Source organism: Oncorhynchus keta, chromosome 26, assembly GCF_023373465.1.
Source record: "Oncorhynchus keta strain PuntledgeMale-10-30-2019 chromosome 26, Oket_V2, whole genome shotgun sequence".
NCBI lineage: Eukaryota > Metazoa > Chordata > Actinopteri > Salmoniformes > Salmonidae > Oncorhynchus > Oncorhynchus keta.
The window spans coordinates 19,087,977-19,155,215 of NC_068446.1; the positions used below are offsets into that span (position 1 = coordinate 19,087,977).

The following is a 67,239-nucleotide window of genomic DNA, read 5'->3' on the forward strand; positions in this document are numbered from 1 at the left end:
GTGTGTGTGTGTGTGTGTGTGTGTGTGTGTGTGTGTGTGTGTGTGTGTGTGTGTGTGTGTGTGTGTGTGTGTGTGTGTGTGTGTGTGTGTGTGTGTGTGTGTGTGGTCTATGGTCTATGGTCTATGGTCTTTACAGGGGACAATAGCTACCTTTTATCAGGAACAGGAACAGGGATGCTCCAGCACCCTCATTTGGTCAATACTGTGTGTGTGTATTCTGTGTGTATTGTGTGCGTGTTGTATGTGTGTTGTGTGTTGTAATGGGAAGTCCAGGTGCAGAGACTCTGTCCCGAGGGAAGAAGCTCTTGTTTACTCATATTTAACCTTGTGTTTGACCCGCCTGCTCCTATAACCCCTTTAAACAGACACAGTCATACTGTATACTATATTTCTGCCCTGCTATAGCTGCCCCGGTCAACTGTAAGTGTTGATATTGTGAAACGTCTAGGAGCAACAACGGCTCAGCCGCGAAGTGGTAGGCCACACAAGCTCACAGAACGGGGCCGCTGAGTGCTGAAGCGCGTAACGTGTAAATATCATCTGTCCTCGGTTTCAACACTCACTACTGAGTCCAGACTGCCTCTGGAAGCAACGTCAGCACAAGAACTGAACCATAAGCAATACCAAGCGTCAGGTGGAGTGGTCTGAAGCTCGACATGCCATTGGACTCTGGAGCAGTGGAAACGCGTTCTCTGGAGTGATGAATCATGCTTCACCATCTGGCAGTCTGACGGACAAATATTGGTTTTGCGGATGCCAGGAGAACGCTACCTGCCCCAATGCATAGTGCCAACTGTACAGTTTGGTGGATGAGGAATCATTTTCTGGGGCTATTTTTAATGGTTCGGACTTGGCCCCTTTTAGTTCCAGTGTAGAGAAATCTTAACACTACAGCATAAAATTACATTCTAGACGATTCTGTGCTTCCAACTTTGTGGCAACAGTTTGGGGAAGGCCCTTTCCTGTTTCAGCATGACAAAGACCCTGTGCACAAAGAGAGGTCCATACAGAAATGGTTTGTCGAGATCATTGTGTAAGAACTTGACTGGTCTGCACAGAGCCCTGACCTCAACCCCGTCAAACTAATTTGGAATGAATTGTATCGCTGACTGCGTGCCTGACCTAATCGCCCAACATCAGTGCCCGACCTCACAAATGCTCTTGTGGCTGAATGGAAGCAAGTCCCCAAAGCAATGTTCCATCATATAGTGGAAAGCCTTCCCAGAAGAGTGGAGAATGTTATAGCAGCAAAGGGGGACCAACTCCATATTCATGCCCATGATATTTGAATGAGATGTTAGATGAGCAGGTGTCTACATACTTTTGGCCATGTAGTGTATCAGCTTGTGAATAGCCTCATAGACTTTGCTTTTTGTTGTCTCAGTAAAACTTGCAGTGTCTCCCTTCATAATTATTGTACATTTGATTTTAATAACATGGATAGTGACATTCTCACCCTGTAGTCTAGTCCTGGCGGCATTTTGGATTGTGAGTGTAATATGGCAGTGTCCAATGCAGCCAGAAGGGGGCATTGTTTCCCTGTGTGACGGGCACTAAATGACATGTCTATAAAGACTACCTCGAAGAGGTTCTGGAAGAGTTTTGGTCCATCCATGAGACATACAGTAAAATAGTATTTATTCATGAGGTATCCAATGTTGGAGACTGTGATATGATCAAATACATCAATACATTCACTCTGAAACAATTATTATTGCAGCAGTGGTTGGACTGCCACCTCAATGTATGACTGAATCGTTTATGAATGGAATTCCAGAGTAGGTTTTCCAGGGTAGTCCAGTAGGGGGCACAACAGACCTAGATTCTCTTCATGGAAGTGAACCACCTGTAAAGGATGACGCTGTGGCTTTGTGTGACGAGATAGCAGATCCTGACCCAGCATTAAACAGCATTACATTTAGGGCCAGTTTCCCGGACACAGATTAAGTCTTGACTAAAAAAAAAACATTTTCAAAGGAGATTTTAAAATTATTTTTAGTTCAGGATTAGCCGTAATGGACGACAGTACCAGTCAAAAGTTTGGACACACCCACGCTCATTCCAGGGTTTTTCTTTATTTGTACTTTTTTCTACATTGTAGAATAATAGTTAAGACATCAACACTATGAAATAACACACATGGAATCATGTAGTAACCAAAAAAGTGTAAAACAAATCAAAATATATTTGAGATTCTTCAAAGTAGCCACCCTTTGTCTTGATGACAGCTTTGCACACTCTTGGCATTCTCTCAACCAGCTTCATAAGGTAGTCATCTGGAATGCATTTCAATTAACAGGTGTGACTTGTTCAAAATTCATTTGTGGAATTTCTTTCCTTAATGTGTTTGAGCCAATCAGTTGTGTTGTGAAAAGTTAGGGGTGGTATACAGAAGATAGCCCAATTTGGTAAAAGACCAAGTCCATCATTACCAAACGACAGTCCATCATTACCAAACGACAGTCCATCATTACCAAACGACAGTCCATCATTACCAAACGACAGTCCATCATTACTTTAAGACATTAAGGTCAGTCAATCCGGAAAATGTCAAGAACTTTAAGTGTTTCTTCAAGTGCAGTCGCAAAAACCATCAAGCGCTATGCTGAAACTGACTCTCATGAGGACCACCACAGGAAAGGAAGACCCAGAGTTACCTCTGCTGCAGAGGATAACAGAGGATAAATACAATTGATTTTTAGTTTTTTTAATAACTTTTATTTAGCCACCCAACCACCCATAGTTCAGCTATTTTACAGTAATCTCCATCTTTTTATTTTTTTAATTTCACCTTTATTTAACGAGGTAGGCAAGTTCAGAACAAGTTCTCCTTTACAACTTGACCTGGCCAAGATAAAACAAAGCAGTATGACAAAAAACAACAACACAGAGTTCCACATGGGATAAACAAAAGTACAATCAATAACACAATAGAAAAATCTATATACAGTGTGTACAAATGGAGTAAGGGTATAAATACTGGTGTGCAAAAGAGCAGAAAATAAATCAATTAAATATGGGGATGAGGGAGGTAGTTGGATGGGCTATTTACAGATGGGCTGTGTACAGCTGCAGCGATCGGAAAGCTGCTCAGATAGCTGATGCTTAAAGTTAGTGAGGGAGATATAAGTCTCCAACTTCAGTCATTTTTGCAATTCGTTCCAGTCATTGGCAGCAGAGAACTGGAAGGAAAGGCGGCCAAAGGTGGTGTTGGCTTTGGGGATGACCAATGAGATATACCTGCTGGACCGTGTGCTATGGGTGGGTGTTGTTATGATGACCAGTGAGCTGAGATAAGGCAGAGCTTTACCTAGCAAAGACTTATAGATGACCTAGAGCCAGTGGGTCTAGTGTCGAATATGAAGCGAGGGCCAGCTGACGAGAGCATACAGGTCGCAGTGGTGGGTAGTATATGGGGCTTTGGTGACAAAACGGATGGCACTGTGATAGACTGCATCCAATTAGCTTAGTAGAGTGTTGGAGACTATTGTGTAAATGACATCGCCAAAGTAGAGGGTCGGTTGGATAGTCAGATTTACGAGGGTATGTTTGGCAGCGTGAGTGAAGGAGGCTTTGCAAAATGGGAAGCCAATTCTAGATTTAATTTTAGATTAGAGTCTGGAAGGAGAGTTTACTGTCTAGCCAGACACTTGTAGTTGTCCACATATTCTAAGTCAGAATATCTAGAGTAGTGATGCTAGTCGGGCGGGCGGGTATTGGGCATCAATCGGTTGAAGAGCATACATTTAGTTTTACTAGCGTTTTAAGAGCAGTTGGAGGCCACGGAAGGAGTGTTATATGGCATTGAAGCTCGTTTGGAGGTTTGTTAACACAGTGTCCAAAGAAGGGCCAGATGTCTCCAGAATGGTGTCGTCAAGAGGTGGGTCAAGGAATCACCCGCAGCAAGAGCGACATCATTGATAAAAAGAGTCGGCCCGAGAATTGAACCCTGTGGTATCCCCATAGAGACTGCCAGAGGTCCGTTCAACAGGCCCTCCAATTTGACATACTGAACTCTATCTGAGAAGTAATTGGTGAACCAGACGAGGCAGTCATTTGAGAAAGCAAGGCTGTTGAGTCTGCCGATAAGAATCCAGTGATTGACAGAGTTGAAAGCTTTGGCCAGGTCGATGAAGACACCTGCACAGTACTGTCTTTTATCGATGGTGGTTATGATATCGTTTAGTACCTTGAGCGTGGCTGAGGTGCACCCGTGACCAGCTCGGAACCCAGATTGCACAGCGGAGAAGGTACGGTGGGATTCGAAATGGTCAGTGATCTGTTTGTTAACTTGGCTTTCGAAGACTTTAGAAAGGCAGGGAAGGATAGATATAGGTCTGTAACAGTGTGGGTCTAAAGTGTCACCCACTTTGAAGAGGGGGATGACTGCGGCAGCCTTCCAATCTTTAGGAATTTTCGGACGATACGAAAGAGAGGTTGAACAGACTAGTAATAGGGGTTGCAACAATGGCTGAGGATAATTATAGAAAGAGAGGGTCTAGATTGTCTAGCCCAGCTGATTTGTACAGGTTCAGGTTTTGCAGCTCTTTCAGAACATCAGCTATCTGGATTTGGGTGAATGAGAAATGGGCTGTTGGTGTAGCCAGGAGGAAAGCATGGTCAGCCGTAGAGAAATTCTCGATTATCGTGGATTTGTCGGTGCCTCAGTGCAGTGGGCAGCTGGGAGGAGGTGCTCTTATTCTCCATGGACTTTACAGTGTCCCAGAACCTTTTGGAGTTAGAGCTACAGGATGCAAATTTCTGTTTGAAAAAGCAGGCCTTTGCTTTCCTAACTGACTGTGTGTATTGGTTCTTGACTTCCCTGAAAGTTGCATATCAGGGGGACTATTTGATGCTAATGCAGAACGCCACAGGATGTTTTTGTGCTGGTCAAGGGCAGTCAGGTCTGGAGTGAACCAAGGGCTATATCTGTTCTTAGTTCTACATTTTTTGAATGGGACATGCTTATTTAAGATTGGGAGGAAATTACTTATAAGGAACAACCAGGCCTCCTCTACTGACGGGATGAGGTCAATATCATTCCAGGATACCCGGACCAGGTCAATTAGAAAGGCCTGCTCGCAGAAGTGTTTTAGGGAGTGTTTGACAGTGATGGGAGGTGGTCGTTTGACCACGGATCCATTACGGATGCAGGCAATGAAGCAGTGATCGCTGAGATCCTGATTGAAAACAGCAGAGGTGTATTTGGAGGGAAAGTTGGTCAGGATAATATATATGAGGCTGCCCATGTTTATAGATTCAGGGTTGTGATTGTGTCCCACTTGTTGTTGATTCTTCACAAAAAAAATACAGTTTTATATCTTTATGTTTGAAGCCTGAAATGTGGCAAAAGGTCGCAAAGTTCAAGGGGGCCGAATACTTTCGCAAGGCACTGTAGTTAAAAAAGATTCATTATATCTTTTATGTGGTATATTTTATGATGATAATAATGGATAAGGAAAATAAAGTCTAGACCCGATTTCCATGTTATTCCACTACATTTACATTTGAGTCATTTAACAGACGCTCTTATCCAGCGCGACTTAGAGTTTGTGCTTTTATCTTAAGATAGCTGGGTGAGACAACCACATAACACAGTCATAGCAAGTACATTTTCCCTCAAAGTAGTTCTGCAAAGTCCGTGCTGGTAGGAAAATACAACCTATATGGATCCTGCTAGGAGAAGGGTGCCAATTACAATCAGGAAGAGGAATGTAGCCAGGCCAATAGCCTTGTAGGGAACTTTGGGAGGGAAAGGGGTAGAGTAAAGGGTAAGAAGATTGGATACATATATAAACCAAGATGACCACAAGTTACAATGAGTGTCATATGATTTGATATGGCAGAGATCTCCAACCCAAAATTAAATCTAGAATCGGGTTCCTATTTCGCAACAAAGCCTCCTTCACTCATGCTGCCAAACATACCCTCGTAAAACTGACTATCCTGCAGCTATATTTCACTGGTCATCCCCAAAGCCAACACAACTTTGGCCGCCTTTCCTTTCAGTTCTCTGCTGCCAATGACTGGAACAAATTGTAAAAATCACTGAAGTTGGAGACTTATCAAATCAAATGTATTTATATAGCCCTTCGTACATCAGCTGATATCTCAAAGTGCTGTACAGAAACCCAGCCTAAAACCCCAAACAGCAAGCAATGCAGGTGTAGAAGCACGGTGGCTAGAAAAAACTCCTGAGAGTAAACTCCCTATATCTCCATCACTAACTTTAAGCATCAGCTGTCAAAGCAGCTTACCCATCGCTACAGCTGTACACAGCCCATCTGTAAATAGCCCATCCAACTACCTACCTCATCCCCATATTTAATTGATTTATTTTCTGCTCTTTTGCACACCAGTATTTATACCAGTATTTATACTTCACATCCTCATCTGCACATCTATCCCTCCAGTGCTAATTGATCAATTGTAATCACGCTACTATTGGCCTATATATTTCCTCACCTCCTTACTTAATTTACACACACTGTATACAGATTTCCTATTGTGTTATTGGCTGTACATTTGTTTACTCCATGTGTAACTCTCTGTCGTTGTTTTTGTCACACTGCTTTGCCTTATCTTGGCCAGGTTGCAGTTGTAAATGAGAACTTGTTCTCAACTAGCCTACCTCGTTAAATAAAGGTGAAATTAAATAACTAAAAAGATGGAGATTACTGTAAAATAGCTGAACTATGGGTGGTTGGGTGGCTACCAAACATGTTTTATTATTATAATTTATATCTACCCTCAATTAAATTATACTGTTATAATTTATAATTATAAATGATACCCTACTGTATTTATCTATTTACTTTGCTCCTTTGCACCCCATTATTTATATCTCTACTTTGCACATTCTTCCACTGCAAATCTACCATTCCAGTGCTTTACTTGCTATATTGTATTTACTTCGCCACCATGGCCTTTTCTTTGCCTTTACCTCCCTTCCATGGCCTTTTCTTTGCCTTTACCTCCCTTATCTCACGTCATTTGCTCACATCGTATATAGACTCATTTTTCTACTGTATTATTGACTGTATGTTTGTTTTACTCCACGTGTCGTTGTGTGTGTCGAACTGCTTTGCTTTATCTTGGCCAGGTCGCAATTGTAAATGAGAACTTGTTCTCAACTTGTCTACCTGGTTAAATAAAGGTGAAATAAAAAAATAAAACATTTCAATACATTTTCTTTCAGATGTGGTTTCAAATACATGTCTATTTGGGGGTTAGGTTTAGGGGTTAGGAAAAGTAGTTTTTTCAATGGGAATCAGTTGTTGGTCCCCAAAAAGTCCTGACAAGTATAGTAAGGCGTGTGTGTGTGTGTGTGGGGGGCTGTGGTTGTGTAATTTATGGTAAATGTACGAGACAGGGAGAGGGTTACCAGACCCAGTTATCCATGCAGCTAAAATAATAGCGCTTCACTATCTCCTGAAGGTTTCTGATGGGGATTACATTATTAAACAAGGATCCATTTAGTGTCAAAAAGTACACAACCGCCGCTCTTACTTTATTTTATATTTCAAGCAAAATACTGTTGCAGAATTGTAGTACTTTGTGTCTAAATCAGAAATATATAACCACTGCTTTTATGATACACACTCATTCAGACACACACATATAGGCATAACCACACATGTGAACACACACCACTATAATTGTAGAGATGAAGGACAGCATGGGAAGTTGTTGGGCTTCCCCTGCTTAGGAGAGATGACGGGAAGGTGACAGGGAAACCAGATCAAAGAGCACACCTCTGACTGTAGTGTATGAGTTGCGTTCACTGGGTAAAGGCATCCCTCACTCTAAAGCTGCGGGCGTTGCAGTGTAGGTGATGCTGAAGATAACATTAAATGTTTGTGTGTGTGTGAGACAGGGGAGGAGATGTTTGATGCAGGCTAGTGAGTGAGTGAGTGAGAGTGAGAGAGACTGTGAGAGTGAGAGCGACTGTGAGAGTAAGAGAGATTATTCTCATTCTGTGCAGCAGATATTCTGTATTTGTCTATGAAGTGGTCTCAAGTTTGTTCTTTAGTACCTTGTTGAATGACAGAATCTTGGTATTTTCTTGTTTTGCCTGCGTATGATCAGGTGTTAGAATCAAAAACAGTCCTTAAGTGTCAACATTGACAGCCAGTGCGTGCGTGTGAGGAGGCGCCACAGATTAACTAAGGTAGTGGCCTGATTACTTCCAGACCCTTGCAGTCAGACTGTTCAATTACAGCTGCCTGTGGCAAATTGAGCGAATCATTACCCTGTGATTAACAGCCACTGTCTCCACAGTCATCACACACAGTGGCCTACTTGCAGGCCCATTCTGATTGAATGACCTGTATTTCTGCTTAGATCTACACTCATTCTCCCCTTCATAACTCTCACTCCCTAAATCACACACACACATAAACCTTGGAGTGGGCTTGTCCCCTGCTCCTGCCTGCTGCTTGATCTCCTCATGGCTTTTTAGAGAGTGCAGGACATCTGAGGATGATGATCACTGATCTACATGCTTATCTATAAACACAAAGCTCTGTGCTGTACAGTCTGTCCTCACGGTGGAAAGCGACATCTCATGTCCTTACCTATTTTGCGTTTGTTTTCTCATCTCTGGGGATGTACAGACAGGAGCTCTGACAAACCATGGAAACGTGGGCACCTCAACAAAACACACACACCTGTGGATATGCTTTGATCTCATCCACAGTGGCATATTTTGATACGTCCATGCTTTGATCTCATCCACAGGGGCATACTTTGATACGTCCATGCTTTGATCTCATCCACAGTGGCATACTTTGATACGTCCATGCTTTGATCTCATCCACAGTGGCATACTTTGATACGTCCATGCTTTGATCTCATCCACAGTGGCATACTTTGATACGTCCATGCTTTGATCTCATCCACAGTGGCATACTTTGATACGTCCATGCTTTGATCTCATCCACAGTGGCATACTTTGATACGTCCATGCTTTGATCTCATCCACAGTGGCATACTTTGATACGTCCATTCTTTGATCTCATCCACAGGGGCATACTTTGATACGTCCATGCTTTGATCTCATCCACAGTGGCATACTTTGATGCGCACATTGGACACTCAGAAAGAGGTGAGAAGCGTAGGGTGCTGTGAGAGTATAGAGAGTGTGTAGACCAGTCTCTCGGGCCCCATCTGTAGTCTGACTCGGTCAGTCTGAGAGATTCAGCAGTACAGACAGAGGCCTGTGGAAACACTGTAGACTACAGGGATGAGCTCATTCACAGCTCTCAGCCTCAGATTTGACTATGTCCAAAATACCTAAGAAAGGAGGACTAGCCAGCCAGTATCTATCTCTATCTCAAACACAGTGAATACACTCATAGATCCACAATTTTGGCCCATTTTTTTATGAATAAGATCCATCTCTGCATAGCTGACTTGCATAACACTGAGTGCAGGAATTATTGGAAGGATGAGAGAGAGAGAGATCTGATCTTGGCCTCTTTAGCTGGTCTTGTGTTCTCTGTCAAGTGCCTCAGATCACAGTGAAGAGGATTAGGGTGTAAAACCGGAATCTGGCCATTCCAACATCAGGAATTCTTTGTCTTCGGGAAATCATTACGACCAGTCAGGCCATTATAACTGGACTGATGGGCCGTTTTGTTCGTTCAGAGCTTACGTCCGAACTCTGACCCCTGAAGAAGTGTGTGAGACAGGGTCATTGGGCTAGCTATGTGTCATGGGTTTCCTGTGCCAATACATTTTCATCAAATGAGCAGTTGCGCAAGTACAATAATCCAATAAGAAAATGTGTAAAATAATAACTTAATGTTTGCACAAACCATATAAAGGCTTATTAAGGTTAGTACATATAGAGGTAATACTGGGATTCATGATATTCTAAAACTCTGTCACGATATTCCTGTCAAAACATGCAAGTGTAACAATATCATAACTGCTATTCTCCTATGTAAAAATAAATAAATCACACTCTAAATCAAAAGAATATAATGTATGAACATTATTTCAGTTCATAACAATTTTCCAATGGTTTAGAAAAATAGCTCTGTGATGACGTTTGTCTATAAACTGCTACACATTCTTTGGAACTATCAGTGTATTAGTGTTGAACTGTTAGGCGTTTACTGCACAGCTGGAGCTACGACCGTAAGCATTTCTCTGCACCTGCTTAAACATCTGCTAATCTGTGTACACGACAAATAAACATTGATCGATTTTTGGGGGATTTGACATTGTATCTGACCATGTATCATTTGAACTGCTCTCTCCATACTTAATGTACTCCTTCACCGGGCTTCTTCTCTCATTGGCCATTGCTCATTCCGCCCAACAGCCCCACGTACAGCCCCGACCAACCCTGACTTCAAGTGACCACAGTGTACTGGCTAAGTTTACTCTATATTCTGACCTCAGACCCCACCACTACTATCCCTCTGTGTCTCAGCAGGTCTGACTGTAGAGCAGCAACACATAGCGTCTGGCTGATGAAGAGATGCTGTCCACTGGACCATACATGACCTTGTTACCATGGGGATGACAGGGTAGACCGGATGCAAGGTTGTTTCCTGGGACATGACTAACACCTAGCGTTACAGAGAGAACTAATATTCATGACGTGTTAGAAGAAGCCCACTTCCTTACCCCTCACCTACTCATATTGTATTGCCCTACTCCTATGCTGTATACTCTTCCTCCTGCACACTCTGTCAGTGGGATTCCTGAAGACAGGAATGGGATGCAGGAGCCAGGCCGGAGCTCCCAGTACCCAGCCAGCATTCCACAGGGGATTAAGTGGAAAGACTTATATAAGCTCTGACGGTTCCTCATCTCCAGGGTTCCATATCCCCAGGAATCTGTGTTTCGGTTTCTCTTCCTTTGAAGAAGCAAAAGCACCTCCTCTCCTCTTTTCTCACACCAAAATAGAATTTTGTTCAGGTTACAAAACCAGCCCAAGTTATTTATAGTTGGTTCCACTGTCTGTTCTCCACATTCCAGGGAGACATCTGGAACGATTAGTCTTCTATTCTGTGGTTGGATCTCTGGGGCAGTGTTTGGGAGGTTATTAAAGAGACAATCGGTGTACTCCTTTTTTTTCTTTTTTCTTTACCACCTTTTTGATCTTGTCTCAACGCTGCAACTCCCCAATGGGCTCAGGAGGCGAAGGTCGAGTCATGTGTTCTTCGAAACATGACCCGCCAAACCACACTTCTTAACCCCGAAGCCAGCCGCACCAATGTGTCGGAGGAAACACCGTTCAACTAACGACTAAGGTCAGCCTGCAGGCGCCCGGCCCGCCACAAGGAGTCGCTAGAGAGTGATGAGTCAAGTAAAGCACCCCAGGCCAAACCCTCCGCTAAACCCAAACGACACTGGGCCAATTGTGCGCCGATCACGGCCAGTCGTGATACAGCCCGGGTCTGTAGTTATTGATCCCGGGTCTGTAGTGATGCCTCTAGCACTGCGATGGGAGGCTCACAAACGGTGTACTAAGGCACTGCATCTCAATATTCTCTAGTGGAGTGGATCCTGAAAGAAGAGCTGGGTGCTGGTGATGAGTAATAAGTTATAGACCGGAATGTCTTTTGTTCTTCCTCACATTCTTTCCAGAAGGACAGTTTATGCCCATAATTCACTAGTTAGAGCTGAGAGACTGTGTGTGCGTATGTATCTATGCCTTTAAAGCTTCCAGTCAGCGTGTGGCAACAGGGCAGATTATTTTATTGGTTATTTCTCCTTCTTTGTCTCTCCTGCTCCTCTATTTCTGGCACACTAATTGGTGGTTAGCTGGTAGGTTAGATGCACCTCTGCACGTCACCTATTATGCACATCTCGCTGAGTTCCCCCTGCCCAGCCAGGTACTCAGCATCGCCTCCCAGGTTCCTACTGCTCTATTAGACCTCATTAAGAATGTTCCAGAAAGTCTACATCGGTCACTTCCTGTCACACTGCCTGTGTACGTTATACCTGCACTCGCGAGGCCATTACAGGCACAGGGCTATTGCAGGGACAAACAGCCATAAGCCATATACACACACTATGCATTTGTAGTAATAGGAGCAGACACACATTCATGCACAAATCCCAATTGTTTCCCATTTTATGTATTTAGGAATATTTAAAATGGCCATCAAAGTATTCACACCCCTTGATTTTTTTTCTCCACATTTTGCTGTGTTACAGCCTGATTTTAAAATGGATTCATTTGAGATTGTGTGTCACTGGCCTACACACAATACCCCATAATGTCAAAGTGGAATTATGTTTTTAAATTTTTTTACAAATGAATTAAAAATGAAAAGCTGTAATGTCTTCAGTCAATAAGTATTCAAACCTTTTGTTAAGGCGAGCCTAAATAAGTTCAGGAGTAAAAATGTGCTTAACAAGTCACACAATGAGTTGCATGGACTCTCTGGTCTGTGTGCAATAACAGTGTTTAACATTATTTTTGAATGACCACCTCATCTCTGTACCCCACACATACAATTATCTGTAAGGTCCCTCAGTCAAGCAGTGAATTTCAAACAAAGATTCAACCACTAATGCCACACAAATAAGGGAACCTATTGGTAGATGAGTAACATTCTTAAAAAGCAGACATTGAATATATCTTTGAGCATGGTGAAGTTATTAATTCAACTTTTCATGGTGTATCAATACACCCAGTCACTACAAAGATACAGGTGTCCTTCCTAACTCACAGCATTGTAGTTACTCCATAATACAGAGTGAATGACAGAGTGAAAAGAAGTGTGAAAAGAAGAAGAGTGAAAAGAAGAAACCCAGTACGGAATAAAAAATATTGAAAAAAATGTATCATGTTTGCTTAAAGGCACTAAAGTAAAACTGCAAAAACTGGAAAAACCTTTGTCCTGAATACAAAGTGTTATGTTTGTGGCAAATCCAACACAGCACATCATGCTCTGTGCTGTACAGTCTGTCCTCACGGTGGAAAGCGACATCTCATGTCCTTACCTATTTTGCGTTTGTTTTCTCATCTCTGGGGATGTACAGACAGGAGCTCTGACAAACCATGGAAACGTGGGCACCTCAACAAAACACACACACACCTGTGGATATGCTTTGATCTCATCCACAGTGGCATACTTTGATACGTCCATGCTTTGATCTCATCCACAGAGGCATACTTTGAGTACCACTCTTCATATTTTCAAGCATGGTGGTGACTGCATCATGTTATGGGTATGCTTATCATCAGCAAGGATTAGAGAGTTGTTGTTTTTTTATGATAAAAATATATGCAATAGAGCTAATCACAGGAAAAATCCTAGAGGAAAACCTGGTTCAGTCTGCTTTCCAACAGACACTGGGAGACAAATTCACCTTTCAGCAGGACAATAACCTAAAACACAAGGCCAAATTTACACTGAAGTTGCTTACCAAGATGATATTAAATGTTTCTGAGTGGTCTAGTTACAGTTTTGGCTTAAATCGGCTTGAAAATCTATGACAAGAAAATGGCTGTCTAGCAGTGATCAACAACCAATTTGACAGAGCTTATAGAATTCTAAAAATAATAATGGGCAAATATTGTAAAATCCATTTGTGCAAAGCTCTTAGAGGCCTACCAAGAAAGACTCACAGCTGTAATCACTGCCAAAGGTGATTCTAACATCTATTGACTTCGGGGTGGGAATACTTACAGTGGGGCAAAAAAGTATTTAGTCAGCCACCAATTGTGCAAGTTCTCCCACTTAAAAAGATGAGAGAGGCCTGTAATTTTCATCATAGGTACACTTCAACTATGACAGACAAAATTAAGGAGAGAAAAATCCAGAAAATCACATTGTAGGATTTTTAATGAATTTATTTGCAAATTATGGTGGAAAATAAGTATTTGGTCACCTACAAACAAGCAAGATTTCTGGCTCTCACAGACCTTTGATTCACAGATTTGAAAGATACGTACACATTACCAGGCACCTCCTTTTTTTCTAGATTTACAACTTAAGCCAGCTATTCTGGCCTATGGAGTCCCTTGGGAAACCAAACTACCAAACCATCCAATGATGGGATTTATAAATAAATAATCTGGGTTCCTGAAGGACTGATCTCTATAATACACTGCTCACTTAAACAATACAATGTAACTCCAAGTCAATCACACTTCTGTGAAATCAAACTGTCCACTTAGGAAGCAACACTGATTGACAATACATTTCACAAATAAATTGTGCAAATGGAATAGACAACAGGTGGAAATGATAGGCAATTAGCAAGACACCCCCAATAAAGGAGTGGTTCTGCAGGTGGTGACCAGACCACTCCTCAGTTCCTATGCTTCCTGGCTGAGGTTTTGGTCACTTTTGAATGCTGGCAGTGCTTTCACTCTAGTGGTAGCATGAGACGGAGTCTACAACCCACACAAGTGGCTCAGGTAGTGCAGCTCATCCAGGATGGACCATCAATGCGTGCTGTGGCAAGAAGGTTTGCTGTGTCTGTCAGCGTAGTGTCCCGATCATGGAGGCGCTACCCGGAGACAGGCCAGTACATCAGGAGATGTGGAGGAGGCCGTAGGAGGGCAACAACCCAGCAGCAGGACCGCTACCTCCGCCTTTGTGCAAGGAGGAGCAGGAGGAGCACTGCCAGAGCCCTGCAAAATTACCTCCAGCAGGCCACAAATGTGCATGTGTCTGCTCAAACGGTCAGAAACAGACTCCATGAGGGTGGTATGAGGGCCCGACGTCCACAGGTGGGGGTTGTGCTTACAGCCCAACACCGTGCAGGACGTATGGCATTTGCCAGAGAACACCAAGATTGGCAAATTCGCCACTGGCTCCCTGTGCTCTTCACAGATGAAAGCAGGTTCACACTGAGCACATGTGACAGACGTGACAGTCTGGAGACGCCGTGGAGAACTATCTGCTGCCTGCAACATCCTCCAGCATGACCGGTTTGGCAGTGGGTCAGTCATGGTGTGGGGTGGCATTTCTTTGTGGGGCCGCACAGCCCTCCATGTGCTCGCCAGAGGTAGCCTGACTGCATTAGGTACCGAGATGAGATCCTCAGACCCCTTGTGAGACCATATGCTGGTGCGGTTGGCCCTGGGTTCCTCCTAATGCAAGACAATGCTAGACCTCATGTGGCTGGAGTGTGTCAGCAGTTCCTGCAAGAGGAAGGCATCGATGCTATGGACTGGCCCGCCCGTTCCCCAGACCTGCCTCCAATTGAGCACATCTGGGACATCATGTCTCGCTCCATCCACCAACGCCACGTTGCACCACAGACTGTCCAGGAGTTGGCGGATGCTTTAGTCCAGGTCTGGGAGGAGATCCCTCAGGAGACCATCCGCCACCTCATCAGGAGCATGCCCAGGCGTTGTAGGGAGGTCATACAGGCACGTGGAGGCGTGTTTTAAGGACATTACATCAAAGTTGGATCAGCCTGTAGTGTGGTTTTCCACTTTAATTTTGAGTGTGACTCCAAATCCAGACCTCCATGGGTTGATAAATTTGATATCCATTGATAATTTTTGTGTGATTTTGTTGTCAGCATATTCAACTATGTAAAGAAAAAAGTATTTAATAAGAATATTTCATTCATTCAGATTTAGGATGTGTTATTTTAGTGTTCCCTTTATTTTTTTGAGCAGTGTATATATATTTTTACACTTTTGGAAAGCTCATATTCTGAGCTAGCCATTATAAAAGTATGGCCCACAGATCTAAGAGAATCTGAACAACCTTTTAAGTGGAAAAGACTGTATTTACACCAAGGAAACGCCCCAACTACCAACTGTTCACTGTGTTCCCTAAATCAGGTAGGAACTTTTTTCTTCATGTGACGTGGGCGTGCCCTGCAGTTAAACGCTTCTGGGAAAGAGTTACAAAATTAATCAGAGACCATTACTGCTGGCAGGCAGCACTGCCACGAAAAATATGTTGGCTCTTAGATGGCAATCACCTCACTCTCTCCCAATTCGCCAGTGGATACAGTTACTATTAAAAGGTATAACTTTATAATTATCAACCGTCAGAATGAATGGTACCAGTCAGGAAACAATTGAGGCCTGGACAAATATACTTGACTGTTTATTTGTATGTGTTTTTTTTTATTTTTTACAATCTATAAAGCCCAAATTTACAAACAAAATATATACTGTATACAGTATATACATTTTTTACTAGGAATCAAAATGGCATGCCGATGTTCTAATATATCAAAATGCCTTGCGATCTGGAGGGTGGACTTTTGCACCCCCCCCCCCAGTAATGGTTTGAGAACATCATGTTTTGTACACTGAGTGGTTCTAAATTAACAGTTGTTTAGTCGTTTGAAAATGCTCTTTCCATGACATAGATTAACCAGGTGAATCTAGGTGAAATCTATGATCCCTTATTGCTGTCTCTTGTTAAATCCACTTCAATCGGTGTAGATGAAAGGGAGGAGACATGTTGTGGGGATGGGGTGGGAGGTTGGATGGAGACATGTTGGGGGAATGGGGTGGGAGGTTGGATGGAGACATGTTGGGGGAATGGGGTGGGAGGTTGGATGGAGACATGTTGGGGGAATGGGGTGGGAGGTTGGATGGAGACATGTTGGGGGAATGGAGTGGGAGGTTGGATGGAGACATGTTGTGGGGATGGGGTGGGAGGTTGGATGGAGACATGTTGTGGGGATGGGGTGGGAGGTTGGATGGAGACATGTTGTGGGTTGTTGGATGGAGACATATTGTGGGGATGGGGTGGGAGGTTGGATGGAGATATGTTGGGGGATGGGGTGGGTTGTTGGATGGAGACATGTTGGGGGATGGGGTGGGTTGTTGGTTGTTGGGGGATGGGGTGGGATGGAGGAGACATGTTGTGGGTGGTTGGATGGGGTGGGGGATGGTTGGATGGAGACATGTTGTGGGTGGTTGGATGGAGACATGTTGGGGGATGGGGTGGGAGGTTGGATGGAGACATGTTGTGGGTTGTTGGATGGAGACATATTGTGGGGATGGGGTGGGTGGTTGGATGGAGACATGTTGGGGGATGGGGTGGGTTGTTGGATGATGGAGACATGTTGGGGGATGGGGTGTGTGGTTGGATGGATGGATGGATAGATGGATGGATAAATATATGTTAGGGGAATGGGGTGGGAGGTTGGATGGAGACATGTTGGGGAATGGGGTGGGAGGTTGGATGGAGACATGTTGGGGGAATGGGGTGGGAGGTTGGATGGAGACATGTTGGGAGAATGGGGTGGGAGGTTGGATGGAGACATGTTGGGGGAATGGGGTGGGAGGTTGGATGGAGACATGTTGGGGGAATGGGGTGGGAGGTTGGATGGAGACATGTTGGGAGAATGGGGTGGGAGGTTGGATGGAGACTTGTTGGGGGAATGGGGTGGGAGGTTGGATGGAGACATGTTGGGGGAATGAGGTGGGAGGTTGGATGGAGACATGTTGGGGGAATGGGGTGGAAGGTTGGATGGAGACATGTTGGGAGAATGGGGTGGGAGGTTGGATGGAGACATGTTGGGGGAATGGGGTGGGAGGTTGGATGGAGACATGTTGGGGGAATGGGGTGGGAGGTTGGATGGAGACATGTTGGGGGAATGGGGTGGGAGGGCGGGGGTGGAGGCTCACTTATTTTCTTATTTTCTTTACCTGCTACATTTATTGTTTCTTTCTGGCTCTGTGGCATGATCATGGTGATCAATGCTTTGAGTTTGTGTAGTGCCAACTAAATTAATAAAGATTTGGTAACACAAAAAAACATTAATAAAAAATACACTTTCATATGAATGATTATGCATGCATAAGTAACACAGAATTGTAACAAAACACACACACACACTAATGTTAGTGCTTAGTTCTGGGGTAGATCTGTCCCAGAGTTACCTGAGAGGAAGACAGCATAGCGTTCTGCCACGGACATTTCATTCCATCTAGCTGTTGTCAGAGAAGCAGCACCTGGGCCGGGTTGGGCTGCTTGGTGCCGTGGCGTGGGCTCCGTGGCAGTGGCATGATCAACATCTCAACCACAGACTGTGTCCTGTCCTGGCAGAGCCAGCAGTCAGCTCCAAACCTGCAGCAATGTGTGCTTTGGCAACCAGTCAACCAGCCCTCTCACGCTCCACACACGCTCCCTCCTCCCTCTCCCTCTCAAGCTCTACATCCTCCCTCAACCCCCATCACAGAACCCTCACGATATACATGCTGACACCCTCACTATAGCAGAATGACATGGCTATGATGCATCCCCTAGGGTTGTCAGTGTGAGTTTATCTGAACTGTGAGTCAGGTGTTCTAACCGTCAATGTAGCTGGTTAGCATACGTTGGGGGGAGTTTATACTCGCTTGCTCGCACGCACGCACGCACGCACGCACGCACGCACGCACGCACACACACACACACACACACACTCTCACAAGTAGTTTTGCAAGAATCCTCCCCTGTGCAAGCCGTCTTACATGCATGTTCTTGTTTTGGAAAGATAAAGCCCACATCTGACCCTCTTTCTCTTCACACTGCTGTCCATCTGATAGGAGAGCAGGGCTGTTTTCCTATGAGCTAACCCAGCCGCCTGACAGGGAAGTGAGAGCCACAGAGCGAGACGCTTTACATTCCAATAGCGAGCAACTGCTATCAACACACCCGCTAGGGCTAAATATGATTTCAGCTCTATTTGGAGGAGAAGGACCTAACAATAACCATTATATAATACAGATGAAATCCTGACAGTCCTGGCAGTGAGTCAGGTCACTTTGTGTATATTATCTCTCTGTGTTGATGTTGGAGTGCATGTGGACACATCCCACTCTCCGAAATAGATCGGACCAAAATACAACTGGCCTGCGCTGTTGACTTAAATTACAGATCCTACAGACTTCAGAGGGCATTATGGGCAAAATCATCCCAATGTTCAAGTCGGTTTATTCATACATGGGCATAAACTCCCGTTCAGTTTTGTTTGGCAAGCTTGAACCAAAGAGATTTCTTCTGGAAGAAGTTTTATGAATATTTAATGGCGAATGGAGATTTTTGCCTGTAGACACACTTGCACATAAAGGGACACACACACACACACACACACACAATGTACTTATGTGCTTTCCCCCAAAGAGGGAGGGGGTTCTTACATTTAGTTATGTAAGGTTAAATGAAGTGCTTTGCTTTTGTTTCATGGTTTGATGGAAAACCCTGTCAGAGTCTAGCTGTCTGGACAATCTTATCTAGCAAGAAAACAGGCAGCTCACTTAACCCTCAAAAGTTGTTCAATCTGCATTAAGAAAAACAACAGAATGGCTTGGATTGGTCTTCTCCAGATCACTGCAATGTACTGTTTTTAGCCAATTATCTTGTTCTGTACATTGGGTTTACTGGGTTTATATTGGTTTGCTCTCTCCTCTGAGCTCACAGGAAGTCAATTCACAGTGTTAATCTGTTGGTCAGTAGTTGTCTTCCTATTAGGGAGGAAACCCTGAACTGTGGGACAGTAGTAGAAAAGTATTCAATTGATATGGAGGCTTTGTTGGGCTGAACTCTGACCTCTAGGCTCTGACCTCTAGGCTAGTATTCAGACCCCTTGACTTTTTCAAAATGTTGTTACGTTACACCTTTATTCTCAAATGTATATCACTTAAAACAAATCTCAACAATCTAAACACAATACCCCGTAATGACGAAGAAAAAAACGTTTTGTTGTTGTTTTTGAACTGGCGATGAGGGAGACAAAATACTTGAATCTGCTTGAGACCAAAGGTTGTTATGTAACAAAATGTGGAAAAAGTCAAGGGGTCTGAATACTTTCCAAATGCACTGTATATAACTGTTCCATTAGGAGAAGAAAAACCCAGATGATCTTGTGTAATTGTACTGTTTGGCAGTAGGCCTGATGCTGTCGTCTGCAGTATGTAGCAGTATTCATCCCAGGTGTTTGTCTCTCGGCGTAGAGCGTGGCTGTCTTCCTCATTTGGTTTCATGGTTGCTTTTATATGTATTGTCTGTCTTCTCATTAACCAATGGCAACCACATTCCATAGGGCGGCAGGTAGCCTCGCGCTTAAGAGCGTTGGGCCAGTAACTGAAAGATTACTGGTTCGCATCCCCAAGCTAACTAGGTGAAAAATCTGTTGAGCAAGGCACTTAACCCTAATTGCTCCTGTAAGTCGCTCTGGATACGAGCATCTGCTAAATGACTAAAATGTTCATGTAAAATTCCTTAGCAGGGGGAGAGACACAGGTGTCTACGTTACCTACCCCTGCCCACCACAGGGGGCTCCTGAGTCACAGGGGGAGCCACAGGGGGCTCCTGAGTCCCGCAGCAGTCTAAGGCACTGCATCTCAGTGCTAGAGTCATCACTACAGACCCTGGTTCGATTCCAGGCTGTATCACAACCGGCCATGATTGGGAGTCCCATAGGGCGACGCACAATTGGCCCAGCGTCGTCCGGATTAAGGGCCTGGCTGCCGTCATTGTAAATAAGAATTTGTTCTTAACTGACTCTTGTACTCCTTCTCCTGGCTTTACTGCGGTAATCTAGTTCATTCATTAGAAACTAGAAAATGTGTTCTCTTTCTGTCCGTCTCTGAGAGAGATGCTTGATGACTAGAATTCTGCATGAGAGTGTAAACTCTCTCTCCCTCTCCCTCCCTCCCTAGGGTGTGGTAATCGAGAGGAGCTGACTATGGAGAGGGCCCATACAGCAGTGGAGGGGGTGTTTGAGACTATGCCCGAGACCACCTCAAACAGTTCACCTCCGTCTACACAGCCAGCGATGGAGTACATCAGGTCAGTCAGTTGCACAACGACCCACAACTCAACAACGCCATCGGTGTCGGCGGTCGCCCTCACAGTCTAGGATTACATCAGACAGGCATTCTTTGTTCGGAGGTGACTGTGGAACCCAATCCCTCACTAACACACCTCATACGCCTCCACAGCATCCTCCAGAACACATTACTGTTGTATTTTCTAGTAGTGAGTTTCTGTCCACAATGTACAGAATGTGGGGCTACCTCCATTTGTCTATTCAGCTGTTCAACTATTCATTCATTTTCTGCCCACACATACATCACAGGAGCCTTGTGACACCTTAGTTGGGGAGGATGGGCTCGTGGTAATGGCTGGAGCTGAATTCGTGGAACGGTACCAAATACATCAAACACAGGGTTTCTAGGTGTTTGATGTCATTCCATTTGCATCGTTCGGGCCATTATTATGAGCCGTCCTCCCCTCAGCAGCCTCCTGTGACACCGATATAGTACGTATCTCCACAGACTTAAGGCAATTATTCTCCCTTTTCTCCTGCCCCCTTTTACACACACCCTTGTGGGAAATGACATTGCCTGAAGCCACCTCCGGTAAATTGCGTCAGAGCCACAGCCTCCTGAATGAGTCTCTCGCATCAGTGTCAGAGTGGCACATTGTCCCTGTATCTCTGTATCTTGTCCTCCTCCTCTTCAGAGGGAGTTATTGTTTGGAGGGGGGCTCTGCAGGCCGGCAGCCACACACACACTGTACCTGTGAATGACATATTCCATGATGTATATTGCACTCCCATCTGCTTGTAATACCTTTGACAGTACCTTCACACTTTATTTGGAATTGTCTTGATTTTACACTCACAAAGAGTTATGTATTATAATGTTTACTTCAGGTTGTTGAAAAATCGAACCCCCCCACGTGTGGTTATCTGCATTCTAGGTCTCTGTGTTCTGCTGGCACCAAACAGTGCCAAAGCAAGGAGGGAGAGAGGCATTTTATCATTAGTTTTTTTTTCTTATTTCAGACACTTTAGAGTCGTGTTCTTTTTCTCAGCGTGGAAGAACACAATGTCAAATCTATCCACTGCCAGTGCTCAGGTTTCTAAGTACATAGGCTTGAGTACCTGCCTGCATACACTCAGATTATCTCACACTGTGCCACACTGAAGAACACACACACTCACACTCACACTAGAGACAAAGGGCACATTGACCTAGACAGAGACAGATTTATGTGCTGAAGTAGGACCTACATGCTGTACAAAATGACACGTAGTAATGATACTTCAGTAGCTGGGTCAGAATTACTCGTCTTCCTAAGTCATGGCACATTTTATAATAGGTCTCTGTTTGTTCCTGTCTGTCAATCTCTCTGACTCTGTCAGACGCACTAAAGGAGTGTGACGTGTTTTAAACGGTATTTTGGGGGTCGGGGCCTTCGGAGGCAGGCTGGGAACATTGCGTGACTTTCTGCTGGCAGAAATGTCTTATTACACAGAACACATTGTCACCATTGTCAAGTTTTAAAAGTTTTTTTTTTACTAAAGTGTTCATCATATAGGCCGACATAATTATTTCATAAATATGTTGCGGAAGTCATCATCTCAACAGTTTTTGTTCAGTCAAATGAATCAGTACGGTATGTGATTCCCATTGTAACATGCACACACTGGCGTTTCGTTTTTTTGCACACATTCTGTCACGTGTGTCTATACATATTAGCATTATTGAATAGAGCAGGAAGTATATTACTCTCATAACTGAACATCAAAGTGTGCACATACACACACACACACCCCTATATAACTACTGCTGTACATACCTTTTCTATTCATATACTGTCCATACTGTCTATACACACCATTTATATATATATATATATATATATATATACATATATATATATATATATATATTTATATATATATATATATATGTATGTGTGTGTGTGTGTGTGTGTGTGTATATATATATTTTTTATTTTATTTTTAATTTTTATTTATATGTTTATTTATATGTTTATTTATTTATATTTATATTTACAGATGTTTCACTAGATTAGCCCAGAGGGAGGTAGAAGGGTAGCATATGACTGGGATGGATGACTTGAAGAGGACACATCAGTGATTTCATTACCGCTATCTTGTCCATCTCAAGGTCAAGGAGTGGGGAAGTAAAAAGGGAAACTAAATTGACCGCAACAGGGAGATAATTCCAAGAAGACCTATCAATTTAGTCTATCTTTGCACACACACACACACACACACACACACACATACACGCACGCACAACTCCCTTCTGAGAAGCGTAGAGAGGATATTGGTTTTGGTTTGAAGGTTGCAGTGGCATTGCTCGTCTCATATGAAGTCATATTTGTCTTCCATTGCTATAGTAACCACTCTCCCTGAGGAGTTTGATAAGACTCTTATTAATCCGGGGGCTAAACGAAGGTCCGTCTATTCGTCAGGAAGCACTCAGCAAAATAACAAAGTGGGACTCCGGATCCTAGATCAACGTTTAGTGGGCTGATTCAGCCTGAATATTAAAAAATATATTAAAAAATACATGGCATATCGTAACTCATATCAACTAATAAAACCAAATCATTCTAAACTTCATTATACGGTTGTTGATGGTCTGGGTGTTTTGCGTGGATGATCTGTTTATCCTCCTCTTTAGTAGGTGAGATCCAGGGGGAATGAATATATATTAGTAACAGGGAAATTCAATTCAAATGTCATGGGAGGCCGGAGTTGTTCACTTAGGGAACTTCTCTCACATAAAAAACCATCTTGAATCCTTGGTTTGGTTATCTTGTAATCTAAAATGGACAGCTTTATAGGCCTGGGTAGCTGGGCAGATTTAACCATTCAATTAATTCTGCTCTTTCTTCCTTGCACTCTCTCTCCCTTTCTCTCTTTCTCACTCATTCTCTCTTTCTTGTTTTTCCTCTCTCTTGTCTATGTTTCTCTGAAAGCGATATTCTTGAGTATTGTGTTTATCAGGTGCAATATAGGGCTCAACACACACCACGCCAAGAGAGACACCACAGCACTGCATAAAGAGAGACCTAAGACGACAACACAGCATGACGATAACTGTGTCCATGTAGGTCTTTTCAAAGTGCCCTCTCCTTCACTCCCAGCACTTTGGGGTTGAACTTTTGAACTGAATGCAGTAGCGTGTTTAAGGGATAGAGTGCTCTTAGTGTGCAAGGATAGAATAAATTTAGAATAAAAATATCTCTCGAAGGGCTATTAAACGAAGAATGTCGAACTCTTCCTCTCCGAGTCGGGTTGATGAGCGTGTGTACATGTCTGTCACCTGTGCCTATGTGTGTGTGTTAGAAGGGCAGTGATGATGTGTGCAGCTTGAGAAATGTACACCTCCTGGGTGTGTATCTGTAGGGGCGTGTTGTTCTACCAGGATTAACCGGAATGCCCTGCCTGCAGCGGTTGGGTATTTTGGTGGAGCAGGTTAGGTCACGTCGCACTGACTATTCAGCCATATTTACCGAGCGAACAGCCTAACAGCCTGCCTGGCTGACGTGCCCGGCTGTGCAATCAGTGTATGAGCCTCAACAACACTCAACACAGTGCACTAATCAACAAGGCTATTCCAGACCAAAGTCATCAGCGCACACACACACAAACACTTAACACACAAACACTTGTCTTTAGCCATACCTTACCTTTACAATATCTTATTGAAACAGCAAATGTTCATTTTTATGCAGATGATACTGTTCTTTATTCAAGTTATCTTTAGCTTTTGAAAATGCCCAAAGAGCATTTAACATCATACAACAGAATCTGTATGATTTAAAGCTGGTTCTAAATTCGGTAAAACAAAATGCATGGTATTTTCAAATGCCAGGCATGTTACAAATCATGTCATTGCTACATTGGCTGGACATACTATAGAGCAAGTTAAAGCGTACAAATATTTGGTTGTGTGGGTTGATGATAAGCTGAGCTTCACTGTGCATGTAGAGAACTTGATAAGGAAGCTCAAGCTGAGAATAGGTTTTTGTTACCAGCATAAGGCTTGTTTTTGTTTTGAGGCCAGGAAGGAGCTGGTACGATGTACATTACTGTTGGTTTTAGATTTCAGTGATGTTATATGCAGGCCTCAGCCACTACCCTGAGAGCACTTGATTCAGTGTATCATGCAGTCCTCAGGTTCATTACAAATCAGAAACAATCACACATCATTGTGATCTCTACAGCGCTGTTGGCTGGTCGTCATTGACCTTGCGTAGGCTTAAACACTGGTATACACTGATTTATAAGGCCATTTTGGGCAAAATGATCTCTGTTATTTTTCAGTCAGGTCAGGAAATAAATATAAATTACGGTCCCATTCTGATTAGCTTCTAACAGTACCAACAATTAGAACAGGTCATGGTAGAAATAGTTTTAGTTACTTAGCACCGTGGTCCTGGAATTCTCTCCTGAACATTTTAAAATGTGATGATCTAGTTTTGTTAGTGGAGTTTAAACACTTGATCGATATACAGTGCCTTGCGAAAGTATTCGGCCCCCTTAAACTTTGCGACCTTTTGCCACATTTCAGGCTTCACATAAAGATATAAAACTGTATTTTTTTGTGAAGAATCAACAACAAGTGGGACACAATCATGAAGTGGAACGACATTTATTGGATATTTCAAACTTTTTTAACAAATCAAAAACTGAAAAATTGGGCGTGCAAAATTATTCAGCCCCCCTTAAGTTAATACTTTGTAGCGCCACCTTTTGCTGCGATTACAGCTGTAAGTCGCTTGGGGTATGTCTCTATCAGTTTTGCACATCGAGAGACTGAATTTTTTTCCCATTCCTCCTTGCAAAACAGCTCGAGCTCAGTGAGGTTGGATGGAGAGCATTTGTGAACAGCAGTTTTCAGTTCTTTCCACAGATTCTCGATTGGATTCAGGTCTGGACTTTGACTTGGCCATTCTAACACCTGGATATGTTTATTTTTGAACCATTCCATTGTAGATTTTGCTTTATGTTTTGGATCATTGTCTTGTTGGAAGACAAATCTCCGTCCCAGTCTCAGGTCTTTTGCAGACTCCATCAGGTTCTTCCAGAATGGTCCTGTATTTGGCTCCATCCATCTTCCCATCAATTTGAACCATCTTCCCTGTCCCTGCTGAAGAAAAGCAGGCCCAAACCATGATGCTGCCACCACCATGTTTGACAGTGGGGATTGTGTGTTCAGGGTGATGGAGCTGTGTTGCTTTTACGCCAAACATAACGTTTTGCATTTTTGCCAAAAAGTTCAATTTTGGTTTCATCTGACCAGAGTACCTTCTTCCACATGTTTGGTGTGTCTCCCAGGTGGCTTGTGGCAAACTTTAAACAACACTTTTTATGGATATCTTTAAGAAATGGCTTTCTTCTTGCCACTCTTCCATAAAGGCCAGATTTGTGCAATATACGACTGATGCTGTACATCTCTGCAGTTCATCCTGAGTGATCATGGGCCTCTTGGCTGCATCTCTGATCAGTCTTCTCCTTGTATGAGCTGAAAGTTTAGAGGGACGGCCAGGTCTTGGTAGATTTGCAGTGGTCTGATACTCCTTCCATTTCAATATTATCGCTTGCACAGTGCTCCTTGGGATGTTTAAAGCTTGGGAAATCTTTTTGTATCCAAATCCGGCTTTAAACTTCTTCACAACAGTATCTCGGACCTGCCTGGCATGTTCCTTGTTCTTCATGATGCTCTCTGCGCTTTTAACTGAACTCTGAGACTATCACAGTGCAGGTGCATTTATACGGAGACTTGATTACACACAGGTGGATTGTATTTATCATCATTCGTCATTTAGGTCAACATTGGATCATTCAGAGATCCTCACTGAACTTCTGGAGAGAGTTTGCTGCACTGAAAGTAAAGGGGCTGAATAATTTTGCACGCCCAATTTTTCAGTTTTTGATTTGTTAAAAAAGTTTGAAATATCCAATAAATGTCGTTACACTTCATGATTGTGTCCCACTTGTTGTTGATTCTTCACAAAAAAATACAGTGTTATATCTTTATGTTTGAAGCCTGAAATGTGGCAAAAGGTCGCAAAGTTCAAGGGGGACGAATACTTTCGCAAGGCGCTGTATATATCATAGAAGAGTGTAATTCTCTTCAGGACAGCTGATTTTAGTCAAGATGTTTGTGTTTTCAATGTAATATGTAATTGTTGTACTGTATGTGTTTTTATAGTTTTGTTTAATGTTGTGTTAGTGCAGTACTTCTCAAATAGTGGGGCGCGCCCCCCTGGGGGGGCTCGGAGCGATGCGACCCCGGGGAACATGCTTTTTTTGCCGCAGGGAGTAGGTTTTTTTTGCACCGAACAAGAGCACACAGCACAGAGTAGGAGATATGACGTGCAGATAACAAACCCTTAAGAGACACCATGGAAAAATATTTAACAGGGATGAAAAGAAAGGCGGAGAGAGACGGAGATAATGAGACAAACGTAAGTTTCCCGAAAGCTAAGATGAGGAAATATGACGAAGCGTTTGTAGCGCTTGGCTTCACTGTGACTACGGTGGGAGAGGAGGAGATATGAGGAAGCGTATGTAGAGCTTGGCTTCAGTGTGACTACGGTGGGAGACGAGGAGATATGAGGAAGCGTATGTAGAGCTTGGCTTCACTGTGACTACGGTGGGAGACGAGGAGATATGAGGAAGCGTATGTAGCGCTTGGCTTCACTGTGACTACGGTGGGAGACGAGGAGATATGAGGAAGCGTATGTAGAGCTTGGCTTCACTGTGACTACGGTGGGAGACGAGGAGATATGAGGAAGCGTATGTAGCGCTTGGCTTCACTGTGACTACGGTGGGAGAGGAGGAGATATGACAAAGCGTATGTAGAGCTTGGCTTCACTGTGACTACGGTGGGAGACGAGGAGATATGACGAAGCGTGTGTAGAGCTTGGCTTCACTGTGACTACGTGGGAGACGAGGAGATATGAGGAAGCGTATGTGAGCTTGGCTTCACTGTGACTACGGTGGGAGGGAGGAGATATGAGGAAGCGTATGTAGAGCTTGGCTTCACTGTGACTACGGTGGGAGACGAGGAGATATGAGGAAGCGTATGTAGAGCTTGGCTTCACTGTGACTACGGTGGGAGAGGAGGAGATATGAGGAAGCGTATGTAGAGCTTGGCTTCAGCTTGGCTTCACTGTGACTACGGTGGGAGACGAGGAGATATGAGGAAGCGTATGTAGAGCTTGGCTTCACTGTGACTACGGTGGGAGACGAGGAGATATGAGGAAGCGTATGTAGAGCTTGGCTTCACTGTGACTACGGTGGGAGACGAGGAGATATGAGGAAGCGTATGTAGCGCTTGGCTTCACTGTGACTACGGTGGGAGACGAGGAGATATGAGGAAGCGTATGTAGCGCTTGGCTTCACTGTGACTACATTGGGAGTGGAGGAGATATGAGGAAGCGTATGTAGAGCTTGGCTTCACTGTGACTACGGTGGGAGTGGAGGAGATATGAGGAAGCGTATGTAGAGCTTGGCTCCACTGTGACTACGGTGGGAGTGGAGGAGATATGAGGAAGCGTATGTAGAGCTTGGCTCCACTGTGACTACGGTGGGAGACGAGGAGATATGAGGAAGCGTATGTAGAGCTTGGCTCCACTGTGACTACGGTGGGAGACGAGGAGATATGATGAAGCGTATGTAGAGCTTGGCTTCACTGTGACTACGTTGGGAGACGAGGAGATATGAGGAAGCGTATGTAGAGCTTGGCTTCACTGTGACTACGTTGGGAGACGAGGAGATATGAGGAAGCGCTTGGCTTCACTGTGACTACGGTGGGAGACGAGGAGATATGAGGAAGCGGATGTAGCGCTTGGCTTCACTGTGACTACGGTGGGAGACGAGGAGATATGAGGAAGCGCTTGGCTTCACTGTGACTACGGTGGGAGACGAGGAGATATGACGAAGCGTATGTAGAGCTTGGCTTCACTGTGACTACGTTGGGAGACGAGGAGATATGACGAAGCGCTTGGCTTCACTGTGACTACGGTGGGAGACGAGGAGATATGAGGAAGCGTGTGTAGAGCTTGGCTTCACTGTGACTAGGGTGGGAGACGAGGAGATATGAGGAAGCGTGTGTAGAGCTTGGCTTCACTGTGACTAGGGTGGGAGACGAGGAGATATGAGGAAGCGTGTGTAGAGCTTGGCTTCACTGTGACTAGGGTGGGAGACGAGGAGATATGAGGAAGCGTATGTAGAGCTTGGCTTCAGTGTGACTACGGTGGGAGACGAGGAGATATGAGGAAGCGTATGTAGAGCTTGGCTTCAGTGTGACTACGGTGGGAGACGAGGAGATATGAGGAAGCGTATGTAGAGCTTGGCTTCACTGTGACTACGTTGGGAGACGAGGAGATATGACAAAGCGTATGTAGAGCTTGGCTTCACTGTGACTACGTTGGGAGACGAGGAGATATGAGGAAGCGTATGTAGCGCTTGGCTTCACTGTGACTACGGTGGGAGACGAGGAGATATGAGGAAGCGTATGTAGAGCTTGGCTTCAGTGTGACTACGGTGGGAGACGAGGAGATATGAGGAAGCGTATGTAGCGGTTGGCTTCACTGTGACTACGTTGGGAGACGAGGAGATATGACAAAGCGTATGTAGAGCTTGGCTTCACTGTGACTACGTTGGGAGACGAGGAGATATGACAAAGTGTATGTAGAGCTTGGCTTCACTGTGACTACGTTGGGAGACGAGGAGATATGAGGAAGCGTATGTAGCGCTTGGCTTCACTGTGACTACGGTGGGAGACGAGGAGATATGAGGAAGCGTATGTAGCGCTTGGCTTCACTGTGACTACGGTGGGAGACGAGGAGATATGAGGAAGCGTATGTAGAGCTTGGCTTCACTGTGACTACGGTGGGAGACGAGGAGATATGAGGAAGCGCTTGGCTTCACTGTGACTACGGTGGGAGACGAGGAGATATGAGGAAGCGCTTGGCTTCACTGTGACTACGGTGGGAGACGAGGAGATATGAGGAAGCGTATGTAGAGCTTGGCTTCACTGTGACTACGTTGGGAGACGAGGAGATATGACAAAGCGTATGTAGAGCTTGGCTTCACTGTGACTACGTTGGGAGACGAGGAGATATGAGGAAGCGTATGTAGAGCTTGGCTTCAGTGTGACTACGTTGGGAGACGAGGAGATATGACAAAGCGTATGTAGAGCTTGGCTTCACTGTGACTACGTTGGGAGACGAGGAGATATGAGGAAGCGTATGTAGAGCTTGGCTTCAGTGTGACTACGGTGGGAGACGAGGAGATATGACGAAGCGTGTGTAGAGCTTGGCTTCACTGTGACTACGGTGGGAGACGAGGAGATATGAGGAAGCGTATGTAGAGCTTGGCTTCACTGTGACTACGTTGGGAGACGAGGAGATATGACAAAGCGTATGTAGAGCTTGGCTTCACTGTGACTACGGTGGGAGTGGAGGAGATATGAGGAAGCGTATGTAGAGCTTGGCTCCACTGTGACTACGGTGGGAGACGAGGAGATATGAGGAAGCGTATGTAGAGCTTGGCTCCACTGTGACTACGGTGGGAGACGAGGAGATATGAGGAAGCGTATGTAGAGCTTGGCTTCACTGTGACTACGGTGGGAGACGAGGAGATATGAGGAAGCGTATGTAGAGCTTGGCTTCACTGTGACTACGGTGGGAGACGAGGAGATATGAGGAAGCGCTTGGCTTCACTGTGACTACGGTGGGAGACGAGGAGATATGAGGAAGCGCTTGGCTTCACTGTGACTACGGTGGGAGACGAGGAGATATGAGGAAGCGCTTGGCTTCACTGTGACTACGGTGGGAGACGAGGAGATATGAGGAAGCGCTTGGCTTCACTGTGACTACGGTGGGAGACGAGGAGATATGAGGAAGCGCTTGGCTTCACTGTGACTACGGTGGGAGACGAGGAGATATGACGAAGCGCTTGGCTTCACTGTGACTACGGTGGGAGACGAGGAGATATGAGGAAGCGCTTGGCTTCACTGTGACTAGGGTGGGAGACGAGGAGATATGAGGAAGCGTGTGTAGAGCTTGGCTTCACTGTGACTACGGTGGGAGACGAGGAGATATGAGGAAGCGTGTGTAGAGCTTGGCTTCACTGTGACTACGGTGGGAGACGAGGAGATATGAGGAAGCGTATGTAGAGCTTGGCTTCAGTGTGACTACGGTGGGAGACGAGGAGATATGAGGAAGCGTATGTAGAGCTTGGCTTCAGTGTGACTACGGTGGGAGACGAGGAGATATGAGGAAGCGTATGTAGAGCTTGGCTTCACTGTGACTACGTTGGGAGACGAGGAGATATGACAAAGCGTATGTAGAGCTTGGCTTCACTGTGACTACGTTGGGAGACGAGGAGATATGAGGAAGCGTATGTAGCGCTTGGCTTCACTGTGACTACGGTGGGAGACGAGGAGATATGAGGAAGCGTATGTAGAGCTTGGCTTCAGTGTGACTACGGTGGGAGACGAGGAGATATGAGGAAGCGTATGTAGCGCTTGGCTTCACTGTGACTACGTTGGGAGACGAGGAGATATGACAAAGCGTATGTAGAGCTTGGCTTCACTGTGACTACGTTGGGAGACGAGGAGATATGACAAAGCGTATGTAGAGCTTGGCTTCACTGTGACTACGTTGGGAGACGAGGAGATATGAGGAAGCGTATGTAGCGCTTGGCTTCACTGTGACTACGTTGGGAGACGAGGAGATATGAGGAAGCGTATGTAGCGCTTGGCTTCACTGTGACTACGGTGGGAGAGGAGGAGATATGACGAAGCGCTTGGCTTCACTGTGACTACGGTGGGAGACGAGGAGATATGAGGAAGCGTATGTAGAGCTTGGCTTCACTGTGACTACGGTGGGAGACGAGGAGATATGAGGAAGCGTATGTAGAGCTTGGCTTCACTGTGACTACGTTGGGAGACGAGGAGATATGACAAAGCGTATGTAGAGCTTGGCTTCACTGTGACTACGTTGGGAGACGAGGAGATATGAGGAAGCGTATGTAGAGCTTGGCTTCAGTGTGACTACGTTGGGAGACGAGGAGATATGACAAAGCGTATGTAGAGCTTGGCTTCACTGTGACTACGTTGGGAGACGAGGAGATATGAGGAAGCGTATGTAGAGCTTGGCTTCAGTGTGACTACGGTGGGAGACGAGGAGATATGACGAAGCGTGTGTAGAGCTTGGCTTCACTGTGACTACGGTGGGAGACGAGGAGATATGAGGAAGCGTATGTAGAGCTTGGCTTCACTGTGACTACGTTGGGAGACGAGGAGATATGACAAAGCGTATGTAGAGCTTGGCTTCACTGTGACTACGTTGGGAGACGAGGAGATATGACAAAGCGTATGTAGAGCTTGGCTTCACTGTGACTACGTTGGGAGACGAGGAGATATGACAAAGCGTATGTAGAGCTTGGCTTCACTGTGACTACGTTGGGAGACGAGGAGATATGAGGAAGCGTATGTAGAGCTTGGCTTCACTGTGACTACGGTGGGAGACAAGGGAGAAGATTGGTATGTTTACTGTGTCTAAAAATCTTGGCAGCGGACAGCATGAAGCCAAATAAATGAAGGCGTCACTTAAAAACATTACACCCCAATCACGCTGATAGGCCGCTTGAGTTTTTTTCAGCGAAAACTTGCCGATTATTGCCAACAATCGTCCCGCTTTGTGAATGCTACTTCAGTAAACCAGCGAGCACTGTTAGCATCATATAAGGTGAGGTACCAAATTGCTCAGTGCAAAAACCCCACTCCATAGCAGAGGAGCTGATACTGCCTGCAGCATTAGACCTGGTCTCTGTCCTGCTGAATGATGCAAGTGCTGCAAAAATAAAAACTATCCCTCTGTCCAATGACACTGTCGCCAGACGTATAAATGACATTGCTAACGATCTTAAAGAACAGCTGGTAGATAAACTCAAAGACAAACGTTTTGCCTTACAGTTCGATGAAGCAACTGACAGCAACAAAGACTGTTTGTTTATCGCTTATGTACGTTTTGACATGACAAACTCCCTGTGTGAGGACCTACTCTTTTGTAAATATGTCAGAGACAAAGCCACAGCTGAAGAGCTATTCAAAATGCTGGACTGCTTCCTGACTGAGAATGGGCTAAAGTGGGAGAACTGCATTGGTGTTTGCAGTGATGGTGCACAGAACATGGCAGGGATGAGAAAAGGACTTCGGGCTCTCATCAAGAAGGCCTCACCTAATGCTGAGTGGACACACTGTGTTATACACAGAGAAGCACTGGCATCAAAACACCTTTCCTCTGAATTAAGTGAGGTTATGACTGACATCGTAGGTGTAGTCAATTTTATAAAGACCAGACCACTAAAAACAAGAGTCTTCTCTGCTATCTGTGAGGAGATGGGAGCTGAACATCAAGCTGTGCTGTTTCACAGTGAAGCAAGGTGGCTGTCACGAGGAAAAGTCTTGTCCTGAGTTTTTGAGCTCAGAGAGCAGATAAGAATGTTTTCGGAGCAGGAGCACAAGTATGACCTCACAGAAAAATCTTGTGATGAGAACTTCCTGGCAAAACTGGCCTACCTGAGTGACATATTTGGAAAGCTAAATGAACTAAATCTACAGCTTCAAGGGCAAGACAAACACCTCCCTCAGGTCACAGACAAGATCAGCTCTTTCACTCGAAAGCTTGCAATGTGGGGCAGGCGACTTGATGAAGGAAATACTGATTCATTCGAGAACCTGCATGAATTTGTTGACACTACTGACTATGATGCCACCTCAGTGATTCCATATATTAAGCATCATATTTCATCACTGACGGGATTCTTTAAAAAGTACTTCCCTGAAAACAGTTCCCAATACGACTGGGTGAGAGATCCTTTCAATGTACCAGCTCCAACTGGTTTCAGCTCTGCAGAGGAGGACCAGTTCCCAATACGACTGGGTGAGAGATCCTTTCAATGCACCAGCTCCAACTGGTTTCAGCTCTGCAGAGGAGGACCAGTTCCCAATACGACTGGGTGAGAGATCCTTTCAATGCACCAGCTCCAACTGGTTTCAGCTCTGCAGAGGAGGACCAGTTCCCAATACGACTGGGTGAGAGATCCTTTCAATGCACCAGCTCCAACTGGTTTCAGCTCTGCAGAGGAGGACCAGTTCCCAATATGACTGGGTGAGAGATCCTTTCAATGCACCAGCTCCAACTGGTTTCAGCTCTGCAGAGGAGGACCAGTTCCCAATATGACTGGGTGAGAGATCCTTTCAATGCACCAGCTCCAACTGGTTTCAGCTCTGCAGAGGAGGACCAGTTCATTGATATGACTGGGTGAGAGATCCTTTCAATGCACCAGCTCCAACTGGTTTCAGCTCTGCAGAGGAGGACCAGTTCATTGATATGACTGGGTGAGAGATCCTTTCAATGCACCAGCTCCAACTGGTTTCAGCTCTGCAGAGGAGGACCAGTTCATTGATATGACGTCTGACTCCACATTGAGACTGAGGTTCACATCACAGACACTGAGTGAATTCTGGCTGAGTGTAGAGAGGCAGTAGCCACTCTTAGGGCAGAGGGCCATGGGCATTCTTCTTCCTTTTGCAACATCTTATCTTTGTGAGACTGGCTTCTCTGCTGTTGCTGCACTGAAGACCAAGTACAGGTCCCAGCTAAACATTGAGCAGGAGCTGAGAGTTGCAGTATCATGCTTCAAACCCCGCTTCGAAAAGCTGTGCTCTGCAAAACGTGCTCATTGTAGCCATTAATCCTGACTTCCTCATTTTGATTTTAAAAATCAGCACAAATTGTTTTATTCATTTTTGTTTTATAGGTCAAAGTGTTTCATATATTGTCCTCCTGAGTTAATGTTGCTGATCAATTTGAATGTATTATTATTTATTGATTATATTTATATTTGATTATATTTATTTAAATTTCAGGCAAATTGATGCACTTTAAGTCTTTTCTGTTACAGACTAAAAAACAATGTTAATAAAGTTATTCTTTGTTGTAAGTTGATCTATATTTGCTTCTTTTTTATTTTTTTTGGTTTCTTTAATGTTAATAAGGATACAATGTTATGCAGAGGTGTACTTATAACAATTTTATAGACAAATGATACTATTTACAGTCGCGGCGGAGAGTTGGGGGGCACGAAATGTTTACTTCTTCCTAGGGGGGAGACGTAACAGAAAATAATTGAGAAGCACTGTGTTAGTGTATGTAAGTTGTTTTGTCTGAAACATTGTTCCCCCTGCTGCTATTGGACCAGGTCTTTCTTGGAAAAGAGATGTTATCTCAGGGAGAAAAACCTGTATAAATAAAGGTAAAATAAAAATAATTTAAAAATACCCACCACAACACACTGGCTTATAACTAAAAACAAGTTATTTTCATCCCGAGCAACAATGACCCTTTTATAAACAACTCAATACCATCATCTCATCTGCACGGACCATCCTAAATTCAATGAGAGGCCTGCCTTAAAGAGGTGAGGGTTTTATAAATCATATTTCATCACATTACAGCATCTCTCATCCATCCAGTAATGGAGGGGACTGGAGGGTCACACCCAATGATGTGCATAAACCCTGGATGGCTGACGGGGAGCTGTATTGAAGCCGCCGTGCAGCCATCTTGGCTCTCCTTCATTGTTTTTTTTTTATAAGTATATTCTATTACATACACCTTAATTAATTATTTAAAATTAAGTTCAACATTTTTTACTAATATTTACTGTCCCCACCTCAACAAAGAAAATTCCCTTCATTCCTATGGAGGACCGCTCCTTCTGGGGAGTACCAATATGGCGGCCGGTGGCTTCAAATATTCTAATTGGCCAATACATAGCATTAGCAATCCAGGGTTTATATATACTGTACCACATTGGTCACAACACTGATGAGGGTTCTTCACGCACAAACCCTCTTTCGTTATTCTAACAACCCAGACAGACACAACTCACAGCTACCTAACTAGCACAAAGACCTAATACACAGTACCACTCAATATACAACCATATAACAGTCCCTGTGCTACATATCGCTCCCCATCCACTTTGTTGTCAATATGTCATAACTCACAAGGACAAAGCAACAGGACTGGGAACAGGCTTTTAATCGCCAGCCGCTAACTAGTGAAGTATGATTCATTAGTTTTGACTGTCCCTGTTCCTTTGTGTTCCTCTGTGTTCCTGTGTGTTCTCCAGGCGACGTGCCGTCCATTCCTCAGACAGGTTCTGGAGGAGATCTTCCACCCAGACAGACCAGAGTGTCCCGACATAGAACACATGTCTGGAGGCCTCACCGGCCTGCTCAAGACTGGCTTCAGTATGTTCATGGAGTTGAGAGACTGAACCAACACACATATACACACACACACACACACACACACAGAAGAGACACACACACGTGAGAGGTCTAGTTATGAAAGGGTCATATTTGGCTGAGATGTGTTGGATATGGAGATTGGGCCAGAGGTTTATGTAGATTTGGCACAGAGGATATGTAGATTTGGGCTTGTGGGTAAGGTATATACACTACAGACTCCTTTCTGCCAGCAGTCTGACTTCCCCACGTCTGGTATTAGTTAAACTGGTGACTGGCCTGCATAGAGAATTAGACTGATGTGCTAACATGGCCTAGTTTCACAGAAATGAAGACCTAAACAGACAAGCCAACCAAGAAAGTCCATTACCATCAAAGTAACTTTCTCTGAACCATACAATCTCCATAGTCATCCTATACACACCCTCCATACAGTAAAACATTGATATAAAACTCACTGAACATGCCATAAAATGACTTTTCTATATGACCTCTGTAGCTTTACAGTATAAGCTTTATCCATAAAACACATGCTGTGTACACCCTCTAGTCTGGAGAGAACATAATGCGCTTTCACTGTCTACCTTACCGTTAAGAGGAGACTTCTCAGAAGACTGTGTGCATTAGTAGATCCACTCTGTAGGTGAAGGTGTGTATGTGTAGATCCACTCTATAGGTGAAGGTGTGCATGTGTAGATCCACTCTATAGGTGAAGGTGTGTATGTGTAGATCCACTCTATAGGTGAAGGTGTGCATGTGTAGATCCACTCTAGGTGAAGGTGCGTATGTGTAGATCCACTCTAGGTGAAGGTGTGTGTGTGTAGATCCACTCTAGGTGAAGGTGTGTATGTGTAGATCCACTCTAGGTGAAAGTGTGTATATGTAGATCCACTCTAGGTGAAGGTGTGCATGTGTAGATCCACTCTAGGTGAAGGTGTGTATGTGTAGATCCACTCTAGGTGAAGGTGTGTATGTGTAGATCCACTCTAGGTGAAGGTGTGCATGTGTAGATCCACTCTAGGTCCTTCTGTAGCTCAGTTGGTGAATGGCGCTTGTAATGCCAGGGTAGTGGGTTCGATCCCCGGGACCACCCATACGTGAATGTATGCACACATGACTGTAAGTCCATAAAAGCTCTGCTAAATGGTATAAGGTGTGCATGTGTAGATCCACTCTAGGTGAAGGTGTGTATGTGTAGATCCACTCTAGGTGAAGGTGTGTATGTGCTGCGTGTTTGATCGCAGAGTTGCTGTGATGTCTTGTTTAGACAGACTGTGAGTCGTACAGACTCCCTGGCTTCAGCAGCCGCACTTTCGATACCGTGCAACTTATTTCTGACTTTTTATCAACTACTTTTCCACTTAACAAAAACAAAAACTGCAGTTTTGACCTCTTTTCCCCAACAACTTGGACAAAAACGTGGAGGTTAAATCTTAGTCTGTTTCCCTGCTACTCAAATCTGAAATCAGAACAGGAATAACTTCTACCAATCAAGACGTACAGCTGTTTTAGTAAGGGCATCAACGACTTTTCCTCTCAACTTTTTGAAGCAACTACCATTTCACCACTTTCCCAACAACTTGGACAAAAACATAGGGCATATGAAATCTTAGTCAACTTCTCTGCTTTTCGAATCTGAAATCAGAACAGAGGATCTGAACCAATCAAGAAGTACGGCTGTTTTAGTACCCCCATCCACTACTTTCATTAAGCTTAATTCCCACTGTTGAGTGAACTGCCATGAACTGCCATGAACTGCCATGGATCTTCCCTAAACGTTGACATTTAAAACGGGTTGTTTGGATCCTGGATACTGATTGGACAAGCAGCATACTGTATTCACAGACACAGGCACACCTATGCCTGCTAACAGTTCCGCCTGCATTATCGCTGCGCCTCTATAAGAATATCACCATTTTTACACTGCTGTCCGAATCATCTGTTGTATTTCTCTCAACTCGCACACATTTCCCTTTGCTTCCAGCCTGGCATTTAGTTTGGTGCAGCGGAGGTTAATATAAGCCTAGTTGTCTGCCTCTCCGACCTCGGAAACAATGTTCTGTACCATTAGAGAACAAACGGTGTCCAGACAAGACATCAACTTTTTCTGAGCCAGGTGAAATCACGCATCAATGTCATTATTGTGGATATATTCAAGTCAATGACAATGGAAAAAAAGTTCAAACAAAGGAAAATGTAGCTAATGTAAGGCGCGATATTTGACGTGACTGAGTTAGCTGAAGTTGGCAACATCAGCACCACGTGTGTTATTTCATAGTTTTGATGTCTTCACTATTATTCTACAATGTAGTAAATAGTACACAAATAAAGAAAAACCCGTGAAGTGAGTAGGTGTGTCCAAGCTTTTGACTTGTACTGGATATGTGACCAATAAAATGTCATTTGATTTCAATTTAATCGCGCATCTGACCAATTGTGCAAGACTTTAGTTCTGGTTTAACCAAGATTACGTATTGCTTAATTATAGCACTGGGGGAGCACATTCTAAGAATGAGACAATTACTAAATCATGTGACTTTTGACACAAATCAGCTGCTTTGACCACTTTCCCAACAAGTTAGACAAAAACCTAGAGGGTATGAAATCTTAGTCTACTTCTCTGCTATTCAAATCCGAAATCAGGGAGAAAATGGGGTATACCACCCTGAACACACCTGATCTCGGTAGCTAAGCAGGGTCGGGCCTGGTTAGTACTTGGATGGAGGTCCACCTGGTAATATCAAGTGCTGTAAACTAAAAAATATATATAATCTGAAATCAGAGCAGAAATATCTTCTGCCAATCAAAGATAGTACGGAATGTAAAGCATGACTGGTTCACTTAACTAAAACAAACAAGGTCAAACTCCAATTGTTTGTGTTTATTGGTTTTGGGGGGTTATGTAACTCAGTCGGGGTCTCAACTTACAATTGAGAGTTAGAATAGTAGAATACACAAGGTGCAAATTTGGTTGTGCATCAGCAGTTTTTCTCACAGTGAATGTATCAGTATTCACTCAATTAACCATTGTCAGCTAACTGTTTTTGATTTGTGAGTTAGTCTAGCCAGTTATCTAAACTTTTAAGTAATCACGGCTGCATACCGACGGGCACGTGCCCGGGGGCCCTGACCTCCAGTGGGCCCTCATTGATGAATTTTGTCACTCTCACTCAGATATCATTTACATGTGTAGAATTGTCGGAAATGAGCTTTAAAACTGCAAAAACATCTCTGCCCCATGGCAAAATGAGTAGAATTGAATGAAATGTGGGGGGGTACAATAAAACTCAGGTACACACCCCCTTGGGGGGGGGGGCAACCAAATCCCGCTTAGGACACCCAAAAAGGCTAGAACCAGCCCTGAAAACAAACTTCTTCAACTACCATGAAAATACTTTTAAACAGCTGAAGTAAGTCACACAAGTTTACTTCATATCAAATTACATTTCTAATTTGGTTGATATTATGTTCGCTTCGCTTTCCTTTCCTTCTCTTTCTCTTCTTAACCCTCCCCACCTCCCCTCCCCTCCTCTCACTCCTACAGACGTATCCAACTCTTGGTTGTTGCTAGAGTACAGTGGGTGTGTGTTGCCTGAAGGAGGACAGGTCTTACCTCTTTAAGGATGCACATGTAGATGCTGTGTTTTTGTCGGCTGTGCTGTGTGTGTTGGTATAGCTAATACACAAATGCATGCACCCGCATACAAAGACTCTTACAAATGCGAAATACAAAATGAACACAGAGACCCATACCCATCTGACCTACAACATTGCACACACATGATCAGTCTCACATCCACACAAATATTTAACCGTAAACACACACACACACACACACTCATATATACACGCTACCTACTCTGAGACACATGTTGAGCCAGCCCAGGCAAACAGCCCTGATGCACATGTCAGGCCATGCAGGACCAGTCCCGCCCCCCTGCAGCTTTGATTGCACGGTTATTATTCGAAGACTGCAGATGTGTCCTTGACGCTGCTTCCCAGCCAGTAGAGCACAGCCATTATCCATAAGCCAACCAATCACACACAGCACGCTCACCAGACTCTCTGACTCACACTCATGTACAAATCCGTGTATGTCTGGAATGAGTGTTGTTTAAAGCCTTCAACTGAATAGTGCATTCTGACCACTGCGTTGGGCAGTGACTCAGACCAGAGAGAGGAGAGACTGAAGGACAGAAGGGGAGGCCCACTGGGCACAGACCTCAGTTTAATGTCTCGTTTTGATTTACATTTGATTGAGTTGTCAACTATTGTTAATGAAATCAACAAAAAATTGCCATGTCATTTGATTTAGGTAAAGCGTTAGGCATAAAAAAGACGAAATGCCCTCCTTACGTTGATAGCTTTTAGCAAATCCCAAGAGTCTTACACTTTGACTCAAAGTCATCACATAGAAATTACGTGGAAAAAAACATTGATTCAACCAGTTTTTGCCCAGGGGGTAGTGACATACAGAGAGACAGAGAGAGGAAGAGAGAGAGTGAGTCAGTTTATGCTGAACTGTAATCTGGCTCCACAGATCAGAGTTTGTCTTCAGAGTTTCAGCTCACCAACCATAACATAACCTTCAATTATGTTATGGTTAGCTTGTTCCGTTCAAATTACATGAGCTAATCCTGTCGTGTTCTTTTCATCCCAATCCCTAACCCCTCCCTAGGTGAGCCGGCCACACCGCCTGCTCTTTCTCTTCCTGGTGGGAGGAGTCACTCCCTCTGAGCTGCGCCTGATCCGCAAGGTAGTCTCCACCCACAAGCCGGGCACTCAGGTGAGAGACCCCGGCCTGCTGCTCTTAACTTATCCGGGAGAGCTTGAGTCGAACAAACAACACAGAGGGGGGGATTGGGGAGAGAGAGGGAGGGATTGGAGAGAGGGAGGGAGGGATTGGTGAGAGAGAGGGAGGGATTGGAGAGAGGGAGGGGGGGATTGGAGAGAGAGAGGGAGGGATTGGAGAGAGGGAGGGGTTGGAGAGAGGGAGGGAGGGAGGGATTGGTGAGAGAGAGGGAGGGATTGGTGAGAGAGAGGGGGGGATTGGAGAGAGAGAGGGAGGGATTGGAGAGAGGGGGGGATTGGAGAGAGAGAGGGAGGGATTGGTGAGAGAGAGGGAGGGATTGGAGAGAGAGAGGGAGGGATTGGAGAGAGAGAGGGAGGGATTGGAGAGAGAGAGGGAGGGATTGGAGAGAGAGAGGGAGGGATTGGAGAGAGGGGGGATTGGAGAGAGAGAGGGAGGGATTGGAGAGAGAGAGGGAAGGATTGGAGAGAGAGGGAGGGATTGGAGAGAGAGAGGGAGGGATTGGAGAGAGGGAGGGGTTGGAGAGAGGGAGGGAGGGAGGGATTGGTGAGAGAGAGGGAGGGATTGGAGAGAGAGAGGGAAGGATTGGAGAGAGGGAGGGGGATTGGAGAGAGAGGGAGGGATTGGGATTGGAGAGAGAGGGAGGGAAGGATTGTTGGAGAGAGAGAGGGAGGGATTGGAGAGAGGGAGGGATTGGAGAAGGATTGGAGAGAGGGAGGGAGGGATTGGAGAGAGAGAGGGAGGGATTGGAGAGAGAGGGAGGGAAGGATTGGAGAGAGGGGGGGAGGAGGGAGGGATTGGAGAGAGAGAGGGAGGGGAGGGATTGGAGAGAGAGAGGGAGGGATTGGAGAGAGAGGGAGGGAAGGATTGGAGAGAGGGGGGGAGGGGAGAGGGAGGGATTGGAGAGAGAGAGGGAAGGATTGGAGAGAGAGAGGGAGGGATTGGAGAGAGAGAAGGAGGGATTCGAGAGAGAGAGGGAAGGATTGGAGAGAAAGTGGGAGGGATTGGAGAGAGAGAAGGAGGGATTCGAGAGAGAGAGGGAAGGATTGGAGAGAAAGTGGGAGGGATTTGAGAGAGAGAGGGAGGGATTCGAGAGAGAGAGAGGGAGGGTGATGTAAATGGATCAAAGGAGAGGAGATGTGAGAGGCCAGGTGCAGACTACGCTGCTGTGGTATTGATGTGTTGTTTAGGCTACAGCTCTCCAGGTTATGAATCAGTGTCGTTACATAACACTCTGTGATGGGTTTGTCATCAGAGTCTGAAGGGACATATCAAAAGAGGAACCTGAGCAGAAAATGCAGTGAGAAGCAGGGAGGGGGCAACCACAAAAATCTGGGTGCTGAGTTGACGATGTTCCTTCATCTGCCTTGGAAGAAAGTCAAGAGTAGCTAGATATTATATAACCCGACACACACACACACACACACACACACACACACACACACACACACACACACACACACACACACACACACACACACACACACACACACACACACAATGACCCATATTCTCAGGTGACAGACAATGGATAGTGCAGCAGTAAACGCAACTTGTGTTATATACTCACGTTATATAAACACGTACAGTAAGTGCAAAGCCATTGTGTGTGTTTGGCTGTTTTGAGTGTGGTAATGCATCTCAACAACATCCTCAACATCAGTGTGTATTGTACATTGTGTGTACATGGTTAGTGAACTGTGAGCCAGTGTACTGTAGTACAGTCTAATCCCTGGCTAGCTGTGCTAATGAAAGGGACGTATAATGGGGTTCAGAGGGGATGAAAGGCCTGAGCAGCATCAAAGCCTGATGAATACATCTCGAATCAGAACAACAGAAGAAAGAGACGCTCTTACTGTGCTGTAGGACCCTCATCCTGAAGCCAGCAGCCCACACACAGTCTGACCTCAGCCCACATACTCTGACCCCAACCCATTCAGACTGCTCCGTCTGTCTGCCTTTAGAGGTGTTCTGATCAGGGCTGGCTTCCAGGAACATAGAGGTCATCTAAGGACGTGGTCATGAATGAACCCAGATTTAAATGCAGTCAGACAATAGTTTTGTTTGAATTAATGATACAGATATTGTTTTTGTTCAAATCCAGTTCAAAATGAATAGCCTGGATTTGCTTAATGTCTAAACTGAGTCATTGGGTCATATACTGAATGTGGACAGAAGGTGCAATAAATGTCATCTCTATCGAAATCAATTTGCATTATTTTTAATTGAGAGATTGTTGCGCCTTCCATGTACATTCAGCATCTGCTTATTTTAAGTAGGACGTTAACTTCAGTTGTCTGAACCAATGGTCTGAACACACAGCAACTGTTGTGTTTCTCCTTTGCTGATGTAGTCACTGGCCAGTCTGACTCTCCCTGTCTGTCTATGCTTGTTCCCAGGTGCTGGTCCTCTCTACCAGACTGTTGAGACCTACAGACGTCCCCGAGCTGCTCTTCACCACCCAAAGACTGGTGCCAGACATTGGTGTGTGAGCACGGAACAAGGACCACACACACACAGACGCACGCACGCACACACACACGCACGCACGCACGCACACACACACACACACGCACACACACACACACTCCACCAACACCTACCACTCTTAGGGTGTGGAGAGGAGAAATGAGAGGCTCCAGTGAGATTGTGTGGTTTGGTAATGGACTGGAGTCATGGGTGTGGTGAGCAGAGGTGGAGGTTTATGAATTTGTCTAGAGGAAAAAACAGAGGATCTACTTCGGCTTTTTTCAAAGGCATTCCCAAATGTTTACTTCAGTTGTGTTACGTTAGAGTCCTCTCCCTTCCCTTGTACTACCCAAGTCACATTGTAAGGCAACACTTAGGTACTTATGGATTCTCTCATTCCAAACTGTACAGAATGTAAACGTGATCCAATCTGGTGTCATCTGGTCTTGAAGCTCAACTCCAAACAGACAGATGACATTCAAATCAAGTTACTTTAATACGTGTTTTGTTGTTTACATTCAATCTGAATACGTTGAATAAATCTTGTATATTTGTGAAACTCATCCATGTGAAATGGAAAGTTCTTGAATGCTAGTTGGTTAGTGTGTGTGAGAGAGTTGTAAGGGTTGTTCTGGCTGTGGCACTAACTGAAGTGCTAACAGTCCTATAGTGTGTGTGAGCTCATTAGAGGTGAGAGTGTGAAGTAATGTGAGGCGTCCTGGTGTTGAGATGGTGTGTCAACAACCAGCCGTTCAGCAGGCAGAGCAGTGAAATTTAGAGACATGGTCTCCATTCACATTTACAACCCTGACCTGACACCCCAAACATACATCACCCCAATAATACTGTTGTGTGGTGGCTGTGATATCTGTTGCCCTGACAATGACATGATCAGTCATGTTGTAATCCTGAAGATCACACAGACACAGCTGTCCTGTCAGTCACACTGCCCACCTTCCTGTGACATCATAGTAAGACAGTGGTGCTCTGTTGTAGCTGTCATGTTAAAGGACAATTCCACCACTTTTGAACCTTCTAGTCATGATCTGCAGCACCAAACTAGTGTACCGGTGTGAAAACAGCTTGTTTCTATGATCTCTGGTTAAGACAAAAGGTCCTACAAAATGCTTCTTTGACAGTGTAGGATAAAAAACCTGCAGAAGGTTTAGACAGAGTGCTCCCCACAAATCGGTGTTTGAAAATCTGTATATTTCTTTCTACGCAATGTAGAAATGCACCGTTTACACGAACACTGGTATTGTGCTGATAGTGAGAATGAACTTGAAAGGTGGTGTAATTGCCCTTTAAAATCAAGGCCTCTAAAGATCTGTATCTATGGATGAGTCAAACAGCCGTCACACTGGTTTTTGTGCATTCTACACCCACTGCTGTGGTAGAATAGAACATGCCATGGATTCTACTTGATTAAAAGCCTTCCTCCCACTTAGAAAATTGGGTATAATGCTAATTCTGTGGAGCCGCAGTCATTGATCAACCATTATTCTCATGAGGTTCAGAATCGGAATTCTCTGTGGTCTTTTATCCCAGGTTTAGGAACAGCCCCTTTGAGGACGAGCCTGGTCTGTTAAGTGTTCAAAAATAGCAGCGTCTTATCACGCTTCATTGCAAATAGTGTATGCACACGTCTGTGTGTACCTGGTTCATACCTGCCCCGTATAAAAGTATTGTCAGTGTATTTCTCAAACAAGAGGTCATAGTCGAAGACAAGAGTCGTCATGAATTCAATCATTTTATTTTCAAAAATGTAAACAAATAAATACCAGTAAGCCATTTGGCTTTCTTAAAGTGCATCACAGATACCCAACACCCCAGTGTCCAATCTATGCTGCCCCGCAGTGGCCATGCCGTCGTCACATCGTTCACTACCATGATGTGCAAAAATGATGGTTTTGCCTGCTGTACAAGGAATGCACGGGGGAACTGGAGATAATGACAGACGAGAAATGGAACAGGGACAACACTGTAGCACCGACTCAAGTGTTTGGCGTGTCTGACAGAGTGTTCTCTCAGCATTGCCAAGCAGAGTGGCAGCCTGAATAAAGAAACTCAAACACAATAGGTGCCAGCTTAAAAAAAAAAAAAATGTATACATTCTGTGCAGTGTCCTTCAAGGCTTTTGTTGCCAGGAGAAGATATGAGATTGTGTTCACACTTTCATCTGAAGTATCTGGCCTTCATTCAGCGCATGGACAGCTTCCCCCTTTGTCTCTTCTGGTGGGCTGACATACCAACACCTCCCAGCTGCTGTCTCATAGCAGACCCCAGTGAACAGTCTCAGGCAGGACAGGAGTGACGGTGACAAAACAGGCTGACACCGGTCCGCCCCACAGGTCATTTCCGCTGTCAGAGTGAACATGGGGTCAGAGTTGAGCCTCCATTTTGTCTCTGCTGCTCATCGTAAGTCAGGCTGCTCCAGCCATATTGAGAAGTCCCAAACAAGGCACAGGAATCTTCTCTGCCCTCTTTTCTCATTTCATTTATTTTCAGCAGCCACTCTGGACCACATTGTGTAGGAGACGAACCCAAGTCCTTCTCACACAGAGGTGACAGTCCTGACTTTAGCAGACAGGGCCTGCTTGAAGCGCCTCTTCAGGTCCTGCATGTTGGGGGACTTGGGCCTGGGGATAAGGGGTGAGCGTCCCTTCTTCTCAGCCACTCCGCTGGGGGTGGTGTGGGAGGACATAGAGGCTGTGGGCTGCTGTTTGGCCATGTGGCAGCACAGCCTGTGGAAGGCCCCATGTACCTGGCTGTAGTCTTCGCTGGCTGACACCTCGTAGAAGGAGCAGCCCAGCGCTGCCGCCAGCAGGGGGCCCTGTTCGGCATCCACCCGCCTCATGTGCAGCAGGTCCGCCTTATTGGCCAGCAGGATGACGGGTGGCACGTTGGCCCTACCCGCTCGGGCCACCAGCTGGTGCAACTGGCCAATCAGATCAAAGCTATGGCGGTCGGTCACAGAGTAGACCAGCACCACGGCGTCGGCCCATTGGATGGAGCAGGTCACATGATCAGGGATGCTGAGGCCGTTACCGGTCAGCTGAGGAGAAAAACGAGGAGATCATAGTTAGAGAACTGTTGCATTGGAGCCCATTTGATGAACGTTATATAATCCACCCTAGACAGCTATGAGATTTAAATTGAATCCAGATCAAATATTCCCATCTTTATGCAACAGGTCTGTTCTACTGAATAGAGTGCTGTAGTCTAGTCGGCCAGTGGGAGTAACTTAACTCCTCTCATGCCCCGAGCCTACTCCCTCCTGTGGCTGCTGAGTGAGTGAAGGGGACCTAGGTGAGGTTGATTGAGGAGCCAGGAGTGGGGTATCATTTACCCCTGGCTCAGACATCCACTGAATAGAAATGGGAAATTAGATGGCTAGACTACAAGTCTCTGGACTTCAGTAATAAAAAAAAACCTGCTGGTTTGGACCAAAGCCCAGACCAGGGAGGGAAGAACTCTACACAGAAAGCGCAGACTTCTCATAGCCTACTATAGTAATATAACAACTGTAGATACTGATTCATGGTAGGATTAAATCATGATCTATTCCTAAAACCTCACACCAAAAACCCGACACTGATCAGAGGCTAGCCTAAATAGAAGACTAGCCTAAATGGCGTTGGTTTGTAGTCACTCACAAGCACACGTCTCGAGCGCTCAATTTGAAGCTGTGATCGGATTTAGTTTGTGTAGCAAAAGGCAGATGGTGAACTTACATCAACACCCGGCGTGTCCTGGACTTGGATGGCTACTTGCTCTCCTCCGTCCACCTGGACCTCTCTTGAATAAAGGTTTCCTGCGTTTCTCTCGTAGTCCCCGATGAAGCGCCTTGTTAGAAATCTTACTACCAGAGCTGGAAGAGAAGACGACCATAACATTAATCAAATAGTCTTATGAATTTACAAATACATTTCTCAAATGTAGTTATCATAAACGAACAAGTTCAAACAGTAAAACGAAAAACTGTAGATAAGTCCAACTGATTTTTCAATGTACCTGTTTTGCCAACTCCGCTGCCCCCGATCACCGCTATTTTGATGTTCCCGTTGGACCGGCACTCTGGGGTCGCAAACTCCGCGATGGTTGACATGTTCTGGATCAGACGCATTTTGACTAAATCCTCGTTCAGTTTTCAATATGATGCAAAAAATGTTATTCAGCCCTGTCAAACAATGTTTCGTAAAATTGTTTGTAAATACCTAAAGTAAGCCCTTAATAGCAGCTTCAGAAAATCTCTTGTCCGCTGTTCCTTCCAACTCGGAGCTGACTGTGAATACTGCAAGATGTGAAAGCCCGTTGGATTTTATAGTGCCAAAGACATGGTCGATGCTGATTGGCTAGTGGCAACAGCAGGCTCTCTCGGCACCCTGCCTCCTTTCACGTGGATCCGCGAGCCAAACACAAGGAGAAATAGACTGCAACCACCAATTGGATGCCACGAAATTGTGGAGAAAAACTGGCCAAAAAAGAATGCCCCGTGCAACAAACAGGTGGGTCAGTTCTTAACAAAACATCATTTCGTATACATAATAAGCCTTAATAGCTACTGTAGAGGGAATGGGGCGCTAGTAATTGACCAGCTATATGACATTTAATAATACCCAAAACACGTGGGGAAAAATGGTGAATGAGATTATAGTATAAAAATTGATCCCCAATAGAAACCAGTTATTTGGGCCTAAGTATAAGGAAAAAAAAGAAGAATATAATGACCACGTGCACACAGATGCTATTTGCACATCTGCAAGGAGAATCTAAAACATCGACAGGTAAAGTGTGATCAAACGCACATCCTATAGTGGGGTGCAGGTCCGGAAAAAATCGTTCTAAAAGTAATACAGCCCGCACACTCGTTAACTCCACCACGTACCCGTATGAATAAACCCACAACATTTCGATCCTGCAAGCAGTGGCGGATTTAGGTCTAGACGACATGGGCAGCCAACCAAGGCGACATCCCGGGGCAGCACGAGACAATGCACAAAAAAAAAATCGTAATGGTGACATTTGCGCGATCGGTTTTCTATCGCTCATTTGCGCATCACGTCAATGATGTGGGTCTCCCACTCAGAAGTACGAGATGGGGGTTAACCAGAGGACTCCCCACTGGAAGCCCGAGGTAGGGGGAGAGGGGGAATCTATCAAATAGCGCACCTCTAAGGTTGTACAGTACTAATGCAATTAGTACAATCAGTCACACTATGAAATGCTAACAAATGGTACCAAATACAAACTACAATTCATCCATAATACTGTGAATATATAGTTTCACATACATATTGTTGCATTTTATTCTGGTTTGTGCTAAATCGGGTCGCCCAGGGAGCCATACGAGCTAGAACTGCCTGCAAGGATCTTCATGTTTATTAATAAAGGCGCGTGGTCGAGTTTACGAGTGTGCGGCCTCTATTTCTAAAATATCACAGTACATAGGCTACACAGGAAAGCAGAAAGGTATTTGTTTAACAGGTGTCCTATTTAGAGACGCGTTGACTGTACTTGTCTGTATAAAGCATGCACACAAACATCCAGGTCTTTTGTGTCTGACAGTGTGCACGTGCAAAAGTACTGAGAAGATAGCTGTCGGTTTCAGTGGCAGCCGTCCATAGTTGTGTGAATGGAATATAACCAGAGCCTTTGTAGGCGACTCCATGGAGTATTGTTGCGAAATAGATCCATGCTGTTGGTGGTAGGTAAATGGGAGCAGTCAAACAGGCTCTTCACAAGGCCTCAGCACAGGGGGTTGATGTTCTCTAAACGGAACCCCACACACACGCCTATCAGACCCCATGCGATCACACGGAGGTGTGAAAGTTGTCTGGCTGACACCTAACTCGAAGTCTTCCTGACTTCAGAGTCTGGAAAGGCTCGGTGGTGTTGTAGGAAAGATGTGTCTATAATGACTGGGGCTGTGGTTTTTAACTGATCGGTTCGCCTGTGTCTTTCTCACTCAAATACTAACCTAACGTAGCAGGCTCAAACACCCACATGGACAGCCACACAAAGGCCCGAGCGCCGCCCCCCTTCCAATACAACTGTTGGATTTTCAAATCCAAACAACGAGATGTCGCAGTCCCCTAGGGAGAAGGAAAAAAAGGTTGACAGAACCAATCAAAGCTGAAGCCATCTTCTGTGCGAATACTGCACTAACAACGGACTCCAGTCCAGACCAGTGTGTCACAGCTCTCCCTCACTATGTACCACGTGAGTCGCATCAGCCAGGCTGTGGCTGCCCCCTACCTCCTCAATTATTTACAACCCTCAATTCACAGCAGAGCACTTAAATATTTCCAGAAACAAAGTTTACCGAACAAAAATATAAACGCAACATGTAAAGTGTTGGTCCTATGTTTCATGAGCTGAAATAAAAGATCCCAGAAATGTTCCATTTGCAGTAAAGCTTATTTCTTTCAAAAGGCCTCACAACCACAGACCATGTGTAACCACGCCAGGCCAGTTCCTCCACATCCGGCTTCTTCACCTGCTGGATCGTCCGAGGGAGTGGGAGAGGTGGGTGCAAGGTGCAGAGGAGTATTTCTGTCTGTAATAAAGCACTTTTGTGGGGAAAAACTCATTCTGATTGGCTGGGCTCCCAAGTGGATGGGCCTATGTCCTCCCAGGCCCACCCATGGCTGCGCCCCTGTCCAGTCATGTGAATTCCATAGATTAGGGCCAAATTAATTTTTTTCAAATGACAGATTTCCTTCTATGAACTGTAACTGTAAATCGTTGAAATTGTTGCATGCTTTGGTTATATTTTTTGTTCAGTATAACTTAAGTTCAGTAGCATAATGTCTTTAAACATTCACTTTTTTATTTCTTTTTTCCATCTATGACTTTCTTTTGCTGACTTTGTGTTTGTGTGCGTGCATGCGCTCGTGTTTATGTCTGCAGCTTGTGCAGCAGCAGGAGTGTAGGTGCCTGTGGTAACAGAGCAGTGTTTCAAAAGAAAGCATTTTGTCGGTCTTTATTGTTTCTACTACAATTACTGCTGTTGAATAACCTACTTCTCTTTTTTAACCTATTCCTTTTCTTTGCCTCACTTTATTATGTATCCCTCCCTCCCTCCCTCCCTCTCCCCCCTCTCTCCCTCTCTCCCTCCCTCCCTCCCTCCCTCTCCCCCTCTCTCCCTCTCTCTCCCTCCCTCCCTCCCTCTCTCCCACCCTCCCTCCCTCTCTCCCTCTCTCCTCTGCCTCTTGAGGTATGTTGGCAGCCGGTCGTAGACCGATTATGGTCTGGTATGTCTTTTTTATAAGAGCCCCGATGACAGGCGAGGGCACTCATATATAAAATGAATGCCTAGGATTCATCAGCAGACAGGTCCCTGCTAGCTGCACAGCACAGCATGTCACCAGCCCCCCCCCACAACCCACCTCACCACATCACAAACACCCAGCCCCCAGTGCCTCATAGGATGGGCGTGTGTTTACCATGCCCATAACCAGCTTGTTCAGGAGTGTCCTTTGTACTGGTGAGTGATCTGCAACTTTGCACTGTCACAATAACGGCTTCGTCATTGTAACTGCAGGATTTATGCTGGTGATATAGAAATCTCTGCACCCAGAACCAAATTGTTTAAGCACGCTGGCCACTGGTCAGCTAATGTTAAGGCAGTCACGAGAGACAGAAGATGTACACTGATGGTTTCTGTGACCGTGCCCTGGCTACAGCTACTTTATTATGCCATGATGGTGACACACTCCTCAGCTTCTATCCCCCTCTAATCTGCCCCCATACAGGTGACTAGTGTAGACACGTCAGAGCTGTTCTACATATGAGCTCAGTGTTCACCTCCATGTCCGAAGGTGTTGCGTTAGCAGCTCTAGGTGCCTGTTAGCCTAATGAAGGGCAGGTGATATTCACTCTTTAGCTCCATAAAGACAGATGTCCGATACGCTGTGAGCCTGTCATTCACATAGAGGTTTTAAGGTGTCGGGTCGTCCCATCCATATAACACCTCACTGACGGCGTACAGCACGTGTCCCTGTTATGATATTCTGTGCATTGTCAATTGACAAAGGTAATTGGTTGCGTTTTTCGGGATGTGGGTCATAAACCGTTCCATTATTGAGTGTAGGATATTGTGATTACATACAACCTGGCAGTAAATCAATTGCTCCTCATACTGCTAGTTGTTGTTGTTCCTGTTTTAGAGAGACAATGCATTTCGGTTTATGGTATTGTGTTAAGATCATGGGTGTGAATGAGCTCCCTCAGGTACATAGTGCTGCGTAATTGTGCATTGGGCTGAAAGTTCATTTTCACTGAGCGAGGGAAAGAGAAACACATCCAAATAAATGTGAATATAAAGAGCAGACAATTAGCCAGAGAGAATAAACAGAGCGTGAGTAGAACAAGGAATCAACTAGGGATAGGGGTGTCACTCACACCGTGGTGACAACAGAAGGCTAGAGGGGATAGAATGGGGGTGGTCTCTAGTTGGGGTGTGGACCCTCGAGGGGACAGGGGACTTCCATGGAGCAGCAGGGGAGTGGCAGGGTAATTGGGCTTGTGGAGTGGGCAGGGGGAGGGAGTGATGTGGGGGGTATTCTCAGAAGGATGTTTGTTGACACAGAGGTGAAGACTGATTTCCCGTGGTGGGGAATGGAAGTACCCCGCCTTTTACACTCTCCCCAAAGAGGAGAGGAATTCATTAAGGCCATATACTGGTTCTCAGTACACAAATGCAGTGATCTGGTGGACAGGGACAGTCTGACATGATGTCATGCTTTGGGTCACACCTGTTAAAGGAGCACTAGGCAGAAATCGCTCCACCATTTCCTGGTTGCTAAAATTCTAATAGTTTGCCTAATTTCCATTTAAAACAAGCAAGTACAGTGTAGATAATCATTGTACCATGTAAACTGCTGTGAAATATATTTTCCATAAGCAAAAATATTGTATTTTCAGCAGTTTGAAGCTGGTGTACAAAACCGAAAGTAAAATACGCAACAAAAAAACGTTAGAGCAGGAAGCGTAGAAATGGCGCACATAGAACAGGTATACGGCTTCTTATACCTGCTTTCAATGAGAATGACAGATCTATAACTCACATTGCTATGTGAATTTGGTCGGGTCGCACAAAACGTTCCATATTGCAGCTTTAAGTCTGGGTGAGGTATGATTTGTGTATCACTATATGGATGTTGGTGATATGCAAATCATCCAATTTCATCTCTCTCATGACAAAGCAGAACATGTTCAAAATGGAAGCTGTGCCACGTAAACTTAGCACTAGCAACACTCATGTAGTCATTTTGGTAATTGTTGAAACTGTTGAAGTATACGAAACGCTTCAGTCTGGTTTTAGACCCCATCATAGCACTGAGACTGCACTTGTGAAGGTGGTAAATTACCTTTTAATGGCGTCAGACCAAGGCTCTGCATCTGTCCTCGTGCTCCTAGACCTTATTCATGCTTTTGATACTATCGATCACCACACTCTTTTGGAGAGATTGGAAACTGTAATTGTCTACACGGACAAGTTCTGGCCTGGTTTAGATCTTATCTGTCGGAAAGATATCAGTTTGTCTCTGTGGATGGTTTGTCCTCTGACAAATCAATTGTACATTTCGGTGTTCGTCAAGGTTCCATTTTAGGACCAATATTGTTTTCACTATATATTTAAACTCTTGGTGATGTCATTCGGAAACATAATGTTAACTTTCACTGCTATGCGGATGACACACAGCTGTACATTTTGATGAAACATGGTGATGCCCCAAAATTGCCCTCCCTGGAAGCATGTGTTTCAGACATAAGTAAGTGGATGGCTGCAAATGTTCTACTTTTAAACTCAGACAAAACAGAGATGCTTGTTCGAGGTCCCAAGAAACAAAGATAACTTCTGTTGAATCTGATAATTAATCTTGATGGTTGTACAGTCGTCTCACATAAAACTGTGAAGGACCTCGGCGTTACTCTGGACCCTGACCTCTCTTTTGACGAACATATCAAGACTGTTTCAAGGACAGCTTTTTTCCATCTACGTAACATTGCAAAAATCAGAAACTTTCTGTCCAAAAATGATGCAGAAAAATGTATCCATGCTTTTGTCACTTCTAAGTTAGAACTGAAATGCTCTACTTTCCGGCTACCCGGATAAAGCACTAAATAAACTTCAGTTAGTGCTAAACACGGCTGCTAGAATCTTCACTAGAACCCAAAAAATTGATCATATTACTCCAGTGCTAGCCTCTCTACACTGGCTTCCTGTTAAGGCAAGGGCTGATTTCAAGGTTTTACTGCTAACTTTCAAAGCATTACATGGGCTTGCTCCTACTCATCTTTTCGATTTGGTCCTGCCGTACATACCTACACGTACCCTACGTCACAAGACGCAGGCCTCCTTACTGTCCCTATAATTTCTAAGCAAACAGCTGGAGGCAGGGCTTTCTCCTTACAGAGCTCCGTTTTTATGGAATGGTCAGCCTACCCATGTGAGAGACGCAGACTCGGTCTCAACCTTTAAGTCTTTATTGAAGACTCATCTCTTCAGTCGGTCCTATGATTGAGTGTAGTCTGGCCCAGGAGTGTGAAGGTGAACAGAAAGGCACTGGAGCAATGAACCGCCCTTACTGTCTCTGCCTGGCAGGTTCCCCTCTCTCTACTGGGATTTTCTGCCTCTAAACCTATTACAGGGGCTGAGTCACTGGCTTACTGGTGCTCTTCCATGCCGTCCCTAGGAGGGGTGCGTCACTTGAGTGGGTTGAGTCACTGATGTGATCTTCCTGTCTGGGTTGGCGCCCCCCCCTTTGGATTGTGCCGTGGCGGAGATCTTTGTGGGTTATACTCGGCCTTGTCTCAGGATGGTAAGTTGGGAGTTGAAGACATCCCTGTTGTGGTGTGGGGGCTGTGCTTTGGCAAAGTGGGTGGGGTTATATCCTGCCTGTTTGGCCCTGTCCGGGTTATCATCGGATGGGCCACAGTGTCTCCTGACCCCTCCTGTCTCAGCCTCCAGTATTTATGCTGCAGTAGTTTATGTGTCGGGGGGCTAGGGTCAGTCTGTTATATCTGGAGTATTTCTCCTGTCTTTTCCGGTGTCCTGTGTGAATTTAAGCATGCTCTCTCTAATTCTCTCTCTTTCTCTTTCTTTCTTTCTTTCTTTCTTTCTTTCTTTCTTTCTTTCTCTCTCTCGGAGGACCTGAGCCCTAGGACCATGCCTCAGGACTACCTGGCCTGATGACTCCTTGCTGTCCCAAGTCCATCTGGCCGTGCTGCTGCTCCAGTTTCAACTGTTCTGCTATGGAACCCTGACCTGTTCACCGGACGTGCTACCTATCCCAAACCTGCTGTTTTCAACTCTCTAGAGACAGCAGGAGTTGTAGAGATACTCTGAAAGATTGGCTATGAAAAGCCAACTGACATTTACTCCTGAGGTGCTGACCTGTTGCACCCTCGACAACCACTGTGATTATTATTATTTGACCATGCTGGTCATTTATGAACATTTGAACATCTTGGCCATGTTCTATTATAATCTCCACCTGGCACAGCCAGAAGAGTACTGGCCACCCCTCATAGCCTTGTTTCTCTCTAGGTTTCTTCCTAGGTTCTGGCCTTTTTAGGGAGTTTTTCCTAGCCACCGTGCTATTACACCTGCATTGCTTTCTGTTTCTGGTTCTAGGCTGGGTTTCTGTACAGCACTTTGTGACATCAGCTGATGTAAGAAGGGCTTTATAAATACATTTGATTTGATTTGATATTGGGATATGGATGCCCATACTGCCCAGGCCCTAGACCTAATACATGCAACACCGTCAGTGCCAATGTTTAGGGTAATACCTGTAAGCCTGCCAACGCCTGATATCTGACATCAGTAGGATGTGTGCCATCCTTAATGTTTTCCCCACAAGATTCCTAAGCAAATGCAAAAAGCGGGGGGGGTATTTGGAAAACAGAAAAAGAAGGGATAGCTCTATTCACTTATTTGTTTATATCTCTCTCACAAGTGTGTTAGCATTTGCAATGACCAATAGAAATTCTATTGACCTATTTGTCACAGCAGCTCTTCGCCCGGACAAAGGAAGAGAGGTTGTTTATTCTTATTGAAATGTGAAGATTCAAACATGTTGACAATTTGCATAGTCCTGCATGTCAACAAAGAGGCTGGGGGTGAGTGCTGCTATGCTGCTGAGTCTGAATTACAATAGCCCCCTACTCTCAGGAATGTGCCCAAGGCTCTTAAAGTGTAAAGTTTTTATATATATATGTTTTTTTGTTTGTTTTATTGGCCCATTCACCTCTTTGGAGGACAATAAATAACTTTGCTTTTACAGCTTTTCATTTTTTGTTACATTTACATTCTACACATATTTGACATACAATGGCACTTTTTTTACACAGTAGTTGACAAAATATAGTTATTTGATATACAGTGCTCTCTGTAATTGATTGAGACAGGGAAGCATATGTGTATTAAAGTAATCAAATGGTAAGTATTTGGTCCCATATTCATAGCACACAATGTGACTACATCAAGCTTGTGACTCTACAAATGTGTTGGATGCATTTGCAGTTAGTTTTGGTTGTGTTTCAGATGATTTTGTGCCCAATAGAAATGAATGATAAATAATGTATTGGGGTCATTTTTGGAGTCACTTTTATTGTAAATAAGAATAGGATATGTTTGTGAAGACTTCGACATTAATGTGGATGCTACCATGATTACGGATAGTCCTGAATGAATCGTGAATAATAATGAGTGAGAAAGTTAGACGCACAAATGTCATACCCCCCCCCCCCCAAATGCTAACCTACCCATTATTGTAATGGTGAGAGCTTAGCACGTCTTGGTGAAAAAAAATATATGATATTTGTGGGACTGTTTTTCACCAAGACATGCTAACCTCTCACCCTTACATTTTTTTTTGGGGGGGGGGGGTATGACATTTGCACGTCTAACTTTCTCACTCATTATTATTCACGATTCATTCAGGTTTAACAGTAATCATGGTAGCATCCACATTAATGCAGAAATGTCAAACTCTATTGGATAGATGGGACACCGTTCTTCCATGAGAAATTCCATAATTTGCTGTTTTGTTGATGAAAAACGCTGTCTCATTCTGTCAGGGATTTCCTCCTCTTCTTCCGAAGAGGAGAGGCGAAAGGGATCAGAGGACCAATATGCGGCGTGGTAAGTGTCCATGGTTCTTTTAATACGTAAATGTACACATGAACACTACAAAACAATAAACATGGAAAACCTAAACAGTCCTATCTGGTGCAAACACAGAGACAGGAACAATCACCCACAAACACACAGTGAAACCCAGGCTACCTAAGTATGATTCTCAATCAGAGACAACTAATGACACCTGCCTCTGATTGAGAACCATACTAGGCCGAAACATAGAAATACCCCAAAACATAGAAAAACAAACATAGACTGCCCACCCAACTCACGCCCTGACCATACTAAATAATGACAAAACAAAGGAAATAAAGGTCAGAACGTGACACATTCACCACTCGAGAATCTCCCATAAGTGTTCAATTGGGTTGAGATCTGGTGATTTAGACACACACACGATCACACACACACTTTAAACCCCCTATGCTCCTTTGAGACGTTGCATTTATTCATGTATGCCAGGGGAAACCAGGCTTCCCCTAAAAATACACCAAGAAAATAAGAAAAAAAACATATTGTTTTTTCAAATCTTTTGTCTCTCTTGTGTTTCAGTTTCCTTCAATTCGGAAGAGGCTCAATGTAGAGTTGAAGTCGTAAGTTTACATACACTTAGGTTGGAGTCATTAAAACTTGTTTTTCAACCACTCCAGAAATTTCTTGTTAACAAACTATAGTTTTGGCAAGTCGGTTAGGACATCTACTTTGTGCATGACAATAATTTTTCCAACAATTCTTTACAGACAGATTATTTCACTTGTAATTCACTGTATTACAATTCCAGTGGGTCAGAAGTTAACATACACTAAGTTGACTGTGCCTTTAAACAGCTTGGAAAATTCCATAAAAGATGTCATGGCTTTAGAAGCTTCTGATAGGCTAATTGATATAATTTGTGTCAATTGGAGGTGTACTTGTGGATGTATTTCAAGGCCTACCTTCAAACTCAGTGCCTCTTTGCTTGACATCATAGGAAAATCAAAAGAAATCAGCCAGACCTCAGAAAAAAATTGTAGACCTCCACAAGTCTGGTTCATGACGGCTGGTTCATGCAGCCATCATACCACTCAGGAAGGAGATCTGTCTCCTAGAGGTGAGCGTACTTTGGTGTGAAAAGTGAAAATCAATCCCAGAACAACAGCAAAGGACCTTGAGAAGATGCTGGAGGAAACAGATACAAAAGTATCTATATCCACAGTAAAACGAGTCCTATATCAACATAACCTGAAAGGCCGCTCAGCAAGGAAGAAGTCACTGCTCAAATACCGCCATAAAAAAGCCAGACTATGGTTTGCAACTGCACATGGGGACAAAGATACGTACTTTTTGGAGAAATGGTCTGATGGTCTGATGAAACAAAAATAGAACTGTTTGGCCATAATGACCATTGTAATGTTTGGAGGAAAAAGGGGGAGGCTTGCAAGCCGAAGAGCACCATCCCAACATGAAGCACGGGGGTGGCAGCATCATGTTGTGGGGGTGCTTTGCTGCAAGAGGGACTGGTGCACTTCACAAAATAGATGGCATCTTGAGAAAGGAAAATTATGTAGATATATTGAAGCAACATCTCAAGACATCAGTCAGGAAGTTAAAGCTTGGTCGCAAATGGGTCTTCCAAATGGACAATGACCCCAAACATACTTCCAAAGTTGTGCAAAATGGCTTAAGGACAACAAAGTCAAGGTATTGGCCATCACAAAGCCCTGAACTCAATCCTATAGAAAATTTGTGGGCAGAAGTGAAAAAGTGTGTGCGAGCAAGGAGGCCTACAAACCTGACTCAGTTACACCAGCTCTGTCAGGGGGAACGGGACAAAACTCACCCAACTTATTGTGGGATACTTGTGGAAGGCTACCCGAAACGTTTGACCCAAGTTAAACAATTTCAAATATAAACTGAGTGTATGTAAACTTCTGACCCACTGGGAATGTGATGAAAGAAATAGAAGCTGAAATAAATCATTCTCTCTCCTATTATTCTGACATTTCACATTCTTAAAATGAAGTGGTGATCCTAACTGACCTAATACAGGGAATTTTTACTCGGATTAAATGTAAGTAATTGTGAAAAATTGAGTTTAAATGTATTTGGCTAAGGTGCATGTAAACTTCCGACTTCAACTGTATCTCAACGGAGACGGAATCCAAGTGAGAGAAACAGTCTACCTCTGTCTCAATATGTGTAGCCAATGTCTCTGATGTTTTCTGGCCCAAAAGTGTATGAAATTGTTGCCGCCCGTAGCATTAAATTCAATAAGAAGGGATGCGAGCGAGCATTTGGCCTCATTTGATTAAAAAAAAAATAATAATAATAGCCAATCAGCATTGAGCTAAACTGAGTGAGCTCAAATGTGAATGGTCCTGGGTCACTGAAAAAAGTGTCAAGGGATGCCAGTTTGGATTTGGCTTCACACCATACACATCACATCAAAAGCAGAATGTCAATGACAGAAAAAAACTGTGAATTGTTTCATGTCGTTGTCCTCCGGTGGCTAGCGAGCTAGCTAAAATCATCCCTTTCCTAAATTAGTCATAGACCGTTTCATCAACATGAAAGAGAGGAGGATGGCATTGGCTTTCCTCTAAAACATGTTTTTGTACACACACACACACACGCAGGCGCGCACACACACACACACACACACACACACACACACACACACACACACACACACACACACACACACACACACACACACACACACACACACACACACACACACACACACACACATATGTAGCTTACATTGATTGGACTAAATCATTTTTGGTACCTTTTATAGTCACTATTAGGCTAAGCAAAGGTGATTTGATGATGTTGAAATAGAAGTTGGTACTGGAATAGTGTAGGCAGCTCCTGTTTGCAACCACTTTCTGTGGTTCTAAATAAATAGTTGTTTAGTTGTCCATGACAATGCTCTTTCCATGACATAGACTGACCAGGTGAATGCAGGTGAAAGCTATGAAAGTCACTTGTTAAATCCACTCCAATCAGTGTAGATGAATGGGAGGAGACAGGTTAAAGGATTTTTAAGCCTTGAGACAATTAAAACATGGATTGTATATGTGCCATTCGGATGATGAATGGGCAAAACAAAAGATTTAAGTGCCTTTGAACGGGGTATGGTAGTAGGTGCCAGGCGCAGCAGTTTGTGTCAAGAACTATAACGCTCAACAGTTTCCCATTGTGTACCAAGAATGGTCCACCAACCAAAGGACATCCAACCAACTTTACACAACTGTGGGAAGCATTGGAGTCAACATGGGCCATCCTCCCTGTGGAACGCTTTTGACACCTTGTAGAGCCCCATGCCCCAACGAACTGAGGCTGTTCTGAGGTCAAAAGGGGGCGTGGTTATGACGTTGAACTGAGCAGACATGTTTTTAGTGCTCTCCTGCCAATTTCAGCTAAACTTCTTTTTAATTATTTTAATCTCTTATTTCAAATCCTCATAAAATGAACAGCAATTTTCTTGGATAATTTCAGGTGTATCTACATCCATTATGAATCGACTTAAACATAGTCCTCCTAAAACAAAAAGAACATCTCGCACTGACAACGTGGTCCAGACTAGGCCAGTTAGCCCTAATTCAGCCAGCTCTACTAACCCAGTTAGCCCTGCACCCTCACACCACAAGTCCGACATGACAACCAACGATGTCGACGACCTAAACCAGAACTAAGGGGTTTTGGAAGCAATCTCTGCCATGAGGGCGGACTTTTCCATCAAACTCGAAGGTGTCCTAACAGGGATTAGTGAGGTTAAACTTGACCTTAAAGCCTACTCCACGCGCTTGGACGAAGCAGAGGAACGCATTAGCATGGTGGAAGATACTGACTATCAAAACAAGTTGGAGAAACAGGTGGCGGACCTTACTTCAAAACCTAACTCGCTCGAGAACCACCACAGGAGGTCAAATGTGAAACTGGTTAATCTACACGAAAAGTAGAAAATGGTGACGCATTTGCATTTCTCGAGAGATTGTTTTCCGAGGCATTGGGTCCAGACAACTTTCCGCATCCCCTGCGCATTGAAAGGCCCATCGGCTTCCGGCTCCTACAAGCACAAGAAACCACCACCTCTCCTCGAGCCCTTATCATGAAGTTTCTCAACTTTCAAGACAAAATCTGAGTGATGTGGAAAGCCAGGGCTAAGGGCAAGGTGATGTAAGAGATCATGTTCTTCCTTCAGATGGGAAGTATCCAGACGCCTTTAGTTGTACAATGTTCCATCTAGCTAATGTGTTTGGTGCAGTATTTCTCAAGTTGGCTGTGTTTATGACTCCTTCACACAAACACACAAAATGTACAGTAGCTCTATCAAACATAGGAACTGGAGTTGTAAAGTGATTACAGCTGCACAGGGAATTTAATGAAGCACAGACAACAGTAGATACTCTCTATACACACACAGTCCTACAGATCATGTAGGGACGCAGAGGTAAGAGACTGAGATTTATGGGTTTAGGCGACTTTCGAATGACCTGGTAATTTAGCTGTGCCCCTGGAGCCCTGTCTGTCTAGCCTGCTTTACGTGGCCTGGCCTGGTCTGGTCTGCTTCTGGAGGAGTACAACAAGGACTTCTGTTTTCAGACACAGAGCTTCCCTATGGGCTGCCTCTGGGCCAGCTCTTCTCTGTTTTGTAGAGGATGGTGGTTACAGTCTGGAGAAGAGAGGGGAAGCAGACCCTGGACCAGCACTTTTTGGCAGATCACCCTCTGGGTTCTACTTTAGGCCTTATGCTTTATATTCATATGGGTTATACATCTCCATCACACAGACAGACAGGCAGAGTGGGTTATACATCTCCATCACACAGACAGACAGGCAGAGTGGGTTATACATCTCTATCAGATAGACACACAGAGTGGGATATAAATCTCCATCAGATAGACAGACAGACAGAGGGACAGAGTGGGTTATACATCTCCATCATACAGACAGACAGAGGGACAGAGTGGGTTATAAAGCTCTATCAGATAGACACACAGAGCGGGATATAAATCTCCATCAGACAGACAGAGGGACAGAGTGGGTTATAAATCTCCATCAGACAGACAGACAGGTAGACAGACAGACAGGCAGAATGGGTTATAAATCTCAATCAGACAGACAGACAGGCAAAGTGTGTTATAAATCTCCATTAGACAGACAGACAGGCAGAATGGGTTATAAATCTCCATCAGACAGACACACAGAGTGGGGTATAAATCTTCATCAGACAGACAGGTAGACAGACAGACAGACAGGCAGAGTGGGGTGTAAATATCCATCAGACAGACAGGCAGAATGGGTTATAAATCTCCATCAGACAGACAGGCAGAGTGGGTTATAAATGTCCATAAGACAGGCAGAGTGGGTTATAATCTCTGTCAGACAGGCAGAGTGGGTTACAATCTCCATCAGACAGACAGAGTGGGTTATAAATGTCCATAAGACAGGCAGAGTGGGTTATAATCTCCGTCAGACAGGCAGAGTGGGTTATAAATGTCCATCAGACAGGCAGAGTAGGTTATAAATGTCCATCAGACAGGCAGAGTGGGTTATAATCTCCGTCAGACAGGCAGAGTGGGTTATAAATGTCCATCAGACAGGCAGAGTAGGTTATAAATGTCCATCAGACAGGCAGAGTGGGTTATAAATGTCCATCAGACAGACAGAGTGGGTTATAAATGTCCATCAGACAGACAGAGTGGGTTATAAATGTCCATCAGACAGGCAGAGTGGGTTATAAATGTCCATCAGACAGGCAGAGTGGGGTACAATCTCCATCAGACAGGCAGAGTGGGTTATAAATGTCCATCAGACAGGCAGAGTAGGTTATAAATGTCCATCAGACAGGCAGAGTGGGTTATAATCTCCGTCAGACAGGCAGAGTGGGTTATAAATGTCTTTCAGACAGGCAGAGTAGGTTATAAATGTCCATCATACAGGCAGAGTGGGTTATAAATGTCCATCAGACAGACAGAGTGGGTTATAAATGTCCATCAGACAGGCAGAGTGGGTTATAAATGTCCATCAGACAGGCAGAGTGGGTTATAAATCTACATCAGACAGACAGACAGGCAGAGTGGGTTATAAATGTCCATCAGACAGGCAGAGTGGGATATAAATCTCCATCAGACAGACAGACAGTATGGGTTATAAATCTCCATCAGACAGACAGACAGAATGGGTTATAAATCTCCATCAGACAGACAGACAGAATGGGTTATAAATCTCCATCATACATGAAGAGTAGGTATTGAATCTCAATCAGACAGACAGGCAGGAAGAGTGGTTTATAAATCTCCATCAGACAGACAGACAGACAGACAGACAGACAGACAGACAGAGTGGGTTATAAATCTCCATCAAGCGACAGACAGACAGACAGACAGACAGACAGACAGACAGACAGTGGGTTATAAATCTCCATGAGATAGAATGACAGAGTGGGTTATACATGTCCATCAGACAGACAGGCAGAGTGGGTTATAAATGTCCATCAGACAGACTGACAGGCAGAGTGGGTTATAAATGTCCATCAGACAGACAGACAGGCAGAGTGGGTTATAAATGTCCACCAGACAGGCAGAGTGGGTTATAAATGTCCATCAGACAGACAGAGTGGGTTATAAATGTCCATCAGACAGGCAGAGTGGGTTATAAATGTCTTTCAGACAGGCAGAGCGGGTTATAAATGTCCATCAGACAGGCAGAGTAGGTTATAAATGTTCATCAGACAGGCAGAGTGGGTTATAAATGTCCATCAGACAGGCAGAGCGGGTTATAAATGTTCATCAGACAGGCAGAGTGGGTTATAAATGTCCATCAGACAGACACAGTGGGTTATAAATGTCCATCAGACAGACACAGTGGGTTGTAAATCTCCATCAGACAGACAGGCAGAGTGGGTTATAAATGTCCATCAGACAGGCAGAGTGGGTTATAAATGTCCATCAGACAGACACAGTGGGTTGTAAATCTCCATCAGACAGACAGGCAGAGTGGGTTATAAATGTCCATCAGACAGGCAGAGTGGGTTATAAATGTCCATCAGACAGGCAGAGTGGGTTATAAATGTCCATCAGACAGGCAGAGTGGGTTATAAATGTCCATCAGACAGACACAGTGGGTTGTAAATCTCCATCAGACAGACAGGCAGAGTGGGTTATAAATGTCCATCAGACAGGCAGAGTGGGTTATAAATGTCCATCAGACAGGCAGAGTGGGTTATAAATGTCCATCAGACAGGCAGAGTGGGTTATAAATGTCCATCAGACAGACACAGTGGGTTGTAAATCTCCATCAGACAGGCAGAGTGGGTTATAAATGTCCATCAGACAGTCAGAGTGGGTTATAAATGTCCATCAGACAGGCAGAGTGGGTTATAAATGTCCATCAGACTGGCAGAGGGGTTATAAATCCAGACAGACAGGCAGAGGAGAAATCAGACATTCTGTTATAAGAGGCATCAGAGAATAACGTTATTTTTGTAAATTTGCTGCATTTCTTTTTTATTTTGATTCAACCAGAATTGTATCACCCACAATCAGGTCCTCTATCTGTGTGGTACTCTGTTTGGTACTGTGTAGAGGTCGACCGATTATGATTTTTCAACGCCGATACCGATTATTGGAGGACCCGGGGAAAAATCTGATACCGATTAATCGGCGATTTTTAACAATGTATTTGTAATAATGACAATTACAACAATACTGAATGAACACTTATTTTAACTTAATATAATACATCAATAAAAACAATTTAGCCTCAAATAAATAATGAAACATGTTCAATTTGGTTTAAATAATGCAAAAACAAAGTGTTGGAGAAGAAAGTAAAAGTGCGATATGTGCCATGTAAGAAAGGAAACGTTTAAGTTCCTTGCTCAGAACATGAGAACATATGAAAGCTGGTGGTTCCTTTTAACATGAGTCTTCGATATTCCCAGGTAAGAAGTTTTAGGTTGTAGTTATTATAGGAATTATAGGACTATTTCTCTCTATACGATTTGTATTTCATATACCTTTGACTATTGGATGTTCTAATAGGCACTTTAGTATTGCCAGTGTAACAGTATAGCTTCCGTCCCTCTCCTCATCCCTCCCTGGGCTCGAACCAGGAACACATCGAGAACTGCCACCCTCGAAGCAGCATTACCCATCGCTCCACAAAAGCCGCAGCCCTTGCAGAGCAAGGGGAACAACTACTCAAGTCTCAGAGCGAGTGACGTTTGAAACGCTATTAGCGTGCACCCTGCTAACTAGCTAGCCATTTCACATCGGTTACACCAGCCTAATCTCGGGAGTTGATAGACTTGAAGTAATAAACAGCGCAATGCTTGAAGCATTGCGAAGAGCTGCTGGCAAAACACACTAAAGTGCTGTTTGAATGAATGCTTACGAGTCTGCTGGTCCCTACCACCGCTCAGTCAGACTGCTCTATCAAATCATAGACTTAATATATAACATAATAACACACAGAAATACAAGCCTTAGGTCATTAATATGATCGAATCCGGAAACTATCATTTCGAAAAACAAAAATGTTTATTCTTTCAGGGAAATCCGGAACCGTTGATGAAAAACGCTGTCTCATTCTGTCAGGGATTTCCTCCTCTTCTTCCGAAGAGGAGAGGCGAAAGGGATCAGAGGACCAATATGCGGCGTGGTAAGTGTCCATGGTTCTTTTAATACGTAAATGTACACATGAACACTACAAAACAATAAACATGGAAAACCTAAACAGTCCTATCTGGTGCAAACACAGAGACAGGAACAATCACCCACAAACACACAGTGAAACCCAGGCTACCTAAGTATGATTCTCAATCAGAGACAACTAATGACACCTGCCTCTGATTGAGAACCATACTAGGCCGAAACATAGAAATACCCCAAAACATAGAAAAACAAACATAGACTGCCCACCCAACTCACGCCCTGACCATACTAAATAATGACAAAACAAAGGAAATAAAGGTCAGAACGTGACACATTCACCACTCGAGAATCTCCCATAAGTGTTCAATTGGGTTGAGATCTGGTGATTTAGACACACACACGATCACACACACACTTTAAACCCCCTATGCTCCTTTGAGACGTTGCATTTATTCATGTATGCCAGGGGAAACCAGGCTTCCCCTAAAAATACACCAAGAAAATAAGAAAAAAACATATTGTTTTTACATTTACATTTACATTTAAGTCATTTAGCAGACGCTCTTATCCAGAGCGACTTACAAATCTGTCTCTCTTGTGTTTCAGTTTCCTTCAATTCGGAAGAGGCTCAATGTACAGTTGAAGTCGTAAGTTTACATACACTTAGGTTGGAGTCATTAAAACTTGTTTTTCAACCACTCCAGAAATTTCTTGTTAACAAACTATAGTTTTGGCAAGTCGGTTAGGACATCTACTTTGTGCATGACAATAATTTTTCCAACAATTCTTTACAGACAGATTATTTCACTTGTAATTCACTGTATTACAATTCCAGTGGGTCAGAAGTTAACATACACTAAGTTGACTGTGCCTTTAAACAGCTTGGAAAATTCCATAAAAAGATGTCATGGCTTTAGAAGCTTCTGATAGGCTAATTGATATAATTTGTGTCAATTGGAGGTGTACTTGTGGATGTATTTCAAGGCCTACCTTCAAACTCAGTGCCTCTTTGCTTGACATCATAGGAAAATCAAAAGAAATCAGCCAAGACCTCAGAAAAAAATTGTAGACCTCCACAAGTCTGGTTCATGACGGCTGGTTCATGCAGCCATCATACCACTCAGGAAGGAGATCTGTCTCCTAGAGGTGAGCGTACTTTGGTGTGAAAAGTGAAAATCAATCCCAGAACAACAGCAAAGGACCTTGAGAAGATGCTGGAGGAAACAGATACAAAAGTATCTATATCCACAGTAAAACGAGTCCTATATCAACATAACCTGAAAGGCCGCTCAGCAAGGAAGAAGTCACTGCTCAAATACCGCCATAAAAAGCCAGACTATGGTTTGCAACTGCACATGGGGACAAAGATACGTACTTTTTGGAGAAATGGTCTGATGGTCTGATGAAACAAAAATAGAACTGTTTGGCCATAATGACCATTGTAATGTTTGGAGGAAAAAGGGGGAGGCTTGCAAGCCGAAGAGCACCATCCCAACATGAAGCACGGGGGTGGCAGCATCATGTTGTGGGGGTGCTTTGCTGCAAGAGGGACTGGTGCACTTCACAAAATAGATGGCATCTTGAGAAAGGAAAATTATGTAGATATATTGAAGCAACATCTCAAGACATCAGTCAGGAAGTTAAAGCTTGGTCGCAAATGGGTCTTCCAAATGGACAATGACCCCAAACATACTTCCAAAGTTGTGCAAAATGGCTTAAGGACAACAAAGTCAAGGTATTGGCCATCACAAAGCCCTGAACTCAATCCTATAGAAAATTTGTGGGCAGAAGTGAAAAAGTATGTGCGAGCAAGGAGGCCTACAAACCTGACTCAGTTACACCAGCTCTGTCAGGGGAACGGGACAAAATTCACCCAACTTATTGTGGGATACTTGTGGAAGGCTACCCGAAACGTTTGACCCAAGTTAAACAATTTCAAATATAAACTGAGTGTATGTAAACTTCTGACCCACTGGGAATGTGATGAAAGAAATAGAAGCTGAAATAAATCATTCTCTCTCCTATTATTCTGACATTTCACATTCTTAAAATGAAGTGGTGATCCTAACTGACCTAATACAGGGAATTTTTACTCGGATTAAATGTAAGTAAT

General features: G+C 44.3%; 2 protein-coding genes across 2 annotated transcripts; one reads left to right on the forward strand and one right to left on the reverse strand.

The window, feature by feature from the left end:
* Nucleotides 1–27,095: 27,095 nt before the first annotated feature.
* On the forward strand, nt 27,096–43,891 carry LOC118359037 (sec1 family domain-containing protein 2-like). Its single transcript, XM_035737210.2, has 3 exons — nt 27,096–27,182; nt 40,728–40,835; nt 43,259–43,891. The coding sequence occupies exons 1-3, from the start codon at nt 27,120–27,122 to the stop codon at nt 43,349–43,351; spliced, it is 264 nt and encodes an 87-aa protein (XP_035593103.2). The 5' UTR covers nt 27,096–27,119; the 3' UTR covers nt 43,352–43,891.
* A 1,174-nt stretch (nt 43,892–45,065) lies between these two features.
* On the reverse strand, nt 45,066–47,621 carry LOC118359038 (ras-like protein family member 11B). The gene is made up of 3 exons (XM_035737212.2): nt 47,343–47,621; nt 47,063–47,199; nt 45,066–46,383 (listed from the first exon to the last, which is right to left on the reverse strand). Exons 1-3 carry the CDS (start codon nt 47,452–47,454, stop codon nt 45,883–45,885), a joined length of 750 nt encoding a protein of 249 aa, XP_035593105.1. The 5' UTR covers nt 47,455–47,621; the 3' UTR covers nt 45,066–45,882.
* Between the last annotated feature and the right edge of the window lie 19,618 nt (nt 47,622–67,239).

Coding starts and splice junctions, on each gene's coding strand:
- LOC118359037 (XM_035737210.2), top strand. CDS start 27,120: ATGGAAAAATATTTAACAGGGATGAAAAGAAAGGCGGAGAGAGACGGA. Junction 27,183..40,727: donor ACGGAGATAATGAGACAAAC/GTAAGTTTCCCG, acceptor ACCCCTCCCTAG/GTGAGCCGGCCACACCGCCT. Junction 40,836..43,258: donor CCCACAAGCCGGGCACTCAG/GTGAGAGACCCC, acceptor GCTTGTTCCCAG/GTGCTGGTCCTCTCTACCAG.
- LOC118359038 (XM_035737212.2), bottom strand. CDS start 47,454: ATGCGTCTGATCCAGAACATGTCAACCATCGCGGAGTTTGCGACCCCA. Junction 47,200..47,342: donor CAGCGGAGTTGGCAAAACAG/GTACATTGAAAA, acceptor CTTCTCTTCCAG/CTCTGGTAGTAAGATTTCTA. Junction 46,384..47,062: donor AGGACACGCCGGGTGTTGAT/GTAAGTTCACCA, acceptor TTTTCTCCTCAG/CTGACCGGTAACGGCCTCAG.